Source organism: Populus nigra, chromosome 14 (genome assembly GCF_951802175.1).
Source record: "Populus nigra chromosome 14, ddPopNigr1.1, whole genome shotgun sequence".
NCBI lineage: Eukaryota > Viridiplantae > Streptophyta > Magnoliopsida > Malpighiales > Salicaceae > Populus > Populus nigra.
The window spans coordinates 11,809,642-11,881,439 of NC_084865.1; the positions used below are offsets into that span (position 1 = coordinate 11,809,642).

At 31.2% G+C, this 71,798-nt stretch overlaps 5 protein-coding genes and 1 long non-coding RNA gene across 15 annotated transcripts; 2 read left to right on the forward strand and 4 right to left on the reverse strand.

The window, feature by feature from the left end:
* Positions 1–5,939: 5,939 nt before the first annotated feature.
* LOC133672919 (uncharacterized) lies at positions 5,940–8,809 on the reverse strand. 2 transcript variants are annotated; one of them, XM_062093491.1, is made up of 5 exons: positions 8,289–8,809; positions 7,548–7,810; positions 7,323–7,416; positions 7,084–7,201; positions 5,940–6,564 (listed from the first exon to the last, which is right to left on the reverse strand). In XM_062093491.1, the coding sequence occupies exons 1-5, from the start codon at positions 8,422–8,424 to the stop codon at positions 6,351–6,353; spliced, it is 825 nt and encodes a 274-aa protein (XP_061949475.1). In that variant the 5' UTR covers positions 8,425–8,809; the 3' UTR covers positions 5,940–6,350. The 2 variants fall into 2 exon arrangements, with proteins under 2 accessions (XP_061949475.1, XP_061949476.1); XM_062093492.1 differs by having other exon boundaries at positions 5,940–6,546; positions 8,289–8,807.
* A 9,017-nt stretch (positions 8,810–17,826) lies between these two features.
* Positions 17,827–20,281, reverse strand: LOC133672893 (uncharacterized). Of its 7 annotated transcripts, none has more exons than XR_009834917.1 (6): positions 19,932–20,279; positions 19,461–19,788; positions 19,231–19,357; positions 18,886–18,983; positions 18,675–18,792; positions 17,827–18,542 (listed from the first exon to the last, which is right to left on the reverse strand). It is a non-coding gene; the product is annotated as an uncharacterized LOC133672893 (long non-coding RNA). The 7 variants fall into 7 exon arrangements; XR_009834916.1 differs by having other exon boundaries at positions 19,890–20,277; XR_009834915.1 differs by having other exon boundaries at positions 18,882–18,983; positions 19,461–20,281.
* Positions 20,282–21,158: 877 nt separating this feature from the next.
* On the reverse strand, positions 21,159–26,686 carry LOC133673154 (CDPK-related kinase 5-like). 2 transcript variants are annotated; one of them, XM_062093829.1, is made up of 11 exons: positions 25,857–26,686; positions 25,222–25,352; positions 25,025–25,066; positions 24,792–24,900; positions 23,747–23,825; positions 23,351–23,647; positions 23,158–23,270; positions 22,480–22,587; positions 22,332–22,394; positions 22,066–22,233; positions 21,159–21,753 (listed from the first exon to the last, which is right to left on the reverse strand). In XM_062093829.1, exons 1-11 carry the CDS (start codon positions 26,424–26,426, stop codon positions 21,613–21,615), a joined length of 1,821 nt encoding a protein of 606 aa, XP_061949813.1. In that variant the 5' UTR covers positions 26,427–26,686; the 3' UTR covers positions 21,159–21,612. The 2 variants fall into 2 exon arrangements, with proteins under 2 accessions (XP_061949813.1, XP_061949814.1); XM_062093830.1 differs by lacking the exon at positions 22,480–22,587.
* Positions 26,687–41,828: 15,142 nt separating this feature from the next.
* Positions 41,829–44,582, reverse strand: LOC133672534 (phosphoglycerate mutase-like protein 4). Its single transcript, XM_062092968.1, has 7 exons — positions 44,337–44,582; positions 44,147–44,231; positions 43,839–43,889; positions 43,636–43,746; positions 43,244–43,375; positions 42,454–42,529; positions 41,829–42,302 (listed from the first exon to the last, which is right to left on the reverse strand). Exons 1-7 carry the CDS (start codon positions 44,561–44,563, stop codon positions 42,079–42,081), a joined length of 906 nt encoding a protein of 301 aa, XP_061948952.1. The 5' UTR covers positions 44,564–44,582; the 3' UTR covers positions 41,829–42,078.
* A 6,409-nt stretch (positions 44,583–50,991) lies between these two features.
* Positions 50,992–52,995, forward strand: LOC133673531 (patatin-like protein 2). Its single transcript, XM_062094389.1, has 6 exons — positions 50,992–51,219; positions 51,295–51,476; positions 51,659–51,836; positions 51,934–52,098; positions 52,187–52,489; positions 52,634–52,995. The coding sequence occupies exons 1-6, from the start codon at positions 51,106–51,108 to the stop codon at positions 52,856–52,858; spliced, it is 1,167 nt and encodes a 388-aa protein (XP_061950373.1). The 5' UTR covers positions 50,992–51,105; the 3' UTR covers positions 52,859–52,995.
* A 14,095-nt stretch (positions 52,996–67,090) lies between these two features.
* Positions 67,091–69,196, forward strand: LOC133673532 (patatin-like protein 2). Of its 2 annotated transcripts, none has more exons than XM_062094391.1 (6): positions 67,091–67,267; positions 67,343–67,524; positions 67,702–67,879; positions 67,977–68,141; positions 68,230–68,529; positions 68,646–68,849. In XM_062094391.1, exons 1-6 carry the CDS (start codon positions 67,154–67,156, stop codon positions 68,661–68,663), a joined length of 957 nt encoding a protein of 318 aa, XP_061950375.1. In that variant the 5' UTR covers positions 67,091–67,153; the 3' UTR covers positions 68,664–68,849. The 2 variants fall into 2 exon arrangements, with proteins under 2 accessions (XP_061950375.1, XP_061950374.1); XM_062094390.1 differs by having other exon boundaries at positions 67,094–67,267; positions 68,711–69,196.
* The last annotated feature ends 2,602 nt before the right edge of the window (positions 69,197–71,798 follow it).

The window sequence follows — 71,798 nt, forward strand, 5'->3', positions numbered from 1 at the left end:
TAATTTTATAAATTAATAACCTTAATTAAATCATATTTAATTCCAATTTAAAGTTGAAGTTTAAATAATATCTCAATTAATTAATAAAATTTTATGATCCCAGAAATATTAATTGGTTCAGCTGTCAGTTCTTAAAATTTGAATCGAATAATTTCTGTCATCCTTAACAAAGACTCCCAACAATTTGGTCCCGACTCACCGACCCTCTAAAGCCTAAGGCCTAAATTAAGATATTGAAAATGAATTATTCTATGGGCTAGTTATGTGCCAATCATAGCCTTCACCGCCAGCCATTGTTTTTTTTTCTTAAGATTAATATGGGTATTTGGTCAGTTTGTGCATACTTTTATTAATTTTATAAATTTTAAAATTAATGATTATATAAATTTTTAATAACTAGATTTAAATTAATAATTAAAAAAAAAACAAAATTAAAAAGATTACCACCCGTCATCGATGCTGGTACGTATCCATGTGATTGATGAGAGGATTGTTGCCATTGCTCATTTAAGGCTATGTACAGTGACGTTCACTTGCCTCCAATCCAAATTCAGCCACTGAGTTAATTTACAGGGACCATGCCATTGCAGCTGGGATGACAGGATTTAAAGCCTTGTTTGTCTTCTAGCGTGTTTGGCAGTGCAATTACGGGTGCTTTTTAAATAATTTTTCATGCTAAAATGCATGCCAACGATGTTTTTTTATTTTTTTAAAAATTATTTTTGACATCAGCACATCAAAACGATCCAAAACGTACAAACCATATTAAATTTTAGCAAAACTAAAAAAATTTAAATTTTTTGGGAACGCAGCCGCAGCCGCGTTCCCAAACAAGCTCGAAGAAAAAATATTGGTTTAAATAAGGTAGAATGTAGTGACAATGACCGCATGCCACCATCCTTGTCCATCTGCAAACAAGAAATTACTATCATATGTATAAATGCTACTATATTTTGTAGCAATTACCCTAATTTTAGTTAATGCTTGATAACATTTTAGCAACATTTAACCTAGAAAGTTTTGCTAAAAACAATTGATATAGGGAAGTCTATTTGTTGCTCTTCTTCTTCTTCTTCTTCCAAACACAAATACATAGGTTTAATTATGGTAATTTTATCTCCTTGAAATTGGATTTATGACTCGTGATATACCTCTACTATCAATTTGATCAATTTTATTCTTGAATTATCATATTTGGATAAATAATCAGTTTTTTTTAATATTTTAAACTGCAGTTTTCCTTATATGCTAATTTAAATTCAATCTACTTAAAAAAAAATTAAGGTGAAGAAAGATTTCTTAATGTTTCTTAAATGTTAAAGATGATCAGAATTTTATAAAAATAAAAATAATTTGGAAGGTGCTAAATTTTGCTGGGGGCTAAAAAATCATTTAAGTTTATTTATTTAGTCTTAGTCTGACTTTCAAGTATTTTGGGAACCACATATGCAAAAATCTTGATAGCCACTCTAAATTTACTTATGTAAATTCATATACCTCTTGAGGTTTCCAAAAAAAAAAATTTAAGATAATTCTAGTTTCATTTTTTATTTTTCAAAAAATTTCAAATTTATATTATTCAGAAAATAGAACTACTTCTTAACTTTTAAAAAATTACAAATTCTATTGATAAAGTGAATTGAATTTTTATTGGCATATATAAAAAAAAATCAATTGAAAATACCTAAGTATCAATTTTTTTAAGGGGTTTATGGTCACTATCAATAGTCAAAATAGATGAAGGGACAATTATCATACATGATACGTGATACTAAAACATGTGATTTTTTTTTGTGGTTATTCATATAATAGTCACTGGAAGCTTATATGATTATTAATTTCAGGATTCGTGGGATTAGTCAAGGTGCACGCAAGCTGACCCGGACACCCTTGTTAATCTAAAAAAAAAACATGTGATGTTTTTTATTGTTCACAAAATACTATTTATTTTTTTATATATATTTTACTATGAATTATAATAGTGAAAATTTTAAAAATTTTCATTAGATTTTTGAATTTGTTTTTGAACATATTAAGCCACAATATCAAATTTTAAAACACAAAATCGATTATTATTTTTAATTATTATTACAATTAAAAAGCATAATATTTTATTAAATATTATATTTTTGTAACACAATATCAATTAAAAACATTTTTGGGTTCTCAACGCTATATTTGAACATCATTGCAAGACCTCTCTTTCTGTTTAGCGTCTTCCTTGAAAGCTCAGTAGTGCTATTTTGATTCTCCTGCAGAATCATGAACCATTTAGAAAATATGTTCCTTTTTTTTAATCCAGTTTATTTTGTATTTTAAAAATATTTTTCAAAAAATTAATATTTTTTATTTTTTTCTTTACTTCAAAGTAATATTTTTTATATTATTTGAATGTATTAATATCAAAAATAATTTTTTTAAAATAAAAAATATTATTTTAATATATTTTTAAATAAAAAACACGATCACAACCACACTTTTAAATTTACTACTCTTATTTTCTTCTTCATCATTATTAGTGATGTCTGATTGAGCTGGAAACGAACCAAAGCATCGAAAATCGAGTCTTATGTTTCTGAAACATGTCAAGAATGGATGTTAAACCCTGGCGAAATCCATGAGGAGGGAAGGACAAAAATATATAAAACTAGTAAAATAGAAAAAGAAACACCCAATCTTTTAAGCTTTGGAGACCGTTTAATATTTTATCGTACAGAGTTATTTTTAAAAAATATTTTTTATTTAAAAATATATTAAAATATTTTTTTAATATTAGCATAACAAAATAATATAAAAATACAAAACCATTTTAAAAAAATAAATATATTTGAAATTTTCCAAAAAAAACAAGCGACGCCTTGGAGATCGGGTCAAAATATTGTTGACAATGAGCTTTTTTTACTTTGAAACAAACTAGCCTGAATTCCGACAATCTATCACCAAAACCTAGGCAATGTAAACAACGCGTTGACTATTATTTTTTTAAAAGAATTAAGAGACAGACAATCTATCATTTGTCTCTTAAAAAAGTTAAATAAAAATAAGACCCAAATATGTGGATTGTTCCAAACCCGCGCACTGAGATCTTTTTTCTAGAGGCTTGGGAGCTTTAGGCCTCTAGCCCGAGAAATTGAGGTTTGTTTTTTTTTTTTATCTGTTACAATTATATTTTTTTTTTTAATTTTATTATTTAATATTTAGTTCTTATTAAAACAAATTCATTAAACTAAAATTATTATTTTTGTTACAAGAATGTAGCCAACCAAATATTTCTTTCATTTTTTTATGATTTTATCTCTCCTCCCTCAACACAATAAAAAAAAATTAGAATTTAAACATGAAATCCCCAAACAAACAATAAGGATCAAATATGTAAACATTTGGAAATTCAAGGATCAAGCTATGATTTTGAACATAAAAGTTGAAATTCTTTTATTATTATTATTTTTCTTGTTCTTTCAATTTATTTTCCATCAACAAATTAAAATATTTTTTCATAAAATTAATGATTAATTCAGAAACAAAACATTCCTAGAGATTTTGCACATGTAATAGAATGACAATAAAAATGAATTATAAGACATAGATGCAAACATCAAGTTTACTCAAATTTCAGCACTGCTGGTCGAATTTCAGCAGCTTTCAAAGACAACATTCGCTTTAAAATGGGAAATAGCTAGGAAGGCTATTTATTTTTTAACAGACTGGTGGTTCGAAATTGGCATTCTTAATTATCTTTCCCCCCATTTGAAATATATGCTCTGATCTCTACTAAGCCAGATTGTTGGTCTTAGAATCTATCTTGGAAAAGACCTCTAAGATCTTAGGAACTTGATCAACTTAATCTTCTTCTCACAAAGCTAAATGGAGCTAGTTTAAATCAATCTCATGAAGAGTCCAAATAACTAGAGTATTGAAAGAAATGGGAAATACATTGTCAAATCCCGTAGCATCTTCATTGACAGAATTGCTTATCCCGGTATGTCCTTTCCCCCCTCTTCCATGGAAAAATATGGCTCCCTAAAAATTGAAAATTGAAGTTTTCATATGGTTAGTACTTCATGACAGGATATGCACCAGGGACTTCCGTGATAAAAGAAATTTAATAGACAATGATCTTGTGGGTTGGTTTTTTTTTTTTTTTTTATAGAGAAACTATTGAGCATCTTTTCCTTCAGTGCTATATCAAACCAAGAAGATAAGGAGTTGCTTTATGAAAGGAGTAATTAAGTCTGCATCAAATGGTGAATGCCAAGTTCTTTAGAATCACTCATGATTCAAAGGAGTGTCCTAATTAGAGGGAAGTTTCAACGTGAAGCTATCTTCACTTTGGCCTTCGGAATATTGTGGGGATATTTAGTTGGCTAGAAATCTTTTGATATTTCAAGATGAAATACCGGATTAAAAATCGGTCTGTCTTTGAGTTAATACTTCATTGTCTAGCTTTATGGTTGAAAAGAGTTGATAGCTTCACTTACACATGCTTGGATTTGATTAGAGGTTCTCTCAAAGTTTGCTATATATGCTGGTCTAATATTTAGAGTAGCGAGGCTATGATGTTAACAATTTCATGAACTCATTGCTGACGCCGATGTTGTAAACTCTTTGAAGATTAATGATGCCCACATAGCCACCTTGCAAGTTGGAATTAGGCTCTTACAATCAAAATCTGTTAATGAGAAAAGATAGATTCCTGATCAACCATTATATATGAAAAAGGAGTGTATCGGAATCAAACCATGAAGGCGTCATGCAGCTGAGTCATAATTTAGATGCTGCACTATTGAAACTTCCAGTGACATCGAATGATCGGAGTGGGAGCCATGTCTGCGTAGTATTGTTGCCATGCATGGCACACCCAGAGACAATAAAAGGGCCCCAAACGACGGTTCTTCAAAGAAATATATCATAGCTGGGTACCCTATACATGCATGAACCTTTTGACTGAAAGCCCCACTGCCGCCCTCCACTTTTCGTTTTTTGTGAAATTCGTCAGTAATGACACCACAGCATTTTTTATGTGGTTCCTGACCCTTGTAGCCTATCTATAATGTTGTCAGTAAATGAGAATTAAACTCTATCAGTCGTTTTTTAACCAAATTGTTATATCAGTAATTGAAATTTGATTTGTATTCCATTCATAATTTTTTATAATTTTTATATTTAAAATAAAATATTATATTATTTAATTGAATTCAATTATACTATTTGAAATATCTATAAAATTGAATTAACAATCTTAATTACATTTTCTTAATGAATAGCTTGTTTATAAATAGAATATTATTACTTTGAGCTCTCTCATGCTGGCCTTCATTATGAAGCTTTTTCCAAACCATACCCTCAACTTATATTCAACAAGTATGAAACTATGAAATGTTATTTGTTTATATTTTATACTGCAAAGGATGTATTTAGTTGTTTACTCTCTCACTCTCTCTCAATGAAGTTTTCTTTCTTTAGCGAAGAAAAAGAGACATTATTGAATTTAATTCCAAGGGTTCTAAATAGTTTGTAAGAGGTTGATCTTGTGATAAATAAGATTTTTTAATTCAAATTTTAAAGATAATATTTTAAAATAATATTATAGTAAAAAAACCAGATGGGTATTGGAAGTTATATTTTTAGAATCGTTTTAAACAACAAACTTAGTCTCTTGATATACATTTTAAATTAATTAAAGATATCTTTATTTGAAAAAAAAATAAAAATGGATAAGGATAAATAAGAAAGAACTAAAAGGAAAAAGAAAAGAAGCTCGTAATCGAGTATATGAAGGTTTGTGTGTCCTAAATTAGAACACGAGGGCATTCAGGCATCCATGCAACCTTCGTACCCCTCCTGCTTCTCCCATGGCCAACTTGAGGTGGGGTCTTAAAACTAGTTGCCCGCTAAAAAACAAATTATTAGCACCAAATAAATAGATCAATATAGCTTAATAACCACCAAAACCAATCCTTTAATCACACTTGTAGAGAAAAATATGTAGATACAATTCAATTCCCAACGGTGCTAATTAATATGAAAGTTCTTGCAAACCCAAAAGAAAACGGAAACTTTGAAACTTAAGAACACGGTCCTTCCTTTTTTGACCACTTGGAGAGACTGTGGGGCTCTCAACGTGGATGCATCCTTCAAGTGGATTCAAAAGAGACCATGAGCCTTTCATATGGACAAGGAATAAAACAGTGTAGCCTCGGGTATAAGAGCTACAAGAACCGAAAATAACAATGATAATATATAATGAGAGAAATTAAGTGTTGCTTGTCATAGAAATAGATCATGATTGTGATAGTGATGATAAGGTGAGTGAATGATGGAAGGGAAAGACGAGTTCACGTAGCTTGGGACTAACAGGATCTGGGGTTGATGGAGTTAGAGGGACGGAGGTCGATCTCCTGGGTCCAAGCAGTCCGGCCTTGAACATGCAAATGCCAGTAGGTTTGAGCCAGCGAGTCTGGGTCCATCATCATCTCTCCACCTCCACCGGCCATACCATGTTGCTGTTGTTCCCCAGCTGACGTTCTCTGAGAGCTTGGTGGTCCCCTACGATTGCCAATTTTCCTTCTCTTTCATTAGTTGCTCATCATTATCCCTTTTCATTGACAGCTATTTATCACCCCTTTTCATAATTGAATAAAGTTTTTGATGAAAATCTCTTTGCTTTTGTTTGTTCATTTGGAGAATACCACTTTGAACTATCGCTCCCACATAGAATGGATATCCATCCATGTATAGTTTTGGTGGTTACTGTGTATAATGAACTAGTAATAGGACTGTCTCACACTTTGCATGGACAACCATCATGCTCATTTTTGTCATTGAGGTGTAATTCGACTGTGTAATGGTATTTTGCTTCGGTTAAAAAGTATCTAGTAGGAATTCAGATATCAAACTCATCTCTCTCTTTTTATGGCTGGTAATGAATCAATAATCGATGGAAGTAAAGTGTTTTGGAGACAAAAGTAGTAAGGAATTTAGAATCTTGCTGTCTTCTGTTATATTGTTGAGAATATGAAAAATAAAATAGATACTTATAATTAAAGGAAAAGGAAGGAAGGTATGGATGAAGATAAAACCTACCTAGGTGTAGGTGGGCCAATCACACCATCGATGATAACATGTGCAACGTGCACACCTTGAGACTGAAACTCCCTGGCTAAACATTGTGATAGAGCTCTCAAGGCAAACTTTCCACAACCTGTATTTTGGGGGCAAATAAATAAGTACTGCATGCTTAGCAGATAAAATGTATATATATGAGAATAAAGTGGAATCCTTTCCAGAATTGAATTCGGGATATCTTAAGAGAGAGTTCTTACACAGTTCAGATAAACAAGCAATGCCATTTAAAGAAGCTGAACAGCCGGTGAAAAGAATTGTCCCTCTCCGTCTTTCTACCATGCCTGGAAGAACCTGTGTATTTCCATTAACAGAAGCCACATAACATACTGAAAAAACAAGAAGCCTTAAGATTCTTGAAAATGGAACACGTTCATGGTAATAGGCTTTTGGTTTTGGCTAATTTGAGGGAATTAAAGGAATACCTGTTGGGCGCAAAGGAAGGCACCGACTGAGGAGATTGCGAGGGACTTCACGAAAGAGTCGATGCAAATATCGGTGAAGTTGGTGGGTTGTGGAGAGACTGCTGGTTGATAGGCATTGTAGACGAGTACTTCTACAAAGCCAAGTGAAAGAACACCCTCAAATGCCTCTCTCACACTTCTTGAATCCGAGCAGTCTATCCTGATGGCAAAGACTTGAGCTTTCTCCTCCCTTGCTATCTCATCTGCAAATCTTGATAACCTCCCTACAAAACCCATAACTCACTCTATTATCTAATTAGCTCAAGAATCTCTCTCAGTCCCCGACAAGTTTTAAATTACAACAACTTCAAGTTCGATTCTTCTTTTACATGTATATCAAATGTCAAACAATTTATTATATACGGCTAAAAGATATAAATTGATTGAGAGTAGAACGTATATGGTCTTCTTCATTTACTAATCTCTATACAAGTAAACTAATTGTTAGCAAAAGCAAAACATATTAGTTTTCGAAAAAATGTAAATTCTTTTCTTCTCGTCCAGGGAAGCTAATTAAACTGCAGGAATATGTAGTGTGAAATTCTGCTGCACTTTCTAAAGCATCCAGCAAAATCATTGATTACTGACAAAAGATGTAGAATTTTTTTCTATGAAATAGCGTTGATAATCCTGTTTCCTTTATCTCTTTCTTGGGAGCAAAAACAAGTGAAGGATAGAGAATTAGAGAGCTAGATAAAGTACCTAAGTCCCGGGCAAGGATGGCAACAGTGTAACCTTCATGGGCAAACTTGCGGGCAATGGATCGGCCGAGCTTCGGTCCAACGCCTACAATGGCTGCGATCCCTTTATTGGAGGTGGAGCTTGTCATGCTCCGCATCTTTGCCGAACTTCGAGGATTTTTCTTTTTGTTTTGGGAAGTGAGAATTTGAGCCCCCGGGCCGTTAATAAATTTCACCAAGAATTGAACAAGCAACTTGCTAGAGGTTTTAGAAGGAAGAATCCGATATATATATATATATGATAAGATGGGCGATACAATTTCCTTCGTCAGCTGTTTCTGTCTGTCTCCTCACTGAGAAGCACTTTCTTGCCTTGTGAAATATGAACTCTCAAACTTTGAGTGCTGCCTCTCTACCCTTTTATGTTGAAGATATAGCCCCTCTTTCACTGTTAATTGCCATCACAATATTCGCTTCCTAGGAAAGCTAGAATTTCTCAGGTGTAGGTTTTTTTTTTTTTTTTCCCGTCCCGTGTGAAACTTATTGTGTAAGGCATCTCAAGTTTGAATATATTTTTTATAATCAAAGGATGGAAAAATTAATAGGATGCAACTGGGGTGCTGATTAATTATCTGTCTTGATTCCTTGACTAAATTACTTGATCATCAAAAAAGAAAAAATAATGATAAAATTATATGTTAGTTAATGACTCAAGAAAAAAAAATGAAGTTGAAATTTCTCCTACACCAATGATTTGGGAAATTGATATATAGAAGTAGAGAGCCATGCATTAATTGAACTTAGAAGTAGGTTAGGGCCCTCATTTTCCCTTTTATTTTTCGAGAGAGGTAGAGGGGAAATTAAAAACATCGATGCCGACATAAGTTAAGTTGTTCTAATGCAAGGTCATATTATTATCTGATCTTGCCCTCTCTTTTTTCCCTCCCTTCTTTATTGAAGGTGAGAGTTGCAGAGAGGTCATATTACTATATACAAAAAGAATTACCAAGCTAGATAACATCAAGTAAATACACAATTATATTTCTTTTTTGTAATATTATTTTCTTAAAAAAAATGTTGTTTTGAAAGAATTCTTAGGTTTTTTTTTTATGTTTAGTATTGTTATAATAGTTATTTATTAAAGTGTTTTTCATTTAATAAAAATATATCAAAATAATATATTTTTTATTTTTCAAAATTTATTTTTGACATCAATATATTAAAATAATAAAAAAAATTAAAAAATTAAAAAATTAAAAAATAAATTCACACAGTATATAATATGTTATTGTATAAAAAGAAACATCAAATCAATGCTTTTGCTTCTCAAACTCACTTTCAAACCTAATATAAACACGTTACCAAACGGTTTTATCAATTAATATGCTTGACTTTTCTAGCAGGCAATTGTCGTACAATATTGTTGTCATGAATTCATGTTTAATTATATTTTTATGTTGTTTTGATGGTTGTAGTTTTTAAAAAATAAATTTTAAAAAATTATAGTTAGCAGAATGTTATTAGTAAAATTTATGATTGAAATTTATGTATAATAAAAAATATGTATAAAATATTTGGTGGAAGTGTGATTGCGGTTACTTTTTAAAGTGTTTTTTTACCTGGAAATATATCAAAATAATATTTTTTATTATTTTTTAAAAATTATTTTTGATATTAGCACATTAAAATGATCGAAAAATACAAAAAAATATATCAATTTGAAGCAAAGAAAAAATAAAAAAGAATTCAAATTTTTTCAAAAACATTTTTAAAACGCAAAACCAAATAAAATTTTATAAAACTTAATTAAAAAATATATAAAAACTGCTATATAAAAGCTACTTTTTAAATTTAATTTCTACAAAATATAATTTAATTTGTTATCAATTATTTCACTGCAAACATAAAAACAAATGAAAAACAAACGAAAAATCACGCAGTTTAATTCTTACTAGTTAAATGACCCGCGCGATGTTGCAGGTCAATTTTTTTGCATAAAAAATATTTAAAAAAACTAAGATCTAAAAGTGTTAGGTTTTCTTAGAAAGTTATACTCAAGAGTTTTGGGTTTGACTGCAATACCTGACCCAAGAGTAATATTTATAATAACATTAAACTTGAATGACTCAAGTTTAAGTGGGTCTGGCTGTAATACCAAACCCAATAGTTTTGGATGTGGGTCTGGCTGCAAGATTGTGTCATAAAAGTGTGATAATTAAATAAATTAATTAAAAAAAACAAAGAACAAAAAACCAACATGAAGAAAAAAACTAATGAAAAAAAAGAAAAAAAATCTGAATTAACTGGGTTAACCCATCAAATCTGAGATCTGTGTCATGAAAGTCTAATAACTAAATAAAAAATAAATTAATATCAATAAAATAAAAAAAAGTTAATTAAAAAGAAAAAAAGAAAGCATCAGCCTTTTCACCGTGGACTATACTGTGTAATCCATCGTGAAAGGCATAAAAAGAAAAAAAAAATAAAGGCATCAGCCTTTTCACCATGGACTGCATATAATATTAAAAAATGAAATTTGAAAAACAAAACTAATGAGGAAAAAGAAAAACAATCTGAATCAACTAGGTTAACCCGTCAAACTTGAGATCCATGTCATGAAAGTCTGATAATTAAACAAAAAAAAAATATTGAGAAACTAAATTAAAAGAACAATTACAAAAGAAAAAAATTAAAAAAAAACAAAAAAAAAACTAAATGCATCATTTTTTTTTACTGCGGACTGCACTGTGCAGTTCACAGTAAAAGGTTTAAAAAGAAAAAGAAAAAAAAATAAAACAAAGGCATATGCCACAGATTTTTTTTTCTTGCATAAAAAATATCAAAAAAAGCTAAAATCTAATAGTGTTATGTCTTTTTACAAAAATATACTCAAGAGCCTTTGGTCTAGCTGCAACGCTTGACCCAAGAGTAATATTTAAAATATTTATAATAATATTAAACTTACATGACTCAAGTTTAAGTGAGTCTGGTTGTAACACTAGACCCAAGAGCCTTGGATATGGATTTTGCTGCAATGTCGTGTTATAAAAGTATAATAATTAAATAGATTAATTAAAAAAAAACAAAGAAAAAAAAACAACAGGAAGAAAAAAACTAATGAAGAAAAGAAAAAAAAAACTGAATTAACTGGGTTAACCCTTCAAATCAGGTTAACCCGTCAAACCTTAAATTCGCGTCATGAAAGTTTGATAACTAAATAGAAAAAAAAATTGACGGGTTACCCATAATTAACTGAATTAACCTGTCAAACTTGGGATACGTGTAATGAAAGCCTGATAATTAAATAGACTAAAAATTTAACATTAACAAATTAAACTAAACGAAAAAAATTAATTAAAAAGAAAAAAAGCAAAAAAAATAAAATTTCGGGTTAACTCGTCAAAACAGGTTAATCCATCAAACTCATGATCGGTTTCATGAAAGTCTGATAACTAAATAATTTTTTTTTTATCATTAACAAACTAAATTAAACAAACAAAATTCATAAAAAGAAAAAAACACAAAGAAAAAAGCAAAAAAAAACCATAAAAGCATAAAATAAATAAATAAATCAAAACAAAAAAAACAAAAAAAAACGAATATATATATATATATATATATGTTATAATATGATTATAATATAATAATAATAATAATTATATTAATATTATATTAACAATGGGGAAATAATGGGGAAAGTAAAAGACGTGGGGAATGGAAAAATAATAGGGAAAGTAGAGAAAGTTAAAAGGCGTGGGAAAAACTACAGTGTTTTTCCCACACCTTTTAGAGTATTACTTAATTATATGGCCCATTATGACACTATCCGTATTTAGAAACTATTCTTCTCTAGTCTTCTATGCTCTTCCTTTGAGATGGAAACAAGTGATATTAGTTGCGTGCTATTCTAGGAAATTTTTAGAATTTATTTTTTTATTTAATTATCTAATTATAAAAATACAATTAATAAAATCATGGGGGATAATTTTTTTCTAATTCATTTATTTTCTTAAGAACCAAACAATTTTTTTTATTAGCAATAGAGTTCATTGAATAAAAAACTATTGTAATTAAAAAAGATATTCGCAAAAACTATAATAAAAATCTAATTTTTTATTCATCAATTTCTTTTTTATTTTGATTAAAAAATATATTTTTTTAATGAAAAGTATTGTTTTTTAAGTAAAAACTTATTATATAATAATAAAATTAAATTTCAATTAAAAAGATAAAAAAATCTTGAATTGATTATTTTTGCACACTTATATGAAAAATATTAAGAACAATAAGTTAGAGAAAATAATATAAAAAATATATATTTATTGCCATTAAATATTAATGAGCAAATTATTTTAAAAACTCTACATATTAGGCTAATATATAATTATTCATAAAGCAATCTATAATATCATTATAAAAAATTCATAATCTTTAAAAAATAACGGTGTAATTAGACAATCACTATAATATTATTTTTAGAAATCATTTAAGAGATTTTTTGTCAAAAACTTGAAAAAAATAATGAATATAAAAAAAAAGCCAACGAGCCAACCACATGATATTCGCTAAAGTTTTTTTAAAATAGTTGATGAAGTGTCATCTCCTAGTCAACTTTCTAACCACTTATGATGATTAAAAAGTTAGTGTTCAGTTTTTTACTCTAAAAACTCAATTTTTAACGTGTTTTCACTTAAAAAATACTTTTAAAATATCTTAGAAATTATTCATTTCTATCCTCCAAAAAAGCCTACAATCACGCATTGAAAACAAATTCTAACTTAATAAAAAAAACACTTTACGACCCCGATCTAATTTTTACAACATGTTCAAAGAAGAAACAACATTTTCATTTCATTAAACCCACTTTCCAAGTCGAACTCATGAGCACTAAGATACTTTTTTAATGGTTGAAATATAACCGACCAACCATTTTCTCTATCATCTTTCACTTTCTAGCGACTCTCTCTCCTTTTAAATTTTAAATATTGAAATATAAAACAAATAAAGTATGGAATTGAAATGTGAAACTCTTAAAACACCAGGATAAAAAATGAAAAAGTAGAAACTTCAGGAACCAAAATATAGTTCAATGTGCCTCATGAACAATAAAGAAGAAAAAAGGGTTGTTTTTATTTTCGTGTTAAATTTGATCCCTACTATTTTAAATTTTTTAAATTGATAAAATTAAATTTTATTTTGTAAAATTGAGCATCAATTAATGCCTAGACTTTTTTTATATCGTGAATATTATGTAACACACAAACAAAAACCAATTATTTGGCTTAACACAATGTGATCATAATGTGAATGATGAAATTGAAAGAAAAAAAATTAGTGATAGAAACCAAATAATTGTTTAAGGACAAAAAGAAAAAAGAGTTGAATTAAGCATGTTATAACAGTCCATGAGCCTGAATGTGGCGTCACAATGAATGGAATAGTAATTTACCTTCTTCATTTAGTTTATTTACTAGTTATGTGACCTGTGCCCTGTTGTAAGTTAGATATTTTTATTTCTTATAACAAATTGTATATGCAGGTGGTTTCAATACATTTCTGTAGTTAAAAAAATCTAAGTTCAAATCATACATTTCATGCATACATGTAATGAAATAAATCAAGAATTATTTGTGCGAATAAATAAATAAAAAATCATTAACGATACCTACAAATAAAACTTGAAAAATTTAGAGACATGTGTAGATTAAGATATTTAATCTCGAAAAATGAGATATTTACTTGGTTGTGTTTGCTAAATTTGTTTATTAAAATAAGTTTTTATTTAAGCAAAAAATAATAGAAATAGAGACACAAATTAAATTGATCGAATAAAATAAAAGGAGAAAAAAGCAACATGCAAGGCTTCACATATTAGAAATATCATCTGAAAATAATTTTTTTTATTTTAAAAAATAAAGTTCATTCATACAAAAAATAAAAAAATTATAGATGAATTAGAAAAACTCTTGAAATTTAAATACATAACTAAAAAAATAATCGTCATTTAAAATAAGCTCTCCAAACAAAAAAAAAAGACATAAGGGTTATTAATTTAAATATAAATTAAAAATATTTAGAGAGAAATCCATAAAAAATCATTAATTTAAAAAAAATAGAAAAAAAAAGAAGCAAAGGTTAGGGCACTGTTGAACCTGATAAGTTAAGCTCGGCCAATTCGTCTGTACCATTTTGTTAGGGCCTGCGTGATTGAACCCTAATTTTTTTTTTGTTTGCAATTGAGGTGGATGGCATGTCGTCCGCGTGATTGGGGTTGATATTTTGACCCAAAACACATATAAAATACCGTAGGAATCGTGATAAACCTATCTATGGCCTCAAAACCAAAATCTAAAAATCAACCTGAGCTCAGATCATTTTTTTATGAACTTTAAAGGTACAAAAACACCTAATATAAACTCCCCTTATCAAATAGAATTTTTTGACACAATTATAGTTTGTTTTGGTGGCCTAAATTGGTGTTTTTCTCTCTATCGCCAGAATGTAACGACCTATCTTTCTCCTCTCTCAACCAGGAACTAAAAAATAACAAAAATTAACTTTTATACCAAAATTGAATTGGAAAATATTGAGGTACTGGAACTTTGTTATACCAAAATTGAATCCGACGACCTTTCTTTCTCCTCTCTCAACCAAAACGAATTCTTGTTCTGCATACAAGATTGATGATGGCAGGAAAAAAGAAGAAGGAGGAGGACAAGGGGGAAGGGATACCTGGCGTGGGGAGTGTTGCTGATTGTCTGGCTAGGAGGTTGAGGTGAGGTTGGTGGCAGCATTAGTGGAGGTGGTGGCTGATGCAAAAAGGAAAAGAAGTTTATGGTGGAAAAGGAGAAGTTTATGGCAATTATCCTTGTTGCTGGTGAGAGTATGGATTGGTGGAAAAGGTTGGGCCACTTTTGGTCATGGTGTGGGTGAGGTTGGAATGGATGAGATCATGATGGAGAAAGAAAGAAGAGAGAGAACTGACGATAGAAAAGAAGAAAATTAGGGAGGAATGCTGGTTTTTTTATCAACTTTCCACCCGATTTTCTCCATGCCCAAGCCATGAAATCCACCTCTATTTATAGGGGGTGAAAGAGGGATATTTATCTTTAATGATGCAAAATCTTAGCCTTTGATTCAGCCTCGACGGATCCCAACTGTTGGCTTAAAGTATGTATCATGAACTGTTAATTTTAATAGTTAAAGGTTGCCTGAGTTGGCCTCTTTGGGCTGGTGCCACTTTCGATGTGGTGTCAATCGACCAGAACGAGCTATATAGAGGTGTAGTTAGATGTTAGGTGATCATTTTCGTACAAGTTTTTTCAAATTTGGTGAAGAGATGAAGCATAGAATGATAAGCTGTCAGACAAGGGCTAATTTGTCTTTTCACTCTGATTTTTTTTATATCTATGTTTGCTTAAGGTAAATTTTATCTTTTAATAAATATAAAATATATAAAAAAAACAAGAAAAAGGTTTTGATGTGTGGATAACACGTGTTAGCACATCACGGAGGATTCTGCTTTTGAGCGACGCATCCAACCATGTCCAATGATCACTAACAAGCTTCCTTAACATGGTTAGGTTTATCTTGGCGACCCCTTCCTTCCCACGTTGTGCATGTGGCGTTCTAAGTTCCAGTTTGGAACCGGTGCGCTTCTCTCTCTCTTTGTCTCTCTCCACCTTAATTTCTATGTGTGGCACTCTAAAATTTCAAATCATCATTTCAATTTGTTTTTCTTCATATTTGATCCATGTTCTATTAATTACAAGTTTTTTTTTTAAAATGGATTATATAATTATTATTTTTTACAGTTTCATCCTTTTTAATTTTTTATTTATCAAATTTGATCTTAATTTTTTTTTAAAATAATTTTTTGAATTGAAGGTTTTTTATCATTTCATCCTATTTCAAATCCTATTTCAATTTTCTTTTCTAAATGATTTAATCCTCATTCTTTTTTTTTCTTGCAATTTCTTTTTTCTTTGGAATTTTTTTAACTGGATCTTTTTTTTATGATTTCATCCTCCAAGGTTAAATTTGTTAAAAATTAAGCTTCATGATTGAATTAAGATCTAGGATTTTACAGGTTACGAGTTTGGGGGAGTAACCCAACTTTAGGATATTCATGCGGGTTTGCTTGGTTTTTTTAAGTTAAATTTTCTCATTTCATCCTTCAACATTTATTTATTTTTCAGTTTCATCCTTCAATTTTTTATTTGTCATATTTTATCATCATTCTTTTAATTGCTATTAGTTTTGTTTTAGATTATTTTGAGAATTAAAGTTTTTTGTACAATGTCATCCTTCTTTAATTTTTCTCCAATGTGCTTTGGTCCTTTCTTGTTGCAATTTTTTTGTTTTGGCAATTTTTGTAATTGAGATCTTTTTTATGATTTTATCCTCCAACATTAAATTGGTTAGGAATTTAGCTTTTATATTGAACTTGGATCTTGGAAGGGTTGCAAGTTTGGATGATTAATCTTGGTCTAGGTGATTCGCTCACGTTTTCTTTTATATTTTTTTAAACTATTTTTTTTATTTTATCCTTCAGCATTTAAGTTTTATTTTTCAACATTTATTTATTTCTTAAATTTCATCTTCATTCTTTAATCGAACACGAGGTCAGTTGAGACCCAGTCAAGACTTAACTGCGAGAAGAATTAAAGAAGGAAAAGGAAAGAGACAGATTTTCAAACTTGGTTAACTCATTGTGGTCATGTCTATTACCTGGGTCGTTGATTTTGCGAGTTAACATGAGTTAATACAATGTGTCACCATCTTTTTATTTTACTTCATAAATTATTTATTTTTATTTTTTTAACAATTTAATCCTTTAATAGTCTATTATTTTATATTTGAGCTAGGGTTAGGTAAAGATTAATTTTTATTTTTTTTAACTAGATCACAATTTAAATAGGATGACCAGTTTGCTTGTGGCCCATTACGTTGAACTTGTCACACCAACTTTTTTTTAACGCATATGATAGCCACTTAATTTTATTTAATATATTTATCAAGTTTTTAATCCTCATTTCAAATATTTTATCACATGCAAAAAAAAAAAAAAAAAAGAAGAAGAAGAAGAGAGTAATGCTCACGTTTTTTTTTATGCGGTAAATGGGTTTGGATCCTACCGGCAGCGTATCGCTACCCGGACCTAGTTTAATTCTTAAACGAGAGTCTTTTTCTTGTCCTGTATAAAACGTTCACAACCATAATGTCCGTCAACAGCAATTGCAAAACCAAGAATGAAGATCTAGATAAACTGGTTGAATTCTCTCAATAATCTCTATCAAGCACACTATAGTGCATCAATTCCAGCCAGCGAGGATAACCATGACTCTAGATGAATAAACATTCGATAAAGCTTAAAATGTAAGAATTTCCTTGGCGAATTCTTGGGCTAAACAGGTTGACCAAACATTTACTAGTCCACAACTTCCAAGACCAACCAAAAAGATTTGGAAGCTCTAGAATGCCCAGTCCCATTAAGATGAAATGGAATTTAGTATCTAGTAATTCTTGTAAATGCGGTTAATGTCTTCAATAATAAAGCATATAGAAAGGAAATGTGTTCATTTAACAAGATGATGTTACCAACATGAGAACAAAATGTTTATGCAGAAGGGTCATGGTTAACAAGCATTGCTGGCACCAATTTCCAGACTTGGAATTCAGAGAGAACATGAATGCAAGATGGAAGCAATCTTGTAGATAGGTCTTGCAATTTGCGGGAAAGGACTATGCTATTTGTTTTTGCATGAGAATTGGTCAAACTATCAATACAATTGTGGCTGTTTGCTACTCACCATATATGTCGCATCGCAATCATTGCATATATCATTGATACATGATCAATAAAATCCAATTTGAGAGGCTACTGCTATCATGTCCTTCTCCTAACCCGGTGAGCCTTTGACGTATGAATACGATTGAAGCATCTCATAAATGATTAAGGTGGATCAACCAAGAGAGAAAATCACCAACTGGGGTAATAACTGGATTACTTACAACCAAATTAGGGCATCAATTGATTGCAAGGCATCTTGCTACTCTTTATCAGCATCGTTTGGATGACAGGAAATAACCCATCTTTCATATCCCGGATATGACATCTCAACGATGATGGTCCCTATGTCTCCATTCTTTGAGGAATTCGGTGTAATGGTCTGTCAATGTTAATCATTTCTGGTATGTGGCTCGAATTACTCCCTTCGAAGTTGTAGCTAGGATTTGCATGGCCATAATTGGTTCCACTGTTTTGAATAAGCCCCTGATATTGCAGGCATCACAGTTGATGGGAAGGATTACGACACTATGCATATGTCAACATCGTGGATGAAATGTGACACGGTAGGTTAATGCTTTAGAAAAAGAAAACCCCAAACACAAACCCTACGCATACCTCCATTTTTAGACCATGTCATCTTAGATTTCTTCTTTGTTCTCGGACGTCTTGTTGCTGCACCTCGTTTGTGCTTTTCAGCAAGCACTTTATGTCTTTCTGCGACACCATTCCAACACTATACATGAAGTGGACAAGAAATAGATAAGAAAACAACATATTAGAAAGTCAATACTAGAGAAACTTCTTGTTTTATCATATGCCCACCGACTTGTCTGATAGTTCTCCTTTTGAGAGATTCCGGCCTTTCACAGGCAGAGGAGGAAGCGGAGGCAATTTCTTAACCCCCTTGCTCCACAGTACTTCAACCTAGTACACAATAACCAATCAAAAAAGGTAAATCACCATAAACTAAGCTAAACTTCAGAATGAAAACCAATAAATATAGCCAAGAAGGATACTATCATGTGCCCATAAAGGTAGACCGATATTTGATAATCTCTTCAGTTAAAAAATATTTGATTATTACTGGAGATATAGAACCCTAGGGCACCCAGATACAGGTCATTCAGAACCCAAATCAACTTAAGATTTTCACCTGAAAACAGAGTCTTACTACTATAAATGTATGTTGCTGTTTGGCAGAACCATAGCTTTCCTTAACTAGCCTTCCAGCTACAGCTCTCCTCCCGAGAATCTTCCAGTGCCTTGTCCCTTTCTTAAATCTAATTAATACCAGAACTCTGATCAACGAAGCAATAGAAAAATCACAATCCAAACTTAAAGATCATAAAGGAAGATAATATAGCACAACCAGAAATGAGACAAAAGGGTACTTGGAATAACCTTTCTGCATTAACATCACCTGATTCAATTATCAAGACTTCAAATTACCCTCCATGGCAGCTACAAGCACAAACACAATCGATCAATCAAAGAAACAATATATATGCCTCTACAATTTAAAATAAACGATGAACTTGGACAAACTTCTTCTCCATTTTCCATCCCTTAACCTGAAAATAATAAAATACACCAACATTTAGAATGAATTTCTATCCTCTTAAAATAGTAAGAACAAGAATACATGTCCCTGTGTTTTCACTATCTCCATGGCTGCCGCCATCCTCCTCTCCTCGGGTCTTCTTCATCGCTATGATTGCTTTCGTCTCCACTGTTGTTGATAAGAGACACAGAAAAACAAATAAATTAAAAATGAAGCTATATATTTATAGATGCTAATTTATTGTGAAAATAAGGCCTAGTTTCTTCAACTTCATTATCGTCGCTACTGTCTTCTGATGGAAAGGGGCAAACCACATGGCGTTTGCGCTTCCTGTCGCTTCCAGGCGCCATGTCTAAGAAAGATTCCTCGCTGCAATGACGTTTGAATTGTGGGAGTTATAAGCTTTTTTTTTTTTAAAGAATGACAGTTACATAATTAAACAACACGTTGCTCCAATGAACGGCCGGCCGAGCAGGCGAGCACGCCGATTTTGTTTTCTTCTCCTATAAGATATCATCTGTGATTTCTTTTTCTTGTTTTTATTTTCATTGTTTAAAGAACATAAATAAAAATTTACGACAGTACTGTGATATCATCGCTTATAGATTGATTCAAAGCCTTGTGTTTTACATCAGATTTTTCACTCTTTTTTTAAATATTTTTTATTAATTTCCTTTTCTTTTTGTTCATTTTTTCATTTAAACCATGGCCCTTGTAAAAGAAGATAAGAGGACGATCATCATGGATAACTGTACTTTGAATTATATATAAGAAATTTTATGTATAAGATAAAATTTTACGTACCGAAAATCATTATGTATAAGAAAGTTATAAACTTTCTTGAACAAGAAGGTTTATATATATATATATAAAGGAATGGGAGATAAGAAATTAATTATTCATACGAGTAATTAAATGGGGTCCCAATACAATGATTGAAAACGAAGAAAACATTTGTACAAGATAAATGGAAATATGCAGAAGAGTTATGAAACTCATAATATTTCTGGGGTTATGAAAAATTGATCCCAGATAATCCAAAATAACATCAATTTAAGATTTTTTTATTTAAAAAGTAAGTTAAAATGAAACCTTTTGAAGAAAAAAAAAAGAGTCAAATAATATGTTTCACAAATTTTAATTAAATCAATCAAGTTAAAAAAAAATAAACTTGTTAAATCAACCAGTCAACTTCTACCAAGTTTAACATGAAACTAGGCTCAAATGAGATCCCGAGTTAACAAACAAATCATCGGGTTAACCTGCTGGGCAGGTTTAATGATGCTGAATGTTACACCCATGACATGAATTAACAAATCTTACTAACAAAAAAACAAGAAGAAGAAGAAAGGAATGACATCTAGACATTTGAGAAGAATGAAGCAACATACATTTGACAAGAGAATGGATTCGCAATGGATTCTTAGTACAATTTTTATGGATTGGTGTTAGTTGAACTATAATGTGATTAGCAGATTCTTAACACATTTACCATTATATATCAGGAGAGACAAAAAAAAAAAAAAAACGAAAAAACAGAACAGAACAGAAACTTTCCATTAAACATTGATGTTGGCAAAGCAATGCTTTGCAGAATTAACTTTTGACTAGAAAGCATAAACGTAGAAATGATACATTTCAATCATGGACCCCAAGACCAGTCCAATATGTCAGAAAATCAATTTCTCCTAACCAGTTTAATAAATATTCTCACCTGCAACTAAACACTTACTTAACTACAGCTTTACAGTGGAAACTGTGAATGCCCATGCTACGTTTGCCTAAAGTATCACAAGCATCACAATTGTAAAAGTATTATACAAGGTTGCGCCACAAAAATTAAATTGGTCTAAACTTCTTTTCTTCTCCCATAAATTGGAGGCAAATATACCTGTGTATCAGACCTGGGGTTGGGATTTCGGTGCCTCTCACCCATTTTCTTTTATTGGCAGCAGCCACATCTTGGAGCGTCTATAATCAGCTTCAAAACTTCTATTGAGGTTTCGCAAGAGTCCTGCTAGATGCACCATGCAACAATTTGACAAATCCAAGGAAACTCAACTTTCCATCAGTGTGCCGAATCCAATCATGTAGAACAGCGTGAAGAGGAACAGAAGGGCCAAGGCCAAGTTCCTGAAAAATGAGATTGATTAGTCTCTGCCTTTTGACTTACCATATTCATCCTTTAATGCTTCAGCAATACAAGTTTAACACACACACAAACAGTGGCATGACATGCATTATGATTAGACCAAAAAGTCAACCACAATCAGTTTGCCAATAATTCATTTAAAGAACTGAAAAGTTGTTTCTAAGATGTATGGACCACTGGAACAGTTAAAACCACATCTACGATGCAGAATTTGTGCAGGTAAAGTAAATAACTGACAAGAAGCCTATGTGCAAAGAATTCTTTGTAGGGTCGGAGATAAGAGAGAAACATACTGATGCCAGCTCCTCAATGACAATGGCCCTGTTCCCATCCTTCTCAAACAGTTCATAGGCACAACGGGCATGTTGCTCCCATCTATCAAGGGCCTCTAGCTGATGGACACTTAATGCAGCTGCGGAAAATTCCTCAAAATCCATCCTTCTGTATTGAAGTGCATTAAGCTGTAACCAACAAAAACAAGCACCAGTTGGAATTGAAGATTAGAAACTGCAAAACCACAAATGACAATCTAAATAGCTACCACAATTGAAACACCTACAGATGCTAGAAAATCAGGAATCCGTGACTCCTTCATGGCGTCTGTAGAATTTTTCATCAAGGTCTGACCATTAAAAAAAGTATTAGCATAACTAACGACAAATGAGCTAACAAGTAATAAAAATTAAAGCACTCAAAAAGCAACCAACCGTTTTAATATTTTCTAAGCTTATAGTGCCATTTTTGTTTGGTTCTAAGAGCACAAACTGCTCCTTCAGATAAAATAGCTCATCCACAGTCAACGTTTTAGATAGAGCCTGCCAAAATGCCAACAAAAAGCTCAGTACAAAATCATAAGAGCGTAATCTGATGGTCGAGGCTACACAAAAAACTCCAAGTAATTTGCTTAACGATAGCCCCAAAATTGCTTGATAATAACCACTTGTAAGAATTATTACATGGCTGTTCAATGACAACCTTGTAATCCATAAACTGCATTTCTGGAGCCCGTTAGAATCATTAATCAGCCAGTGCTAAGCTGGGCATATCTTTAGAGTTACAGTTACTTGTAATCCATAAACTACAATCAACATTAAAAGCTAGAGAATAGCAAAATTGAGGTGTACCAAACAAGTTCTGGCTAGCATTTCTGGCTCTAGCCATGTATACACTTTCAAAATAAAATATGATCCAGTAAGGATGATATTGTCTGTATAAACCCATAGTGACACCTTCACAACCACTCAACATAAGCACATGGAAGCAACATAGGAAAAATAATGACACAAGTTTAAAGGAGCTTTAAATGAAAAGTTGCACTTCACACTCAAGTAGGCAGCAACAAAGCACATTAGAAAACAATCTCATTGGTAAATTGCATTACAAACCCTTAAAGCAGCCTTCCGAAGAGATGATGAGCGCATATAAGCCTTCATGAGTTTGAGTATGAGTATATCCAGAGGCACTTTAACCTCATTAGAACTTTTAATCCAAGGATGGCCTGCAACAAATAATAGCAAATATCAATTCATATTCAAGAAAGCCAGCAGGTAGCGTTTGAACAGTGGTCAAGGCATTTACTTAGTGCCTGGGCAGCAGTCAATCTTTTCCGTGGGTCTTTATTCAATAGGCGCTTGACAAAGTCTTTTGCCTCGGGAGAAAGTGAAGGCCAAGGGGTCTCATCAAAACTTGGATCGGCTTTTAGAACAGAACGAAAGATCCCAGATTCAGTTCTGGCCCAAAATGGACGGCTTCCACACAACAAAATATATGCAATCACACCAACACTCCAGACATCAGCCTCTGTACCATAAGATCTATGTAGAACTTCAGGTGCTACATAGTATGCACTACCAACAATGTCATTCAACCTTTCATCTGTAAAAAGAGATATATTTTAGAAACCACTAGTGAATTCATGGAGCTATTGAAAACAAAGCAGCCAACTACATCTCAGAATAAAGAGCAAGTGCAAACCTGGCTTTACAAAATCTGACAAACCAAAATCTATGGCCTTCAACTGGGAGTCCTCATCCTTTGATGTGAACAAGAAATTCTGATCCAGCAATCAGCTACACTTAGATAAGAATGCATGAATAACAAAATGCAACTATGCACGCAGTAAGCAAATAAGTAGTCAGTTTTCAACCATCAATTGATGACCAATAAATTGTTAGAGAATAATATAAATCATATCCTAGGACCTCACCTAACAGCTTAAGCTTTTAGATGAGATGGTTCTTTGACATGGTATCAGAGCCTTGATGACCAAGCGGTCACGAGTTCGAATCTCACCATCCTCATTTATTTGATAAAAATTAAGCACAAGGTAAAATAAGCATGTGCAAGTTTCAAGCCTAAAGGACTTTCACTTGAGGGGGTGTGTTAGAGAATAATATAAATCATATCCTAGAACCTCACCTAACAGCTTAAGCTTTTAGGTGAGATGGTTCTTTGACATAAATTAGCAAAAAAGACAGCTAAACTTAGGTCGTTGTTGTCTTCTTCTTCTTTTTGTCTCAGTTTTTTCACTTTTAATTCCAGTAAAATCTCTAAAATCGAAAATCCTAGTAAAAGAGAATGCAAGTTATCACATGTCTTCCCTCTTCCTGATCATTTTCATCAAGTTGCATTCAGGTCAAACTATAAAACCTTGATGCACGTGATACCAAACAGGAAGAACTTTTTGATGCCTATAAAATTACAAAAAGTATCTTGCAAGGGGAACACACTTATATTCCACTCATAGATCAGAAAGGGAAAACAACAAGGACTCCTTAGAAGTCGCACTGGTCTTTATTATGCAAGGATTTTCAGGTGCTCCAGTTTCATACTCTGCCTCAAATAGCACAACTGATCCTAACTAAAAGCTAATGAATGAACAATTTGAAGAATTGGAAAGGAATAATCTTTCAAAATGCCCAGGCATGAGACTCTGCCTAAGGTAACAGAATATGACTCTCAACAGAAGCTGCAGGACAGAATGCAACTGGCTATGCATGTTAGTAACACTGTATCTCACCTCAGGTTTAAGATCGCGGTGCACCACACCCTGAAGATGGCAAAATGCTACAACATTTAATATCTGTATCATGACAGCCTTTGCATCGTCTTCTGTATATTTTCCGCCTCTACAAGAAAAGAGCATCACTTGATTAGCTGTGAGCAGCTGACCAACTAACTCCATTAAATTCCAGTTTAGTCCATCAATTAGATCAAAATGAACTAAATACTGGTATGGCTACTATCTTATACCTTGCAAGAATTCTATCCAAGAGTTCTCCTCCTTCACATAACCTGAAAAATGCATGATAATCACAACAACCCATTAAAATAGATGCAGAATGCCATCAACAAAAATGAAACTCAAAAGATTACAATCTATTTCACAACATAACCATAATAAGGATCTAACATACGAAAAAAGAAAACACAGAACAATCAGCACTTACTCCATTACTATATAGACATTATCATGATCTTCATAGGCATCATAAAACTGTACTAAATTGTTATGCCCGTTCAATGCTCTCAGTATGTTAACCTCCCTTCTCACATCCTCAATGGCAATTGCTGTAGTCATCTAACAACAAAACAAAAACCAAAATAAGCAAATGAAACAAATTGGCGAAATGCAAGAGCCAAATATCTAACACCATCAAGCAGCAAATAAAATAAACCAACTAAGACCGATCCAGCTGGTCTAGAAATTAACACAGACACAGACTATTCTCCATGTAGTTGAAAATTAACAACAGGTTTATCTTGATCATAGTAATTTCTCCCCAACAATTTAGCTTCCCAAGACACTACATTTCATCATAATGCTAAATACAAAAACAGAAATCAGAAACCAACAATAAGATTACAGCACGCGCTAAAGATCTACCGCGAATGCACAATTCAAATATATCATTAACTTTTTTTAAAAAAAAAAACTAACACCACATGCATCAAAGAAACAAATTAAGAAAGTAACATCACATATATCCCCACAGATCTAACACACCAAAAACACTAAACTTGAACCCTAAAATCACTCAATTACATAAAATCACCGACAAATTAACTAAAATAATAAAAATACCTTCGCTTTAGGGATTACTTTAACAGCAACTTGTTGTCCTTTGAGTTCACCTTTTTTAAACTTGGCTTGACAAGTATACCCAAAATGTCCTCGCCCTACTTCATCTCCAAGCTCATACTTATTTCCAAAATGCTTAGAGAATCCAAAGCTCTTAACTAACCCTGCCGCCTCCGCCTCGCCTCCTTCCGGTATTGTCACCTCGTTCGGCTTCACCGATCCATGCCGCCTCGCAAGCACTGCCCGTATATGCTTCGCCGGAGACGGCGGCGGGAACGGCCTTTTAAAAAGCCTCTTCGGCGTCGAGTTCGCACTGGCCGCATTCCTCGCCGGAGATCTCGCTGGCGAAGACTTCTTAGAAAAGAAGTAGTGAGCCGGACTCGGGCTGTAAAAATTGAAGGGCGATTTTTTAACGGATTCTAAGCCGGTACTGTTGTTCTGATCGTTAACATTTGGGGTTCTGGGATCCGGTCGAGGTGTGTCCTTTGTAGGAATAGAGTTGTCCTTAGCTTGGATAGCGATGGGAGAAGAGAGAGTGGAGTTTGGGGAGGGTTTAGAGGTGCAGATACCCATTGTGTTAAGCCTCTCCCCAAACAGAGAGCTTGTTAGAAAAAAAACAGAATTGGAAATGAATTACTTAAAGCATTTGAATTGGAAGTGAGTTTTCTTGCAAAGGATTTTGGAATTTGAAAAAATAAAGAAACGTAAAGGAAACTGAAGTCTGCCTGTCTATGGTGATTACTGATTAGAGGGGGGGGGGGGAGAGAGAGAGAGAGAGAGAGAGAGAGAGAGGATAGGGAGGGGTCTGTAACTGTAACTGTAATGTAATATGGTTAGATAGAAAGGAAGCAAGGACGGTGTGTTTTGTCGTGCTTTTTGTTAAGCATGGTTTCGATTTTTATTAGTTTTGTGATGTTAACAGATAAATAGGACAAACCTCACTTTAGCCCTCCAACTTATATCAAGAGTGCGGTTCCACCACACTTCTCTAAATTAATTCTTGAATTTTGTTTTTTTTAAGTTTTAAATTAATATATTTTTAGTATTTTTTAATTTTTTTATGTTAAAAATAAAAATATATTATTTTAATATATTTTCAAAAAAAAAATACATCACACCACAATTCCAAAAACAATTGATGTGTTTAAATTTAGCTCATTTAAATCTTATTAAATTCATGCTTAATTTTTGCTTTGACTTATTTAGATTTAGTTGATTAATAAATGAGTAAATAAGTTTATTTGAGATTTTCATTTTCTTATCGCATTAAAAACAAATAAACAAAATAAAATATTTGAAAAAAAATAAGAAAACTGTAATTATGTCTGTTGCAATTAGCTCGAGTACTTTGTGAATATTGGAAGATCTAATTGAGAAAAGATAACTCTAAGAGCGAAACTGAGAATAACTTGATAGTTAGGGGATTAATTTGAGGTTTTCCCAACAATTTCTATCAGCTTTCTGCTTTAGAGGTGGTGGTGGTCCCAACGAGCAGAGTAAGTACACGTGTCACAATTTTGGAAGGGTTGTTTAGAGCTCGTTTATTGTTACAGTTAAGGTACAACCGTATTTTTGAAAAAATGTTAATTTAAAATTATTTTTATTATTATTAAATCTTTTTAATGTACTCATATAAAAATAAAATTAATATATATATATATATATATATATTATTTTAATAAATTTTTAAAATAAAAATATTTTAAAAAACAACATTTCTAAATATAACTGATTTGATTACCTGAATTTTGACTGGTGCTTGTTGCTGTTGTTGTGGGTTCTTTTTACCTGAATTAACGGGAAAGAGGGAAGGTTCCTAGATTATATCTTAATTTGGATAAATTGAATTATTTTATTGATAAATTAATTTCCTTTTGCCTTCAAAAAGGCCGAGAGGGCATAAAAAGTCAAAAGCATTGCCGTTTTAATTGCCCGCCCTTATTAGGTAGCCATCAACCTCCTTGATTAATCTTTCTGATTAGTTTAATTTGTGATTTAAAGTTTAAAACATGAAATTAAAGTTCCAAAAGGGGGAAATGAAAATTGGGAGAATGTTCTTCCGACAAAAAGAAAAGTAGGTCAAATGATTCATTCTCCTTTTTACCAGATGCTTCCTGATCCTTTCCTTGCGAAAAAATAATACATACATATATATATATATATATATATATGAGATTTCTACTAATTTTACGAATTTTTTCATAAAAATTATGTCTCGACAAAAAAAATGATTATATGTATTAATTTTATTTCACCAGAACAATCTTTCCCTTTTTATTATAAACAATTTGATAAATGAATATCATGGGAGATTTATAATCAACTTGTGATCAAATTTGTTTGATGAAAATAAATTGAAAAATCTCTTATTTATTTCAAAAATACTTTTATTTTGGATGTGTATGCTCTGGTATTAATTTAATTCAGATTATCAAATAAGTAAAGTTTGAGTTAAATTTAAATTTGTGGAATCTTCTTATAGTTATTTTTATTAAATTTAAATGGATAATCGCTCAAAATGTTTTATAAAATTTAAATCAATCAAAGAAATTTATAATTTTAGATTAAAATTCCCTCAAACTATTTTTCATTTAAAAGTAAGTTTTTTATTAATTTTTTCTTCATCTAACAATGCAAGTGCACTTTTTCAATAGCTAAAACGTAACAAAATCTATGGATGCTTTGCTCTTCCCTCCAAGACTTGTTACTTTCCTCCTAACATGTTATTTAAATTATTAGTTAATTTTACTATTCGTGAAATTAATCAAGATATATATTAATATATTAATAAAAAAATATTTTTTAAAAAAAAAACAAGTTTTGTCGAGAAAAGAAAAATACTCCCAAGTTTTAGGATATTTTTAGCCATTGAGAAAGTTGAAAAGTCAATAACATACAAGTCAACTGTATTTATAACTTTTAGAATTTATGAAAACCTAATAAAAAGGATCCAATTAAATAAAAAATAGTTGGAGGGAGGCCCAATTCGAAAATTAAGAGTTGAAGGACTTATTCTTAAATTGCTCGAGGTTCAATAGAGGTTTGGACTATTTTTAGCTAATCTAACTCATTAGATTTAAATTGTACCGTCATGATTTAGTATATAATAAAATAGAAACAACTTAGCTCTTTATTATAATATTCTATTTCTCTCGTTTAAAATAATTTTTTGAATTAATGTGGAGATTTGAAATATAAATGATTATATTACAAGGAGGATATAAATTATGTATTAAGCTGTGACGATGTACTTTGCTTGTGCAGTAACCAATCAAAAATGATTAGAAGGAGCTGCTTTATTCACATGAAATTGAGAGCAATTAATGAAGGAAAATTTCAGCATTGTCACGGGTGTTATTATTATTATTATTTGCTGATATATTTTCAAAATCGAGTGACAGTTAAATTGATGATTTTCACATGACACTAAGGTTGAGGTTGTGTTTATACTACAATTTTATTTTTATTTTAAATTAATATTTTTGATATCTTAATATTAAAAATAAATTTTAAAAAATAAAAAATATATTATTTTAATATACTTCAAAATAAAAAATATTTTAAAAAACAATATTTACTATAATTTTAAACATTAACTAAGTCATCATTGTAAATTAACTTAATGTGGAAGGGTTTGGTTATTTACAATAACAAGGTATTTGTATGCTATCTTTTTATATATACTAGCACATTGGATCGATCTTCGTAAAGGGTTAATAATAATTTTTTTAAAAAAATATAAAGAATATAAAAATTATATTAAATGTTTTGAGTCTGATGACAATACCAAACCCAATGCTATTGGATATGGCAACAAAGCCAAACCCAAAATTATCAAATCAGACTTAATAGGACGGTTAAGAAATCCAAAAGTTGTTGAGTCTAGCTGGACAATTGAACCCAACGTTATTGGGTCTTGGTGATAACAAGACTTAACGCTAAGAAAAAAACAATTCAATCCAGCAAAACCTCAAGTGAAAAAAATTTATCATCACCCAGCTCTTATACAATATAAAAAAATATTTCCATCAATTTATTTTCTCTTTATTGTATGAAAAAAGTAAATAAAAGAAAAGAAAAAAAACCTAGAAAGACAAAAAAATAAAATTAAAAATATTTGGGTGTGGCTGAAAACCAGACTCAATAACGTTAGATATAGCTACTAAACCAGACCTAGCACTTGTTGGAAGCAACTTGAATCTAGCTGCCAAGCTAAATTTGTGTTGGGATTCAACAACTTTTAACACAGAAAGAAAAGACGACACCACTAATAATAATTTTTTGACTAAAAAATAATATTTTTATAAAGCTATAATGTCGTTTATAAATTACAAACACTTTATATCTATACTGTATTGATTAGTATAATAAATCTATGTTCATGGTACAGGCCCCGTATTTTTCCTAGTTTTTTAAAATATAATATAATGTATATATAAAAGTACATGTATGTTACCTTTGAACGAAGACGCCCGGGCACTGGATTTGATGCCTTATTGTAGTCGTGGCCCAGCTTATGATTATAAAAGAAAGTCAACCAATTACAATGCATGTAGACTGTAGTGGTGGTACAGCAAATCTAAGGTGGCCATGTGACATAATCTGTCGTGTAAGTAAACAGATATGGTTGTGTGAAATGCAGAAACCGTATCAATATATCAATATAGTTTGGCGGAGACCCTTCAATTTCAATCCGATCATGATTTTGCCGATTCAGATGGTGTTTGTTACTATTATAAATATTTTTTAAAGGAATTTTTATTTAAAAATATATTAAAATATTATTTTATTTTTATTTTTTTTATTAACATATTAAAACGATTCAAAACACAAAAAAATAAATTAATTAAAAATAAAAAAATATACAAAACTCCAGTTGACTCTGCAAATTCTTTTTTTTACCAACTATATAATTGGGTAATGCCGTTGAAAATATTAATTTAATATTTTCTTAGAATTTTTTAGATAAAAAACAATTTAAAAATCTTTAAAATACAATGGTGCCTTAATCATTTAGCCAAGGAAACATCAGTATTTATTTTTTATTTTTTTTTGGTGAGGAACCAATGATCGGAATTTTAAATTTAAACTCCATATTATAGTGGGGGGCAAAAGAAATCATGAAATTAAATTCATCAAGTCTATAGTGGTTGGTTGTAATAATTTAGATTTCAATTCCAATAAAGTTCACACATTACTTTTTATCAAAATTCTTGTAATGAAACTTTAAAATTATCAAACAAATTTATTACTACCAGTTCCGTTCCACTGACATGCTATCATCATAAATTCATTATTCAGCTCCCCACTTACAACCTGCCATTGAACTCATCGCATTCTCCCTTCTCCTTCTTGCCCTACAAAACTTATCCATACATGTCGTCATTCTCAGAATTAGAAACATTAATTTATTTGAACCTTATCAATAAGAACATTGCAAGGCCAATAATAATAATAATAATAATCAGAGCGATGATGATGATAAGTTGCAAGAAAAAAATAAATCACGGAATAAATTAATTAGGAAATCCCACATAATAAGTTTAAATTAAAAGGATGAAAGATTCTTGGATTAATAAATTGAAGAAATGGTGGGATTCAAATCTCCCACCCCAAGTATTAAAAGAGATCAAATCTGAACGTGTAATTGAGGCGTGCCGGCAAAGGCAGCATGAATATCTTTCGAGTGATCATTGAGATTGACTACGATACGGAGCATTGCTGGATTGTAATGCAATATTTTCTTATTATGGATTCGATCCTTTCCTCCATTGTTAAATCAAAAGGCCTTAAATACTGAGGATGTTGGGGGTAGCTGAATTTAGAGCACGGAGTTGACTTGTAATAAAATTAGAAGGGAATGCTAGAGAAAATTAGAGAAACAAAATGAGAGAGAGAAGATAATTCATAAATTAAATATTATAAATGAATTTATTTTTAGATTTAATTAATGGATTTAAATTTGTTGGTATTTCTATTTGTAAAAGTAACATATCATCGTATTTTTTTTCATCGTAATTTATTGATAAAATATTTATATTGATGTGTTTAGATAGTTTTGATTGATCGGCATTTTTTATAAGATTATTATTATTATTATTATTATTATTATTATTATTATTATTATTTCAACTGTTAAAGTAAATACATATTGTTATTGTCGTTTTATTTTTTATTATGTGACACTCCAACTCTAAATATTGTAAAATATATTAAAAAAATAGCATATGTAACATTGATCAAAATAACATTAAGAAAAAAAATCAACTCGTCCTAATATTATGATTGAAACATTATATTGTATTACGATAAAAAAAAAAATACTATTTACAATATGATAAAATTTATCATTAAGATATAAACTCTCATCAACTTTGTTCTCAGTCATATCGAAGAACTTTTAGATAAATATATAATTTGTATATGATATTTAATAGTTAAATTATAACGAAAACTAGTAAAAACAGCTTAATTAGATATCGTGTCCAACCACTACGACGTCAATGGAAATATTTGATTATATACACAGCACTTTGTCTAGCATGTGGTGACTCCACTTTGCCAATCTTGTCGTCATGAGGTTCTGCCATACTGTTCATACTGTGGCTGAGCTGAGAAAGAAGAAGGAGAGAATCATATTCATTGCAGAAAAGCTGCCGAAGGTAGCAGTTGAATAAGGTTTTGACTGCTGTGGCTGCGCATGATGGCGACGATGATGATGATGCTCATCTCTTTTGGAGCCAAATCATAGTGGAAGTTGGTGCCGGATAACTCCAAGGAAAGAAAATCACTGTAAAGAACACAAGACCTCCCATGGTGGATTCAGGAAATGACACTTTATTTGAACTCAAGCCTCAATATGACAAAATGCATTTAATTTGACTTAACTGAATGACAGGATGGTACTATAGCTATAGATGATGCATGATTAGAGTGTTTTGTTTTTTTCGTTCGAAATTTATTTTTAAAAATCTTTATTTATTTTTAAAATTATGCAATATTTTGTTATATTGATTTTTAAAATGATTATTTTTAAAAATAATTTTTTAAATAATTTTTTTTAAAATAACTATAATAATAATAATTACAAACACTACGGCAAGCTTCTTGCCAAGAGCATTTGAAATTTTAATTATTTCACCAATAAATATATATACATTTTTTAGCTCAATAATTTATATAAACAAATACGTGTCTGGTCAACATGAAAGCAAGGAGAATTTTTTTTTTTAAATGACCCTTTGATGACAAAATATAGCAAACCTTTTTGCGAGTAATATTTTCTTTTCGTAGAGGATAAAAAAACTTATTAAATTTTAAAATATAATTTTTTCATTTAACCAAATACATAGGAAATTGCGTCTAGTTAAGAAGGTTGAGTTAATTATATCCCTAATTTCTTAATCACTAAAATTCAAATATTAACATCTAGATAGCTTAGTGGTAAGAGTTTGAGATTTGATTTCCCTGTAATCTCAGGTTCGAACTCTGTAGTTGCTAATATAATGGTCACTGAAGGCTTACATGGTCGTTAGCTTCAGGATCTGTAGAATTAGTTAAGACACGCGCAAACTAACCCGGACATCCACGTTAATAAAAAAAATTCATATATTAAAGGAGACTATGAGAATATCCCTTTTATGTAAAAATTGGAATGAAAATACCAAGCAGAAATTTAATTATTATTATTTTTTTAAAAAAAGGATCTGTTGGCTAGGAAAAGAATCTTTACAACCCGAGAACGAGTACAAATTAATCTGTTTCTTTCTTCCAATAAGTATAAATGTTTATTTGTTTTCAAAGCCACTACAAGGCATCAAATTTGACCACCTTACTATATAGTATGATCATAGCGGGCATAATAAAAAAAATAATTTTATTTTCTCAAGTCCAAATAAAGATAAAAACCAGGAGAAATAAGCTTAAAGAAAGAAGAGAGAAGAGAGAAGAGAGAAGGTGTCCCCTTCTTTGATAACTTGCACTGCATACAATAAAAGAGAGAGTCCCACCTATCATTGCACATGCCGTCTCACCTACTTGAACATGAATTTGAGTGTGGTCCTTTCTTTCAAATGAAATTGGTTTGGTGAAATTAACAGTTACTTAGAATTAACGAAGCATTTGATAATTGATATGCTGCATGCCCCTCAGCCCCACGACACTGCTCCACACCAAATTTAGCCCACACAACGTTTAAATCTGTATGATTTTGGGGACAAGCTCTATATGATCCTGGGGACAAGCTGAGGGCATGCAGATCATGCTGACTGAATGCGATTGGGAACGCGGTGCAAACCGCGTTTTCAAAAAATTTAAATTTTTTTTTGTTAAAATTTAATATGGTTTGTATGTTTTGGATCGTTTTGATGTGTTAATGTCAAAAATAATTTTTAAAAAATAAAAAAAATCATTGGCATGTATTTCGGCACAAAAAGTTATTTGAAAAACAACCGCTACCACACTGCCAAACACTCTCTTAAGACAATGTTTTGACATCATTAAGAGAACTATCTCAACTTAATAACTTAAATTGTTAGGTGAGATTTCAATATATAATTTATGTTATTATTTAACATACTTTTTCAAGTAAAAACTCTTTGGGCTTAAAACTTGCACGGACTCATACTACCTTGTACTTTATTTTTATCAAATAAATAGAGATGATGAGATTTGAAATTTTGAATATTGCTTGATTATTAAGGTTCTGATACCATATTAAAAAATCAATTCAATTCAATAATTTAAATTATTAAATAAAATCTCAAAATATAATTTATATTATTTCGTAACATATAAAACTAGTTAGAAGAACCAACCTAAATGTTAATTATTATTGTGAGCTGTGCTATCTTATTATTATTATTTTTTTGATTCGAGAAAACCCCACTCCTTGAAAAATATATTTTGTGAACCCAGATATGTGAATAAAACCCGACTATCTCATGCTCTTACAAGAAATGATATCTTATGGTTGCAATATTTTCCATCTTGTTAATTAAATGTCATGCGGTGCAGGTGAAATGTCGGGGTCATGCAACTTCACCTCCAATGTGTTTCGCAATAGGTAACATCGGTCCTTATCAGTCCATTGGGCTCCCATGTGATCACGAACAACAAATCATCATGATATGTTTTCAGTTTACAATTGTGTAATTTATTTGTAACTGCATGTTCATGCAGCTGAAAGCACATTATTTATTACCATACCATAAAATTAATTACTGTACTGAACTCTAAAAGATTTGCAATCCTGAGACCTCTCGAGGGAGGGCAGGCATGAGTGACGAGTTGAGCTACAAGCTCGTTGGCAATTTCCCCTTCTTTATTCAAATTATAAAACGGCACGAGGAATTTGTTTTTGTAAATTTTAGTATGCTCACAACAATATTTACTACAAAAAAAATTGGAGTATGCCGACGAGAAAAATTCTGTCGGTATTATAAATTATTTATAGAATATTTTTGATAATTTTATTTCATTGATGATTTCTGATACTTCAAATTAGCTTTTATCATCTATTGTTTGTTGGATAATCTATTGGCATTGAATAATGCTAAATGAATTCTCGACGAATAAATTTTGTTGGAATTTTCAATTTATATTTTTTAGTATCTCACAATTAGCACAAAAGAAAATTCTTCATTTTTTTTTCATTGATTAACATCTCACAATTAGCATAAAATAAAATCAGAATAAGAAAATAATATCTAAACAAATAAACTTGCAATAAAGCTAATGGTTGGGTAGATTCCATATTCTGTACAGAATTTTAAATTGTTTGATGGTAAACAGTCTCCTTTCTCTCCAAATCCCACATATTAGTAAGTTACAACCAATCTTGTAAACTGTATATAAACAAAAGCACAGAGATTTTACACTTAAAGAATCTCTTTCTGTTCAATATTTGGTACAGAAGAATGATAAACAAAAGCTGGAAACTCAGTCTAGATCAACAATAATGTTTCTGTTCATCTGTCCCTATCGACTTGCTTGTAAGAAAACAACAAAGCGAAAGAAGCAAGATAAATCCTGCCACAGTATCAAAATTTCAAGAAGATGATCATCTGCGTGCCTGCTGCTTGAAAGAAAATTAGTTCCAGGAATCAAAACAATCACAGCTTTAATAATTAGTCATCGATGAACAAAATTACAGAACAGTAAGTGGAACACGAAGCATGTTTGCTGCTTGAAAAGGCTAAGCTTATTGCTTGCATAACACAAAAACTGATACAATTCACCAAAGAATACATGAAAAACTTTGGAGTCTGTTCATCTTGAGTCTGCATCACTCCATTCTACAAGCAAACACCCTTTCAGCATTATATTAACAAAAGGCTAGTTAGATGCTTTTCATAAATGTTGTTCTCCCTGCATTAAGCAAACACCCAGAAGCCAAAAATCAAAAACCCTATCATAAAATAAAATAAAAAAATATCTAACACCCTAAATCCAAAAACCCACCAGAAAAAAAAAAAAACCCTAAATACATTCCCATAAAATAAACATTGTTTTTCTTTTTTAAATGCCCATATTCTTTAATAAAAAATATAAAAAATCAAAATCCTCTTTAAATAGAAGGAAACCTAGAAGCTGAAAAACCAAACCCAAATCCAAAAAATACCAAAAATAAACCCAAATCAAGAAACTTCAAATTACAAGTTATGCCACCATCACCAACAATCACAAGCTTGAAGTTTGTATATAATCAGCAATTTGTTGATTCGACATAGCCTACACAAATTACTAAAAAACAGAAATCATAAAAAAGAAAACAAAAATGAAAATGAATCAAGAAAGGAACGTTGCATATGTTGATGGAGGGTTGGGTGGTTGTTAGAAATCTAAAGTGGGTGGGAGAGAGATCAGAATAAGGGTTTGAATTGAAATCAAATAAAAACAAGAAATGGAAAGAAGATAGAATTACTGAGTTTTAATTTCTTTTAAAATCATCAACAAAAACGAAATCTCCTTCGGTAATTTAACATGTCAGGAATACCAACATAATTTTTCTTATTTCCTCGCCATTTTCATCAAAAACTACTAACAGAGTATGTTCATTGAGTTTTTTCTTTGTAAACCCCGACAATTTTTATTTTTTTTGTAAGCGTTGCCGTTGTTGTTTTTTCTAATTTTCGAGTATTGATTGATTTGTGACAGAAAGCCCATTAGACACCAAATTGGATGAAAGATGATGAGAAAAGTGTCTTCCTTCCACAATGTGAAATTATTTCCTACGCCATCTAAAAGAGACCCCAAAAAGAGAAAAAAAACAGATCTCACTCGTATATCATCAGATACGAGAAAGATGTTGATAGATCAGATATGTGTTCAGTGTTGTTCTCCAAGACCTTTCAACCAAAACACACAGCACTTTGGTCAGAAATGTTTTCTTATCACTATTAGAACTTAGACAGGCCTCGCCTATACCCTCAAAGGATATGATATCAAGCATAATTCATGTCAGAAAGAATCACCCTTGAGAATTGTAGAAAAAATAAATGAATTTAAGATATTTTCAACCAAGCTCCATTTGTTTCCTTAGAAGGAAAAAACGTAGGAAAAAAATCATGATATAACTCATTTACCATGTAACTATGATCTAACTCATTTGAAAAAAATGTCTTGAGCACAGCAAGATGAACTACAGGTAAAAAAAAGTTTTTTTAAAAAAATCTTTACCTGATAACTAGAAAATCATAACTTATCTTCAAAGACCAATATTTTATAATTACAAATCTAATAACAAAGAGCTTAGTAATGGACAATAAAGACATTTGAGGAAAAAAAAATCACCTGGAAGAAGAGCTGATAGAGATGCTTCAATTGTTCTGTAAGAGATTTGAGAGAGAGAGAGAGTTGGGGATTTGTATTCTGAACATAGTCGTTATGTTTTTTTTGTCAACAAAGAAAAGTGTTTTTCTTAGAATAAGAAAAAGAAAACACCTTCCTGCCATAAAACATTACTTTTTTCTTTGACCGGAATTCAGTTTTCTTGACCAACTTTCTTTATGTTTACTAAACATAGAAAAGTGAGGAAAATGATTTATAGGAAAATGAATTCCTGAAAACAAACAAGACATAGGTTTTATATTTGCAGAATTTTGTGCTGATTTTAAATTATGACAATAAAAGAAACAACGGATTTGGTGAGACATAGAACTAGGTTGCAATTTGATGGTGTCCTTGCTAAGTATAAAGCCACTTTCATACTTAAATAGGCAGGAAAAAAAGTTTTCAAAGGGCTAAAAACATTAAAGTTTGTAAATGATCATGCTTCAAACATCATTCTGTCAATTTGGAGGAAAGTGGACTTTATGGTATGAAGAACCATAATTATCATGTATTTATGTAGATGTTTATTCTGATGTAGGTGTTACAAATATCAACTCTAAATTTATAATTTTATTTTTGAAAATTTAAGTATATGGTAGTTTTCTTATCAAGAAGTTTATAATACTTTTAAATAGGTCAGGAAAACCTAATTCTACTAGGAAACAACCTGAAGTAAAAAAAATAATTTAAAACATAGTCCAAATAAAAATAATAAATTGAAAGAATCTTAGGAAAATAATATAATTAACTCAAACAATAACTTTTAGGCCTAATTATAGAAGATTGAATGGTCCGATAAGAAACAAAGTAGCTTTTTATAGAAAAACTACCACCTCAAAAAATTAAACTTGATTCAAGAGTTGAATCTCTCGTTATCTTAATTTTAAAATACTAATTTAGTTTAGTGAGATTAGAAAAAAAAATGTAATACATGTATAGAGATAAAATGTTTTTTTTTAATAATCTTTGTTTGCATATTTTGAGCATCGAAGAGATTGACTTTTGAAGGTTAAAAGAAAAAAAAATTCATTTTGGTTCTTAAAGAAATGATTTTTTTTGGAAAAAACGGCCAAGGAAAATCAGGGGTTAACATGGTGGTGTTCCTTTTTAGACGGCTATAAGCTTGTAATAGTGGTAATAAATATTAGAGGTGATCATTTTCGATTTGATTCGGTTTTATATGAAAAAATTACCCAAACCAAAATTATTATTTTTTAAAATTCAAAACCAAAATCGGTTCAAACTAACTGGTTTTGGTTCGGTTTATACTGTTAAAAAATAATGAAACCGAGAAGAAACTTGTAAGCCCAGGAGAAGTTCATCAGTTAAACCGAAGTTCATAGATTGAATCATTAGTTTCAAGACGTGTAAAACAATACTTTATCCAATTTTTTCAAGAAATGTGATCGAGATAAATAACGTAAACTTACAATTATTCAATCCTTTTTGGAACCTCATGATTTTTACAATCTATGTGAACAAAAGATATACATACAACCATGAAGAGAAGAAAAATGACATGAAAAACAAAATTCAAGAATTTGTTTTAGTTTACATGGTCAAGACGTGATTGAATTTTATTTAACATACAAGCAAAACTAGAGTTGCAAATTAAAACAAGATGAAAAAAATAAAAAACCCCATAAAATATCAAGAAAAATAAAAGCTTGAAATCGATGAAGATAAGAAGGAAAACAAATCTACTCAACCAGCTACTCTAGAAGCAAGTCTTTTGGGTTAAGAGAGAGAAGATAGTGTGATGGAGAGGAGAAGATAAGATTGGGGACGACGGCTAGGTTAGTATTAGATTATTTATATTTTATACTCTCTTTTATTTTTTCAAAATGCTAGTTGAATCAGTTTAATCCAGTTCAATTGGTTTCAAACATTTGAAACTAAAACAAATCTATCTCTAGTAAATATTGACAACTAACTATTAGCATTCACACCACATGTTTGGCGAGTCATATAAAAATATAAATAAATAAACCCTCTAGTTGTGATGGTTTTTCCTTGTTTGCTTCTACTTTTGGGGGAGGAATGGATGAAAATAATAGTAAAGGGCAAATTTATCCAATATATTGAAATTATTATGCCAATTACAACATTAGTATATCATTTACCTAAGTTTCACAAGACGTCAGATTAATTTTGAAAAAAATTAAAAAATATATATTTAAGTATTGTAACATGTTTTCAAAAAGAAAAAAAATTAAAACTATATAGGGATCGACTCATATGATCCGATCGATTTAGCAAGTCCAAAGGTAATCTAGACAACCGAAAACAAAAAACATAGTTTAACTAAAAAATCTCAAAACAAGATCTTATTTTTTTAAATACTGAGATTACAATATAGTGGATCGACTCGAGTCAACCCAAGTTCATATGAACAATCTACAACTCGAGTCAACTTAGGTAACATATCAAATCTATGATACATGTCATAAGACCGTAATAACCTCATTGAAAGAAAATAAAAAAAATATTAAAGCTCAATTCTTGATTAACCCAATATTGAAAAATAAAATTAAAAAAATCAATTAATAAAAAAAATAAAATTCGAGTGAACCCAGGCTAACCTGTCAGACCTGAATCATGAAATTATCCAATAGAAAGCAAATCAAAACAAATTATAAATCTCAATTAACAATCAATTTATTATTGGAAGATAAAATTAAAAATAAATAAATAAACTCAAGTCAACCCAAGCTAACCCTACAAACCTTTAACTTGAGTCATGAGATTAGAATAACCTCATAGAAAAAAAAAAACAAATTATAAAATTTAATTCTTTATCAACTCAAATGTTGAAAGATAAAATAAAATAAAAATTCAACTCAATCGAGTTAACTTGCAAAACAAGTGATCTGGGTTATGAAATTTAGATAGCCTAAAAAAAATCAAAATAAATTATAAACCTTAATCCCAAATAAATTCAATGTTAAAAAACAAAAACAAAAAAATATAAATATTTTTAAATAATGCTAGGAAACAATAATTTCCCCTCCTTAATTATAATAATAAAAATAATAGTAGTAGGAGGAGGAGGTTGTGCAATATCCCACATAAACAAAATTCAATTTAAATTTATTTGCTAGAAAATGATTTTCTTTTGAAAAATAGTTTCTCATAAAAAATAGATTTTTAAAAAATAGATTATTTTTTAATATTTGGTAATTTTATAAAAAATAAATTAAAAAAATACTTTTTAATATTTAACTATGCCATAAAAAATAAGTTGAAAAATAACTTCTTAATACTTTTTTTGAATTTATTAAAAAATAAGAACCACAGAAAAATTAAAAAGTTGAAGGATGATAAATTTTTTAAAAATATTAATTTTATAAATTATTTCAAATAAAATAAAAAACAATCAAAAAATTAAAGTTCAAATCTAACAAGAAAAAAAAGAGTTGAAATATGATGAAATTAAAAAAAATTTAATTTTACAAATTATTTTAAATAAAATAGATAACAATAAAAATAATAGAAACTTATAATAATAAAGACTATATATATATATATATATATATATATATTAAAAAATAATAAGAGAAAACAAATAGCAATTATAAAAATAGAGAATAAAATTAATATAAAATTAAATTAAATTAAATTATAAGAAATGAAATTGAAAAATAAAACATTTAAAAATTCAAAACAAAATATATAGTAATAAAAAATTTAAAAGTCAAATTTGATATATTCAACAAATTAGAAGATATTTTTAATTTTTTTTATAACTTTAAGAAAGTATATTAAAATAAAAAAATATTTTTCTAAAAACCAAGTTAAATAATTTTTTGGCTGAAAAAAGTTTTTAATTAACTATCTTTTTTTTAATTATAAACAAACATGAAAAAATTTCACTTTCCAGGATATAACTTTAGTTAAACTAAATTTTAGCAGTGATGATTATACACTGTAACAAGGTTACTGTACACCATTATTCCCACTCCTTGCCCCAAACACATCTTTCCATATCAAGGAATGAAAAACCTGTATGATTAGAAACGCATGCAATCCGATGAGCTGTTTTCCCCTTGTAATTTTTTCATCCATGGGTGCCATGCGGTTCAGGTAAACAGTCGGTTTCAAGCAACCTCTACCAACGTGTTTCACAAAGCACAACGCAGATCCTTGTCGCAACTATTGGAAAATGCCATGTTATAAAAGAACTAGAAATCAAAAGATGGCCTGCCAGGTGCGATTCCCCCTTTTATGCTTCAGATAAAGAATTATCATAGCATGAAGAATTGATTTGTGCACGTTTTGACATGGTCATAAAAATACCTAGGGCCCTAGATTGTATGAAAGATCATGAGAACAGTGTCTTCCATAATGGTGTTATTTCTTTCTCATCCTAGAACTCCAGCACGCCATGAAGAAACTAACCAGATGTTTTGTCCCCACCAAAACCAGAATTCAGGTATCCTGTTTCATTGAGATGGCTAACATCACCCCATGTTTTAATGGTCCAACGATCCCCATCAGATATGTGGAAGATGTTGATAGACGTGTTCAATACCCTCCCTCCGGACTTTCCATTTGGGCAAGCTCGTTGGTACAGTTCTCTGATGACACCCCCATGAGTGACCACAACAACTCGCTCTCCTGCAATTCAAAACAGGAAACATTATATATTTAACTTGCACCTAAAATGCAAAGTTTTCCAAACACTTGTACTAGAAAATAAGGTCATACTATCAAATGATTTCCACCAAAACTAAAGACGAGATGTTGTTACTCTTTACTAATACTATACCTGTATGCTTCGCAGCAATTCTCTCCAATGAAGATGTACAGCGATCGTAAAGTTTATCAAGACTTTCTCCACCACCCTGACATGTAGTAAATCAGAGTAACTACTAGTTCTGAATCAAATTCAAGAAATTTAAAGAATCAACCTACATAAAAGCAACTGCTTTGGGATAAACTAGCTTTGGGGCTTCTTTTAGTATACTTTCCAGGGCTTTTAGAGGAGTTTCATCATAAAGACCCGAAGAGATTCAAAAGAGCTCAAATTTCTTCAATGCATTTTGTTTCTGTATTTGCTCATTTTCCTAATGTTAATTTATAAACTTCTTTGCTTTTTGGCTGGTCGCTTTCCTCAAGCATGACACATGCCTTGCATAGATTTTTTGAGAAAGTATGCACGGCGAGGTAATAGAGCATGAAGAGGTAGTGTTATGAACAAGTAATGTCTGAGTAGAGTGTCGTGTGAGTTAAGAAGAGATTTGATGAGAGGAGACGATCTTGCTAGGATGAAAAATACGCATGATAGGTAAGAAAGACGAGAAGATCGCACATATGACATAATATTCATAACAGCTGTGCCGAGAGAATTGACAAGATAGACTGACAATTAGTACAAACAATTAAGGGAACTCATTGAACTAATAAGTTTCACAAAATTTAGGGTTTTAAACATAGCAATGTGATGCCTACAAAGAGTCAAGGTTGAAATGTGGTAATGGACCCATTAGGACTTTCCAATAAAGAGATACTGCACCAAATAATCAGGATGTTTGAAAGAAGAGATCAGTCTGACATACTGGGATATCTTGATTGGTTCTGTGGGATTTAAAGGCCCGGTAAGCCACAGCACTAACTTTGGCAGCTTCTTGAAGGACAAGGCCTTGAAGATCCCCTAAATGTCTTTCCCGTAGGTCAGGATCCTTAATAACCTGTGATTGAATTTCAATTGAATATGTAGAAAAAAATAAAATTAAAAATTAGAATGCATTCCACAAAGTTTAATACTTTCCAAATCATGGCTCAAGATTGCCAGGGCAGAACTACCATAAACAACATCATTGAACCTGGCCATGTAGGTAAAGACCCGGCCGGTAAACAAGTTATATTAATGAATACATAACTAACCAAAAATTATATATAAATCAAACCCAAAACTCAAAACCATAGTCTAATCACGTCAGTAATATACCTCAGCAATACCACAAGTAGCAGCGATTTTCTCTGCTGTCTCAAAAGCTCTCTTCAAATCAGAAGAATATACAGCAGAGACTTTAAACTCCCTGGATAGTCTATCAGCCACCTGCAAGAAGTTAAAAAAGAAAATTTTCCAACATGAGAACAAGAAACGCTAATGCTAATAAACCCCACATGAAATACAAATTGGTATCGTACCACAGCTGCCTGTTCTCTCCCAACTTCATTCAATTCCACATCAATATGTCCCTGCCAAAACATAGCAACCAACATGCAATCTCATAACACTGAATTCTAATGCAATCATATCATATCATAAAAAAATGATTTAATAACAGATTAAAGTTATTGTTATTTTTGTTTAAACTATAATTGCTGGATTCCACACAATCCAGTCTCACTGGAATTAATCAACCACAACTTGATTGCTACAACAGAATCATTAACCAAAAAAACCTAATTAAGCTGGTTTAAGCAAAGAAATTCAAAACTTGAGGAATAAAAACCTGAAGTCTTCCGTCAACATTCCACACCGTCTCGCCGTGACGCACTACAATAATCTCAGCACAAGTAGGATCCACAGTATCAGAACTGTACCATAAGAGAAATCTTAATTTTTAATATTTACAAATTAAGAATCAATTCAAATTAAAAAAGCAAAGAGGGGGAGGGGGGAGGATGGGTGAATGCGCCTGCCTGGGATTATTAGAGTGGGCCATGGAGGGGAATGGGTTGGGTGTTTTGAGTAGGGGAGGTGAGATTAAGCTATGCCTATGCCTATGCCTACACCTATGATTGATATGGAATTTGAAGCTGCAGAGAGGAACGGTGTTAGTTAAATTTGAAGGTAAAGGTGAAGTAGGGAGGCGGTGGAGGAGGCTGAGGCAGGCGGTGGTATCACTTGCCCTGGACAATGCACTCATAAAAATACCTAGTTTTGAGGCTTCGATTTAAATCAGCCTTTTTATTCCTGTGCTGTGGACAATTCGTCTCTAGGCTTGGGCCCATTTTACGAGTAGCCTATATGGCTCACGGTGACTCCAACCTTCATAAATTGAAAGTCCCAAAGAAAATTGGCTGTTTAATTTTATTTTATTTTTAATTTAGGAAAGAATGACTGTCTAAATTTTAAAAAACCCAAGACAATAGATATGTGCCGGCGCTGCTCCACGGGCACGGATCCATATTTTTCTTGGCATAAAAAACAATGTCTAGACATTAAAAAAAAAGATATATATTTTTCTATAATATACACACACACACACACATATACAAGAACAAATACACGAAATCCAAGAAGAGTCAACAAAGTCTCTCAAGTTCAGAAGAATCGGAAGAAGAAAATGATATTCAAGTTTGTGGAAGCATTTGTACCAAAGACAAAGAATTTTTAATAGAATTAAAAGAAAAAAATAGAGGAACCAGAATTAAAGAAATATTTATACCAAAAACTCAAAAATATAGTTTTAGAAGAAGAAAAAACCATTAACCAATAATATTAGGACAAAAGGTAATATTTGAATTTGTTTATTTTCTATTAGAAAAGAAAATTAATTATATTAAAGAAAACATCATAAGCAAAATCAATATAATCAATAACGCAAGAAATCATATCAAATACCTTAAAAAAAAATATTAATTATAAGAGGATAAAAAAGCAATTAGAAACAAAAAAAGTCAAAGAGAAATTTAAACAACAAGAAGAATTAATTGAAAAGGAAATCTTTTCAAATTTACGTATTGTTTTTTGGGAAAGGAAGAAGCATACAATGACATTAACTTGTTAAACAATTTCGATGAAACACAAGAGCTATTCAAATAAATAATGAATTCCATGAAAATAGAAGAATTACTAAAAATTTTTATGTCAATAAACAAGTAGAAATATAACTAGGAATACCAATATTAGTAATTAATTACGAACCATTACATAAAATTTTAAAATGAATTAGATATCTAATACCCAATAAAAAGACCTTTTAAACATATTATATAATGCAAAAATATTGTTACGGACCATTAAACATATTAAGGACAAGAATCAATTACAAAGATTGTTTTTTTATATCTAAATTATATAGCAGATTTCTTCAAAAACCTTAGAAAAATCTATGCATCCTTGTACCAAAGATTAGAAAAGAATCCTCCAATGTGGTCTCAACACACCTTAATAGTCCAACAAGTTAAAATACATATTGAAACTCTTTCATATTTAGGAATATTAAACCCTAAAACATTTCACATAGTCGAGACAAATGTCTCTATACAAGATATTAAGTAATATTAAAACAAAAGACAAAAGAAAAAGAACAAGATATAAAATAATATTAAAATAAAAGATAAAAGACAAAGAACAATCGAGCAGATATCATTAAGGTATTTGACTTGGATCTCAAAAGAATTATTCTACTATTAAAAAAAACTATCTATTATTTTATGTGTTCTAAAATTCCAAAATAATCTTGTCAACATTTTAATACAAGTTGATTGTAAATCTTTAAAAACAATTCTTCAAAAAGATGTCAAAAATATTGTCTTAAAATAATTTTTTTCTAGATGGCAAGCAATACTTTCTTGTTATGATTTTCAAATAGAACATATCAAAGGAGAATTAAATTATCTTCCTAATTTTTTTGACAAGAGAATTCTTACATGGAAAAAAAATTGATCAAGACTACTATCAACAATAAAAGCTAATAATGGGCACTCTTATAAGGCCACCAACACCTTCTCCAAAGAAACAAAATCTTCCTATGCAATGAACTTTCATCAAGGAAGTTTAAGAAATCTTTTAGCACCATCAAGACAAACTAGATCATATAGCAATCTCTTGGCCAAATACCAAAGCCATATGTCCTTTCATCACCAAGACTTTATTTATTTTCTCTGGTTGTCAATACTTCACTAGTCCCTACTAATTCAACCTTACCACCCAACCTAAGACCATATCATATACAATCTTCTTGATATTAATAATAGGAAATACAAATACCAGACCAAAGACCAAACTCTTTCTATTACAATACTAGAACTTGAATCCTTAAAACAAACTTCTAAAGAAACATACAAAACAATATTCCTAGTAAACTTTCATTACTTACCAAAACACTTGATAAAACCAGATAGTTTTATGAGTTTATTACAAGAGACATTGATTTTATTGAAGTAACTCATACCCCAAACCGTAATGATCCAAACATAATTGCCTATTCAAAATGCAGGATTTTAGAAGTTCCCACTCCTTGTGAGTCAAATAAAAAAAAATTACACAAAAACATTTTTCTCAAAACATTTTTCTCAAACATTTTCATATCAAGATTACAAAAATGCATGGTATAATATTCTTTGTCATAACCCAATTTTTGACAACATAAATTCACCAAAAAAATGAAGAAAATTGAAATTTGAGTTAAGACAACACAAATTGGAAGTTTTGAGGGTTTAATCATGTTGGATTTATTATTTTGAGAGTTAATTTTGAAAGAATTAACAAGTCTAGGGTTTCAATTAAGCTTTAATTCGGTTTAATTAATGATATTGGAAGTTTAATTGAAGAATGGATTAGTTTAGGGGCTTAATTAAGCTTAAAATTAGTTTAATTAATGAAATTATGAGCTTAATTAAAAGAATTTGCAAGTCTAGGGACTCAATTAATTCACTCTTCACTATTTACTTTGCAGAACATTGGAGATGGCGAGGCAGCAAAAGTAGAGAGAGGAGAAGGGCCGGTGAGAGCAGACCTGACGATGACTCACGATGCTGCTAGTGGTAGCGAAGAGGAAGAATGGCAGTGGTTCGCGGTGGTGAGAAGAAAAACGATGGCCACTATAGTTTTTTCTTTTTTGTGTAGAGGCACAAATTTGTTCTTTTCCTTTCTTTCCTTTGGTTTTTTGCTTATGTTCCTCCTTTTCTGTATTTTTCATGCCCTCCTCCTCTTTATTTCTGTTTTGTTCTCTCCCATTTGTTTTCTTCTTCTATTTTCTGTTTTCCTTTCTTTTTTCCAGTATTTCTCCTTTCCCTCTCTTTCTTTCCATATCTGTTTGTCTCTGTTTTTCACCTCATCTTTCTCTTCCTGTTTCAGTCTCGTCCCCTCCTATTTTTCAACTCTCAGAATTCCCCTTCTCTGTTTTTGTTTTTTCCCTAAAAATCCTCATTGTCTTCTCCTTTCTTCCCCCCTCTTTATTTTCTGGTTCTCCCCCTATATTTATAGGAGGTTAGGGGAAATGGCCACCTTACCCTGTCTAAGCACAGGGTAAGGTGGTCGGGGCATGGCTCGCCTTTTTTTTTCATGATGGTGGCAGGGTAAGGGGGTATGAGTTATGCCAGGGGAGAGAGAGAGAACGAGAGAGTGGTGTTGCAAGGGAGAAAAACTTCCCCTGCCTATGAGTTGATGTTGTCATGACCCGAATCTCAGGTCTATGACCGGTAATGCAAGATCGGTGTCATAAGGACATCTTACTTATGCTAAGCCTCAGAAAGGACATATCAAAAGAACAAGTTATTTAAAAATATGTAGCATTTTATAATCTTTCAAAATATTATATTATTCAAAACTAATGAAAACAAATAATAGTTCAAAACTTCTCATCAGTAATTAAAATAAAAACAATAATCCATAATACTCATTATATTGTCAAAATTCAAACTTAATTAAAACAGAGTAATAGTGGAGCATCTAAGAGATCAAATCAAAACTAAAAGAAAAGCCTTGCAAAACAAGCAAAACATACCGATCAAAACTAAAGAAGTAGGAACACTCAGCAAAGTCCACCTGCTAGAAACTAAGAATCTGAAATAATATTAAAAATAAGGGGTGACTTCAACCAACTCAGAGAGAAAATAACATTTAATATACATTTTAGATATTAATAGTTTGCAAGTCGTCCCCAAGGGGTGTAGCGTGGTGGCAAAGGGTTTGAGATCTGCACAGCAGGTCTTGAGTTCGAGTCAGGGCGTGCACCTCTTGTAAGAGCCTGGGATAACTGGGGTTTTACTCACTCACCTGGGCCCACAAAGTGCGCTTTCCGGGGGGTGGGGTTTCCTCGAATAAAAAAAAAAGTTTGCAAGTCGATTTATCTTGATATACATATACATACTAAGCATATTATCATAAAGTAGTGTAATACATGTCAGAGATCAGATGACACATGAAAGTGACCATGTAACACCCGAAGGTGACTAGATGACACTCAAAGGTGACCAGATGATACTCGAAAGTAACCATTATAGGAGGATTAGTTGCCACATACTAGTGTCTCTCTCACCAGCTATATATACAAAACATTATGTGCACATATCAAGGTATAATAGATATTCACATAATTATCAAAGCAATGTATATCATATTGAATAGAATTTAGTTCAACAAAATACGAGTGCAAATTCAAGAATAGATGAGTACTTAGAAAATAAAGCAACATATATAAAATTTAAGAAATTAACTAGTTATACTCATCATATAATCAACATATATATATATATATATATATATATATATATACACTCACTCACTCACTCGAAAAATATAGAAGTAAAAAGAATATCAGATGAAAGACCTGGAAATCCTATTAAGGATCATTAAAAGTACTTACAATGAAAAATATACTAAAAAACAACTTAAAATAGCATAAATAAAAGACTCCAATGCATAAAAGAAAACAAGGTTTAGTCTTCTAAGTTTAGGGACTGAAACGATAATTTTTTAAAATTAGGGACCAAAACATGATTTTACTAAAATTGGATGACCAAATTGTAAATGTTAGAAATACATAACCATACTAAAATTTCACCCATAACCCATCATCATTTCTATCCAGAATCTCAATTTACTTTTTAGGGATCAAATTGTAATTTTTCCAAAATTCAGGGACTAAATTGTAAATCTTCAAAATGAAGGGACTAAAATGAAAATTACACAAATCAATTATCAAAATAAGATTTATCATTCTCAACCTCATAACCTCATAAGAATACTAATACTGTCCAAAATTCCAAAATACATTTTAGGAACCATACTTCCTAATTTAGTTCAACCATGGAGATAGAGTGATCCATTTTCAGTGCGTGACAGGGGAACCATACTTTTAATTTAGTTCAAAGACTCTAGATAACTAGAAAGCTAACGATTAATAATAACTGGGTAAATTAGTATGAGTATCGTATAATTTGGTTTTATATATATATAATCAAATTTTTTAATATCTCACGAGTTGGTGCAAAAAGATTCAAAAAAATAAATATTTTTTTATAAGATTGTTATCATATTTAAAATGATAACTAGAAAACACCTAAATCATAAAAATAATAAAAATATCAGTGAGATTTTTTCCCTGCATAACAAGTTAAATCCTAGCAATCTCATCTTCCTCAACAACAACAAGAACAACAGGGACACCATATCTATAAGAAATGGTATTTTATAAACGCGCCTGCCACGCTAGCACACATCCATACAGAAATTAATTATCAAGAGTTAAGAAAGCCGCCATGGATTACTTTATCTCATATACTTCCAAGAAAAATTAATTCAAAAGTAGTCCCTTTTATATATATATATATATATATATATTTGATTAATCTGTATATTATAGAGAGAGAGAGAGAGAACTGTGCATCTGTTAAAATTTCTTTTAAGAACTTGATTATATAAGATGATTTGTTCATTGCTTTAATTTATTCTAATAATAATCATAACAACATGAATTTGCATGCTGAGAGTTAGCCTAGTTAATTATCTGCATTAAACAGCATCGACCAATGGCAGTGTCCAATCAAGGAAGGAAGGATACATAGCTAGAAAGTTTGGCAATTCAACAAAGGTGTCTGTACTACAGCCATGAAAATTGTGTGTGTTTGTATTTGAGGTGGAGGTTGATGGTGGATGTGGAACCCATTAAAAAGACCATAAAAACAAGAAAAATTAGCTTTTATGGTTGAGTTTTATGCATAAATAGGTTGTACCCTACCACAACCTCAACCATAAAAATTAAACCAAACACACAATAATTACCAAAGACAGGTCAGCACATACATGGTCCCAGGCCTCCGTTTACGAAATTTAAAGTAATTTAGAGTTTGTTTATTTTTTATTTTAAAAGTAGTCACCAGTAATAACAGTGTTTCTGATGTCAGAATAATTGTTTTTTAAAATATATTTTACTTAAAAATATATTAAAATAATATTTTTTATTTTTAAAAAATTATTTTTGATATTAAAATCTTAAAATGATTTTAAAATATATAAAAAATATTATTTAAAGTAAAATAAAATTTAATTTTAATTTTTTTTAAATATAAAAATAAAGATGGCCGTGGACTCTTTATGGCGAGGTCGTTGGTGTCTTTCCCTTATAAAGACTAATTGATCGCTTAGATGCATATTCATACCCAGCAACCAGTAGTGGAACATAACTAGTACTGTTTCTTTTTAATTGAGCGCCCATCTCTCTTGAAAGTTGAAACCGATATGGCTACTGGTTTTGATAAGAGAAGGGTGGCAACAGTGCTAAGCATTGATGGAGGTGGCATCAGAGGCATAATTCCGGGTTCCCTTCTTGCCTTTCTTGAATCCAAACTTCAGGTAGTTAATTTACTAACCAAACCATGTCCTTCCCTTTCATCTTTTCGTTTATGCTTATGCTTTGTTATTTGTTAGGAGCTGGACGGGTCACAGGTAAGGATTGCAGATTATTTTGACATCATTGCTGGGACGAGCACTGGTGGACTGGTAGCCACCATGCTTGCAGCTCCTAATAAGGAAAACAGACCCATGTATGCAGCAAAGGACATCAATGGCTTCTATTTAGAGCACACCCCCAAGATTTTCCCTCAGAAAAGGTGAATTCCAGTACTGGATCGATTCTTTTCTCCACATGCTTTAGCTGCCAGTACAGGCTGTAAGAGAAAAGTTCCATATTAGCATGATGAAGCATTGTTTCGAAGAATTCTGATTGTTAATAATTTGGTTTTTTTTTTTTTTTTTTTTGTGTGGTGGATGTTCACTTCGATCCGTTGAATAGTAACCTGTTAGGTCCGCTGTCAGTTTTCTTTGGTGGGCCAAAGTATGATGGGAAGTATCTGAGGTCATTGACGAACAACTTGCTAGGAGACATGACTATCGCACAGACCCTCACAAATGTTATTTTGCCTACTTTTGACATGAAGCTCCTTCAACCAGTGATCTTCTCCACCACTGAAGTATGATGCCAGTAACTATTAAGCCAGTTAGAAAAAATCTTTCTGTACTTCGAAAGTCACAAGTTAAGTGATCTTTAATTTTTCTTTTGTTTTACAGGGAAAGACTAATGCTTTGAAAAATGCTAGGCTAGCAGACATTTGTGTGGCCACCTCTGCAGCTCCAACGTACTTGCCAGCACACTTCTTCACGACCAAGGATCCCAATGGAACGTCCACTCGCAATTTCGACCTGGTTGATGGTGCGATTGCCGCAAATAATCCTGTAAGTATCTAGCTAGGTTACATGAAAAAGTACTTACAGTTTACAATAGCATGGCTAAGAGTAACCAATTCAATCCAATCATCCACAGGCATTATTGGCCATATCTGAGATCCGCAACCAGATCAGGATGCATACCGGTGAATTTCCTGGCGTGGAACCCACAGAGAAAAAGGGTATGCTAGTCTTATCGCTAGGAACTGGAGAAGCCAAGTATGAAGAGAAATATAATGCATCCACAGCCGCTAATTGGAGCATGATCAATTGGGTTTATAACGGTGGCAAAACACCAATTATAGACATGTTTAGTAGTGCAAGCTCTGATATGGTTGACTATCATATCTCCACCCTCTTCCAGTCTCTGGACTCAAAGGAATGTTACCTACGTATTCAGGTATATATAAAAGGGATTATTTTTTTGCGACCATAATATTTTTTTGAATTAATTAGTCCAAAACAATTCCAACAACACAGGGTGACATGATTATATGAAAAGCAATCGTAACTAAAATGGAGTTTGCTGGTGTGGGATTAACAGGATGACAAATTGAGCGGGGATGCAGCATCTGTTGACATTGCAACTACCCAGAACTTGCAAAGGCTTAAGGAGATTGGAGCTGAACTCCTAAAGAAGACAGAGTCAAGAGTGAATATGGATACTGGCAAGTATGAAGAAATTGAAGGAGGACGCACGAACGAAGCAGCTCTTGCCAAGTTTGCTCAGCTTCTCTCAGATGAAAAAAAGCACCGGCTAACCAATTAATGGTGTTCACTTCCTACATAGTTGGAATACAGGATTTGTGTATTTGGAATAATAAAAACCACAGGGTTTTTTTTTTCTTTTTTTATGGCAATGTACAAGAAGCATTATCTATAAGTAATAAGAGAAGGGAGTTTTAATTTGCTTTCATATATATATATATATATATATATATATATATATATATATAAAATTTAATCATAGAATAATTCATAAAAACAAAAATAAATTAATAAAAAAATCATTTTTCATGGGGCCAACGACCATGAAAGATGGGCATGCCATTAGCTCATTATTGTCATATCGTATGTATTATTGATAGCAGCCACCACAGTTAACTTCAAGAAATTTACCTAATGATTAATTTTTTTTCTTGTTTAAATTTTAAAGTCGTTTAAGATAATATTTATTAAATTTATTTAAAAGTGTTAGATAGATGTCAGAAAGGTGTGTTTTTAAAATTATTAAAAAAAATTAATTTTAGTTAATGTAAAGACTATTCCAAGAATAAGTTTATCATAAGAAAAAAAAAAATTACCAACCACGTCGAAAGGAATACATGAATCATGTAGTATACAACCGACACGGTAGATATTGACTTTTGTAGTCAATCTCAAAAAACCATTGACTATTGGACCACAGCTGTTGAGGCCACGTTAAACACGAAAAAGAAGCTATTTATTTAATGCGTTAGCTACCGCCGTGAAACTCATTTTTAATAGTGTTTTTAATTTAAAAATATATTAAAATATTTTTTTTATTTTAGCACATTAAAATCAATATAAAAAACTGAAAAAATATTTTTTTTATCTTTTAAAATTTAATTTTAATATTAGTACCGATCCAAAAACACCATAAAAAATTAATTTTAAATAAAAAATTTAAATTTTAACAAAAACACAACCCAGCTACATTGCCTAATATAATACTTTTTTAAATAAAATTCAGATAAAAATATAATTATTAAACTTCTAAACACTTAAAAAATTAAGCATGTTCACTCATTAAAGTTATTGAGAAAATCTTATTAAATGGTCATTAAATTTATTAATAATGTTAAATAATAATTATTTTTTTTAATAAAACCCTAAAATCTTGAAGATTCTTAAAGAGTAAAAAAAGTAAATTCAAATTTCCCATACAAAACATTAAAAACATGTGCATCCATTTTAAAGAAAGAATTTGCAAAAACTATAATGATTTGAACTTTATTTTCGTAAAATATTCATAACCATAAACAGTATCTAATAAAATAATATCTCAAATATACTTTTAATTATTTTATTATAAAGAGTTTTAATTGTATCATTTGATTGCAAACAAAGTAATATGATCGTTTAATTCTTTCTTTTCTTATTAATTGTTTTTCTTCTACAAAAAAATATAGTTTTTTCTGTATTATGTGCTTTATTTGATAAAAAGAAAAATAAATTAGAATAAATATATATAAAAATTGAACGATCATAAATAAGGATAAAAAGGTATTTTATTAGTTAAAATCTCTTTATCTTATTAATATGTTTCTCTTTTTTCTTGGAATTGTTTTCACTAGATTATTTATATTTTTATAAAGAAAAGCTTATCAAAATCATAAAAACAAGTTTTATTAAAAAGATGTTTTTGATGGTTTTAATGTAGATGTATTAAAAAAATATAAAAATAATAAATTTTTTATGCGTTGTCATGGAAAAATTTTTAGAATCTATTTTTTATTTAATTATATAATAAAAAAAATACATACTAAAATAAACCAACAAATAAAATTTAATGAAACGGTTGTACAATAATAACAATAAATAATATATAAAAAGAATTTTATAATTTTATTTGAAAACTAAATAAAAATAGAATGATATTTAATAAAATAATATCTTTATTATAATTTTAATTAATTAATTATAATAAAATTAATTCAAATTAAAGAAAAATAACCTTAAAGGTTTCAACAAAAAGAAGTGGACTGGTGCATAACAAAAAATAATAATTGGATTGTATAGTGCGAATCCACATTGTAATGATAATAATCGAAGAACGAGCGACGACAGGGCCACCTCCAGATCCAGTAGCTGTCTTGGACTCTTTAGAGGCCATCGCGCCTCTGTTATGGACGCTTCTGTCCATCCTCTTAATTTTTTAGCCTTTACTTTTCACCGTGTAACTACCATTTTCACTGATTTTTTCTTAAAATAAACTTAATATTTATTTAAGATTTTGCAGTTAAGAATTTGGATACTGTACAACATTGAACAGTGTCATCTGGTTGGTATTCGTTTAATAATTATTAAATTAAATTCATTTTGTTTCTTGTAATTGATTTTCTAGTTTGTATTGGATGAGAGGCTGCATGGTGCTGCTCTTGGGAATTTCTCTGGCTGCTAGTCCTATGATTGGTGAAATCAAAGTTATCAGGTGCTTTTTCTCTCTCTCTCTCTCTTTTTTTTACTTTAATTATATTGTTTTCGTGATAATTTATTTTCTTCTTAGACTTCAGTAATATTTTATGAGTTTTTTTATTCACATGCAAGATACAAGATAGGTTAAAATTAGATTTAAATACCTTACAACTTGATTCACCAAGAACTTGCCATAAATAACCAAAATTATAGGTAATGATTACCTTTATTTTATGCCTATAACAAAACATGAATGAGTAAATATAAAATTATAATAAAGTTGATTAATCATTCAAAGAGTTTTATAAATTCAATCAAGAACTTAGTAGGAGAATCAATCAACTATAAAAGATAGCAAGAATACCAAATTTTTTTTAAAAATAGTCTAACCTAAAAAAATCTTCATAAAAAATATTTATACTAGAAAGAATCTTAAGTCTAATAAGATATTTTTAATGGATATATATAAACCTAATAAATAATAATAATCCAATAAACTTAAATTTAAATAAAGGCTATGATATCTCTAAAATTTACTTAGATTGAGTTAGTAAAAAAAATAATCAATCCATAGAATGCTCAAAGTAATTTACCATTAATAATTACTCCACACTTACAAATTACAAGCATTCATAAACTCACAGAACTAGAAGCTACAAGGTACATGGTATCAACATTATTTCCACTCCATTTCAAAGAAGACTAGCATATTGGTCTGCGCTCTGCAGCGGGTCAATAACTAATAGTATAGAATCTTTTAAGGGTATTGAATTTGGTGTAAGCCAGACCTAATAGCTTTGGGTCTGATAGAAGGGTCAAAAGCGGCCCTGCTGATTAGCAGGACCCAATTTCCATTCTTGTAAAGATGTTAGGCTGCATAGTCAAGCCATGGACAAAGATGTGCTATTCTCATAAAGAGACGGGAGTTCACTTGATTGTAGTTTAGGAGAGCGATCAATATTTAGACGCAACAAAGAAGTTGAGTGGCACAGCTCATGAGGAATGGATTTGAGCCAAAGCTATTACCTCTAGAGCCTATCATGTGCAAGACCCACAATTACTTTAGGTTCGTTGGTGTAGGACCTATGTGGGTGTTAGGTCCAGCCAGTGCAGGACCCAATTAGGTGTTGAGAATACTCTGTTGTGTCTGGCTGGTAGGCAGTGCCCAACGCTATTGATACCTTTTGAAAGTGTTCTGGGTCTTGAAATGTCAACCAGATCTAACAATATTGGATTCAAACCCAGGGGCATTGGGTCTTGCATCCGGCAGGACCCAAAGCTATTTTGGTACAGCACACGTCAAGATCCAAAGTAATTTTACCTAATATTGTATGTATTTAATAATATATATAATTTAAAACCATTGCATTAAAAATATAAAGACAATAAAACATTGATAAAACTTTGAATCTCAATATACTAATGTTATAAAATTAACATATCTTCTATTACCAAAAATAAAATTATATTATAATATTTATAAATTATTTTTTAATGGATTGTAGTGTTCAAAAATTCTCTTATATAATACCAAAAATTTATAAAGTATATGATGCGAATCAAAAAGTTTTTGAGAGCTCCATCAACTTTAATATGACAATATTAGAGAATGAAATTAAAAATAATAAAAATCTTAATTTGAAGTGTAGGAATTTTTTATTTATTTTTAAAAGTATTTTTGAAAGGCAAAAAAAACATGGTTAAATAAGGAAATCCAACTAAATCTCAAATGGAAAAAAATTCTTTTATTAATGATAATAATAAAATAATTTTTAAGTTTAGCCTTTAAATTAAATCTATAGTTGTTTATCAAATTTGTTAATTACTATATTAATAATATTAATTATAATAACAATAAGAATATTTATAGTACAAATAATAATACTTTTAATATTAATTATAATAAAAATAAAAATATTTATAATAGAAATAATAATATTTTTCATATTCATAACAATTTTAAACTTACTAAATAGTAGGGATGCCAAACCCAAGTTAATAATAATAATAATAATAATAATAATAATAATAATAATAATAATAATAATTGATTTTATCCTTCAAATCAAATCTATGTTTTTTTCAATAGTAATAAAATATATTTAAAATTGAATATATTAATGAATTTAATAATATTTATAATATTAATAATAATATTAATTTTTTTTGATCCAAGTGTTTAATCCCTTCAAATAAAATTTATTATTTTTCTTTGATAATAATAATATTATTTTTCAAATTTATTAATGGTGATAATTTTAATAATAATAATAATAATAATAATAATAATAATAATAATTTTTAATTTCTATTCAATCAAATGATATTGAGCATGTTTCCCACCTCTTCTTGAGAAAGAAATGGGCTATTTCTTTGCAAAATTGTTGCTCAATTTCATACGTGGCAAATTCCACCAAGACCTTTTCGTTAGTTGGGGGAATAATCCACATGAATCAGATTTTTTGAGGAATAGATCAAGAAAGAATTGGATTTGGTTAGACAATGTATGGTTGTCAGATAATTAAAATTTTTTTAAAAAGCTCCTAAAAAAAAGGAGGATGTTTTGTCTATTTTTTTAGTTTTTGGTTTTTTAACCTGTCATGTCAATTTATTTTGTATTTAAACCATCTAGAAAATATAAAAGAATAAGGGTCTAGGGTAGGAGAAAAAATATATTTGAAAAAAATAAGGATCCCTTCCAGGTTTTTGCCAGATCACCTAAGTTTTAGGTTGACCCGACAGGTCGACTGGTTTACTCCGGGTCAATTGCAGGCTCAAATTTTGAATAAAAGAAACCCACCCAACGCTGTTAGACCTGACCTTTAAGCAGGACCCAAAGCATTGGGTTTTGCTTTGGGCATGGCTCAAGCTGTTGGGTCTTGGTTAACAAAGGGTCTAAAGATGTTGCATGTTAGGTCCCAGTGGTAGAAGAGCCTAATTAGGTGTTGGGTCACGATGGTAGACAGGGCCCAAAGCTGTTGGGTTCAGTGGCAACAGGGCCCAATTGGGCGTTGGGTCATGGTGAGGTGGGAGGCAAGGCCCATAGCTGTTGGGTCCTAATTCTGGCTGCCTAGCAGGACCCAATGCTATTGGGTCCTGTTGGGGGCAGGACCCAATGCTGATGGGTCCTGCCATCGCTGATGGTGCTGCCCCAAGTAGATCCAATGCTTATAGATCCTGTTATGGGCAAGACCTAACGCTGAAGGGTCCTTGTTGCAGCAGGACCCAAAATGGATGGGTCCACTTCCAACAGCACGCAACTCAAATAGGTCTTGCTTTCAGCCGGACCCAAAGGTATTTTGGGTTATGCTGACCAAGACTCGACAATGATGGGTCTAGATGCAGCTGGACCCAAAGGTATTTTAGGTCTTGTTGGGGGCAGCTCTACTTCCACTAGGACCCAATGGCGTTAAGTCTTGTTGGACTCATTAGAGTTGGGTCATGTGCCTAATAGGACCCAAGCAAGCTGCTCTAATGAATGTTTGGTGGAAGAAAATGAAAAGGAAAAGTTGCTCGACGAGCGGTTATTACACAAAACACCAGCTTGGTATCGAATCCCAAGCTGATAAAATTAAAATGCGTTTAAAAAATGCTTAAATACATGTCAAAGGCATATAACCTTCCTTCTTTATGTGTGGAAATCGAATCTTGTTTTGTCTTTTTTTGCATAAAAATAGTAGATGAGAATTTTTCCCATTTGAGATTCGGTTGGATTTTCTTATTTAAATATGTTTGTTTTTACCTTTAAAAATGCTTTTAAAAATAATTTTTTTTCCTTTACTTAAAATTAAGATATTTATTATTTTTAATTTCATTTTCTAATATTGTCATATTAAAGTTGATGAAACTCTCCAAATATTTTTGATTTATGTCATATACTTTATAAATTTTTGGTATTATATAAGAGAATTTTTGAACACTACAATCAATTAAAAAATAATTTATAATTAAATAATAATAATAATATTTCCTCTTTACCTGTAAACAAATTAGAAAAAAAATCATACATTACAGTATTGGGTCTTGCTGAGATAGGACCAATGCTTTTTGATGGATCTTGCTTGCCATAGGACTTAAAGCTGATAGGTCTCATAAAACTTACACTGGCTAAATCCTCATTGTGTTAAACTCATGCAGAATATCTTCAGCATTGCTTTCATTGCCATTCAACCTTACTGCATTTTCGACAATAGCTTGAAAAACATCTTCAGGTGCATCAAACTGTTCAATCCTCTGAGCCACTTTATGAAGGTTGATCTATAATGCACAGAAGATAAAATCAATCACAACAGGTACAATTTTCCCATTCTTTGAAAGAAATTCCTTGATTAAATTAAATTAGAGAAAGAGGAGAGAGAACATAGCATTCTCTTGTTCCTGTTATAGGATTTCATGCTAATTCACATTTCCTTTATTTCATGTCTGTCCTGTTATCTTTAAATGGCTTTACTGCTGTGTAGCTTAATTTCTTACAATGAATTTTTGTATACCAACCTGGTGCAGTGTTTCCTAATCCTAAATTTTTTGCAACCCTTTCCTCTTCAAGCAAATTCCCTTTTTGGTGGTTCCCTTTTTTTCTTTGAATTTATTAATGATAACGATAACGATAACGATAACAATAACAATAAAAATAAAAATTATATAATAATATTTCCTCTTCACTATGTGAAAAAAAATAAAAGGAAAGGAAAACACATTACAATATTGGGTCCTTCTTAGGGCAGGACCCAATGCTTTTTGATGGGTCTTACTTGTCGCAGGAGTCAACACTGATGGGTCCTGAAGGATGGCTCATTGCTGCTTTAAAAGCATTGGGTTTTGCTATGGACATGACCCACACTGACCTGAAGGACAACCCACCATTGTTGTAATATCCCACATCGACGGGTGAGGACTTGAGGGAAGGTCTTATATAAGCATACTCACCTTGACTAATAAGACACATTTTGGGGCCCATGCGTGATTGCCAAGAACAAATCTGTGAGGTCCATGGGTCAAAGCGGACAATATCTTGCTATTGGGGCGGGCTGTGATATTTGGTATCAGAGCCGACCTTACTAGCTGTCCAATGGTGCCGACGGGGTCATCGGGCTTCTTAAGGGAAGTGGATTGTAATATCCCACATCGGTAGGTGAGGAGTTGGTTGCTGCCCTTATTAGTAGTGTTGATTGCTAACTTGTCAGACGCGTTTTGGGGCCATGCATGATTGCCAACAACAAATCTGTGAGGATAGTAAGGCCCAAAACGGACAATATCTGGCAGGTTGGGCCGGACTATGATATTTGGTATCAGAGCCTGACTTACTGGTTGTTCTATGATGCCAACGGGGTCATCGGGCTCCTTAAGGGGGTGGATTGTAATATCCCACATCGGCGGGTGAGGACTTGAGGGAAAGCCTTATATGAGAATGCTCACCTTAACTAGTAAGATATATTTTGGGGCTATGCGTGGCTGCCAAGAACAAATCCGTGAGGTCCGTGGGCAAAAGCGGACAATATCTTACTAGTGGGGTGGGGTGTTACAACTGCTTTGAAAGCATTGGGTCCTGCTACGGACATGACCCACACAGATGGGTCATGCTCATACTAAGAGCCAAGGCTGATGGGTCCAGCTGCAGGAGCACCCAAAGCGATTTTGGGTCTTTCTGGGGCAGGACCCAGCTCGACATGGCTCTACTTAGCAGGACCCAACTGAATATGTTCTCCTTAGGTCTGACAGCCTAGCCACACCCAATCTCAATATTAAAAAAAAAATACAAAAACATCAAAAAAATTAATTTGAAGTAAAGAAAACAATAAAAAGAATTCAAAATTTTTTCAAAGTATTTTTGAAATGCAAAAACAAACATACTTTAATAAGAAAATGTAACCCAACCTAAAATGAAAAAAAAAATCATCAATAAAAGAAAAAAACATATCAAAAGGAAAAAAATATGGAAATATCTTTAAATAATTTTTTAAAAATATATTAAAATATCTATTTTTTATATAATCACATCAAAATAATACAAAAACATTTTAATATGAACTAAGGAAGAAATAATAATTTGAAGTAAAGAAAGAAATAAAAAATTATCAAATTTTTTTCAAAGCATTGTTGAAAAACAAAAAAAAACCATTATCATCAACTCATTTTTTTAGAATATAAAAATAGAATATTGGTTCCAGCTGCCCTGGCAAACCCAAGCCAGACCCAACAAATATGCACAGAGAAGGAGTAAAGCGATCCCAATGCCCACAGATCTGCTATTGGGTTGTGATAGTGAATCAAATGAATAGATTGTATCTCTTTTATTAATCAGAATTGATAGATATTAAAAAAAAACTATTTTGAAGTAAAGAAAAAAATTAAAATTTGAAACTTTTGTGGGTTTGGCTTCACGGTTGGACACAATCTCAACATCTTTTTTTAAAAAAATAATATAAAAAAATTAAAAAATATCATGATTTAATTAGAAAATTCAACCCAACTTGAAACGAAAAAAAATATTTATCACCACCCAACTTTTATACAATATAAAAAAAAATCTCATCAATTTATTTTAAAAAATAAATTTAAATCAGGTGTAAGAATTCAAATATATTTATTTTCTATTTACCATATGAAAAATAAAAATTAAAGTCTTAGGTCCTGCTGGGGGCAGAACCCAACTTTAATATGTGTAGCAGGACCCAAAGCCATTTGGTCTTGGTGGCAATAGGATCCAAAAAACAATTATGGTTTTTCTTCCATGGTAATAATATTTGTTTTCAAATATAATAATAATAATAATAATAATAATAATAATAATAATTTTTCACATTTACCCTTCAAATATATTAATGATGCCCGCGCGATGCAACAGGTGTTTTAATTGAAATTTAATTCTAATTATTATAATGGACAGTTATAAATTGGTGTGCAGGACCCAATTTGGTGTTGGGTCCTGCAGGATGCAAATTCATTTGGGTGTTGGTTCCAACGGGTGTAAAACTTAAAATTACCCCGCAGGACCCAAAGCTATTTGGGTCTTGAATCCACCAGGACCCAAAGCTGTTTGGCGTCCTGTACACGCTGGACCTAACACTCAATTGGATCCTGCACATGTAAGGACCGAAAGTAATTTTACCCAATATTACATGTATTTAATAATATATATATAATTTAAAACCACTACATAAAAAATCTAAAGACAATAATACATTAATAAAACTTTGAATTTCATACACTAATGTTATAAAATTAACATATCTTCTATTACCCAAAATAAAATTATATTGTAATATTTATTTTTTAATGGATTGTAGTGTTCAAGAATTCTCTTATACAATACCAAAATTTTATTAAGTATATGATGCGAATCAAAAAAAATTTGAGAGCTACATCAACTTTAATATTACAATATTAGAGAACAAAATTAAAAGTAACAAAAATCTTAATTTGAAGTAAAGGAAAAAAATTTTATTTGACTAAAAACACAGGAAAGGAATGCCCCTCTAGGGTGTTCCAATGTCGTCCACAGTGAATTATATCTTGATCCACAGTGCATGTAGAGTAAAAAATCCCCATACGTTTTAATACATAGCAAAGCAATTGTGTAAGTCCACAGTTAATTGTCTCTTGGTCCACGGTGCATATATTTACAGTATATCCACAGTGAATTGTCTTAAAATCTAAATTATGTTGTAAAAATATTGTTCATTAAGACTTAAGGCTATTGCAGACTTTAGCTGAGTTTGTTCAAGATTTGTTTGGTTCTTTGTTGTTTTAATTAACATGCGTAAGGTTTGGCTTGGCTAGTCTTTGTTCAGCTGTTTTCTTAGGTTAGCTACAATATGGAGAGAACTGTTTGCTGTCAATTTGTACATTAATTAAGCGGGGTTGTAGCATCAATAATGACACCTATTTGCTCTCATATTGGGTCTCTCTATAACATTGAAAGAGCTGTTATGGTTTGCTTGAGAAATAGTATCACGTTTATTAAATACATGCAATTTGTTTTGGGTCCTCACATATGCAAGATCCAATTGGGTGTTGGGTCCTAACGTGTGCAAGACCCATTTGATACCTTTAACAGGGTTGTATTTTTGGTTGAAATGAGATGATGTTCAAACTCCTAAATGCAATCAGCAGGCCTCCCCCTTTACTAACTGGACTGGCTCGAGGAAGGGGTGATCTCCTTCGAAGCATGCTGCATGCGAAAAAGAAATGAGATTCCCTTACCTAGTTGTGCGTTAACCAATTGCAATCCCCCCCTCTCACAAGTGCTATAGTGTCTGTGTAGTGTTTCGGGTCTGACTTATCAACTAGACCCAACAAATTTTGGCAAAGATGCCCCATCCGCAATTCTTGACTAATGTTATTATCCATTTTTGGGTTCCTATAAAAAAAAGAAAATACAATATATATATATATTCGGAAGAAATCTAAAAGAAAACAGGAACGAGAAAAGGATGCTAAAATGCCAAAAAAGACCAAAATTGATTTAGGAGGTTCAAAAATCCAAAAGTGTGAGATTTGACCATATATTTTTTACTGATGAGAGCCCTGTTGACAAGAACAATTCAATTTGAGGAAAAAAAAGTTTAAAATCAGATGTTTATGGACTCAAGTAAATTTTATCTAAGGTTTAATTGAATTTATGAAGGGTTTGATTGCAAGAAAATTAATTTTTTTAAGTCGATTTCAGTTTTTTTTTGAAGAAATTAAAATTTTAGGGTCCAATTATAATTTTGAAGAGTTGATTTGGTTAAAGTAGGGACTTAATTGCATAATTATTAAAGTTTGATGGCCAATTAGGGACTTAATTGAAACAATCTGAAACCAAGGATTAAACTGGAAAAAGCGCTAAAATCAAGGGACCCAATTACAATTGATCCGGGGGCTTGATTACAAAATTGCAAAAACATCCAAGGACCAAACTGGAAATATTCTTTGAATTTGAAAACGGCGCCGTTTCCCATCATCTTCATCCGCTACGGCTTTGACAGTAAATGAACGGCATCAATGGAGCCGTTTCAGTCTGGGGAGGGGCATGTTTAACGCCACCGTGATGCACGCCGGCCGTTACCAAGAAATGCCTGCATCCTCTGGCTATATAAGCCAGAGGAGAAACCGAACCAAGGGGAAGGGGGAAGAACGAAAGAGACAGGAAACAGAGGGGGAGAAGGAAAGAAAAAAAGAAAAAGAACGAGACAGTGAGGAGATCAAGAGAGGAGAAAGAAGAAGAGTAAGGGACAGCAGGGGCAGAAAGAACACGGGGAGAACAGAGGAGGAGAGAACGTGAAAAAAAAAGAGAGAAAAAACAGAGAGTAGCCGGGAGAAAGAAGGAAAAAGAACAGTGGGGGAGGGAGAAGACAGAGGCGAAAGGGAAGGGACCGCAAGAAGAACTGCAAACAGAAACAGAAAAAGGAAGAACCAGACGAACCAGAAGAAAAACAAACGAAAGGAGAGGCGAGAGGTCCAAAGCATGTTGTTGCTTCCGTCTTGCTTCCAGGTAAACGTCCCCAACTTTGCAGATAATGCACACACACTGTGCACTTGAAGATTAATTACATCGTCACTGTAGCAGGCGTGCGTGAATTGTTCACGCACGCTTGCGGGTCTAAACCAGCTGGGCCCAGCCCAGCCACATGGACCGGGTTGGGCCCAGCCCGAAAATAAGACAATTTCAAAAAAATTCTTTTTAAAAATCTGTGTTTTTCCGCAAATATTTTACTACATTTCGATCAATATTGGTTTGTATTTTTATATTGTAAAAATACAAATCCGATATTAAATACCTGGTTTTCATAAAAAAAAATTGAATAAAATAAAATAAAATGTTTTGTTTTCATGCATACGTCTAAATCTCTCTAAAAAATATTACAAAAAATAAAATCATATTGTATTTTCATACAACAAAGAAAATTTCAAAAATATGTATTAGAATGTATTTTGGCTTTAATAACCAGTTTATTAAAATCGTGAGAACTAGGCCAATATCTCAAAAATTCCAAAAAAATATTTTGTTTTCTTTTAATATCTGAGGTTGCGACTTTATACATAAGGCATATTTCGGATATTATATTCTTTTGTTGACTTTAGAACGGTTAGGTTTTACCCAATAAGATAAGGATCTCCTTACCGAGAAGAACTTTTCTTAAACAATAGACAGACCAATAACAATAAAACACGACAAGAGTTTAGATTTTATCAGACAATAAAACAATGCAGCTTACCTTAAGTAGAACGTATTTGGGTGTTAGTACCTTCCCTTTACACAACTAGTCCCCGTATCCGCTCTCTGAGACCAGTTAAGGTTCCTAGTGACCAGAATACTAGGTGACGACTCCCATTCTATTTTTTCACTAATAAAAGACAAGAATTCCTTGTCTCCTTACATTTGTCGTATTAGATAAGATTTTGAGGGTGAATGTTTTCGCTGCGACGCCGCTTACGTGCGACAACTAAAATCACAGGAAAGAAACGCCCTTTAGGGTGCTACAATGTCTTCCACAGTGAATTGTATCTTGATCCATAGTGCATGTACAGTAAAAAAATCCCTACACATTTTAATACATAGCAAAGCAATTGTGTAAGTCCATAGTTAATTGTCTCTTGGTCCACAGTTCATATATGTACAGTAAGTCTACAGTGAATTGTCTCTCTGTCCACAGTGTATTAATGTATAGTCGAAAATCCTTATGCGTTAATCGATTGTCATTCCGCCCCTATAGGCGCTATAGTGTATGGAAAGTGTTTTGGGTCTGACTTGTCAACCAGACTCAACAACGTGGGGTCCGACTACCACAACCAGACCCAACAACTTTTGACAGAGATACCACGCTCTCAGCTGAAATTCTTGACTAAAATCACAGGAAAGAAACGTCTCCGGGTGCTACAATGTCGTCTATAGTAAATTATATTTTGATCTATAATGCATGTATAATAAAAAAATCCTCATATGTTTTAATACATAGCAAAACAATTGTACAAGTCCACAATTAATTGTTTCTTAGTCCACGATACATTCACGTATAATAAGTCCACAATAAATTATCTGATTGAGTGACAACTGTCAATATTAAAAAAATATTTACTTTTATAAAAGCGCATGACACACTAGCACACACGTACATAGATTACTTTATCTCATATGCATCCAAGAAAAATTAATTCATGAATCAGTCTATGATAGAGAACTGTGCATCTATTAAAATTTCTTTTAAGAACTTGATTATGTAAGATGATTTGTTCATTGATTTCATTCATTCTAATAAGATGACAATATGTTTTGCATAGTGGCATGATTCGTAGCTTTGTCCAATCAAGGAAGGTACTGATCCAGCCATGAAAATAAAGAAGAAGTTCAATAATTACCATAGGTGGGTCAGCACATACATTGTCCAAGGCCGCCGTTTATCGAAATTTAAAGTAATTTGGAGTGTTTTTTTTAAAAAATTAAAATTAAAATTTTTTATGTTTTAAATTAATTATTTTTAAAATTTTCAATTATTTTAATATACTTATACTAATACTAAAACTAAATTTAAAAAATATTATATTAATATAATTTAAATAATTTATTTTTAAAAAGTAATTAGTGTACTGTAGTTTTTAAAATATTTTGTATCAGGAAATATATTAAAATAATAATTTTTTTAAAATAACAGTTTTTAACCTTATTACGTGACTTAAAATAATAAAAAATTACTTTAAAGTAAAAAAAAAGAAAATTAATTTGATTTTAAATAATTTTAAAATATAAAAATAAACATGCCCGTAGACTTTTATGGCGAGGTCGTTGGTCTCTTTCCTTAATAAAGACTAATCGATCGCTTAGATGCATATTCATACCCAGCAACCAGTACTGGAACATAACTAGTACTGTTTTTTTGTTAAATTGAGCACCCATCTCTCTTGAAAGTTGAAAGTTGAAACCGACATGGCTACTGGTTTTGTTAAGAGAAGGGTGGCAACAGTGCTAAGCATTGATGGAGGTGGCGTTAGAGGCATAATTCCGGGTTCCCTTCTTGCCTTTCTTGAATCCAAACTTCAGGTAGTTAATTTACTAACCAAACCATGTCCTTCCATTTCATCTTTTCGTTTATGCTTATGCTTGGCTATTTGTTAGGAGCTGGACGGGTCACAGGCAAGGATTGCAGATTATTTTGACATCATTGCTGGGACGAGCACTGGTGGACTCGTAGCCACCATGCTTGCAGCTCCTAATAAGGAAAACAGACCCATGTATGCAGCAAAGGACATCAATGACTTCTATTTAGAGCACAGCCCCAAGATTTTCCCTCAGAAAAGGTGAATTCCAGCACTGGATCGATTCTTTTCTCCACATGCTTTAGATGCCAGTACAGGACTTGTAAGAGAAAAGTTCCATATTAGCATGATGCAGCATTGTTTCGAAGTATTTTGACTGTTACTAATTTGCTTCTATTTTTGTTTTTTGGTGGATGTTCACTTCGATCCGTTGAATAGTAACCTGTTAGGTCCGTTGTCAGTTTTCTTTGGTGGGCCAAAGTATAATGGGAAGTATCTGAGGTCATTGACGAACAACTTGCTAGGAGACTTGACTATCACACAGACCCTCACAAATGTTATTTTGCCTACTTTCGACATGAAGCTCCTTCAACCAGTGATCTTCTCCACCACTGAAGTATGATGCCAGTAACTATTAAGCCAGTTAGAAAAAATCTTTCTGTACTTCGAAAGTCACAAGTTAAGTGATCTTTAGTTTTTCTTTTGTTTTACAGGGAAAGACTAATGCTTTGAAAAATGCTAGGCTAGCAGACATTTGTGTGGCCACCTCTGCAGCTCCAACGTACTTGCCAGCACACTTCTTCACGACCAAGGATCCCAACGGAACGTCCACTCGCAATTTCGACTTGGTTGATGGTGCCATTGCCGCAAATAATCCTGTAAGTATCTAGCTAGGTTACATGAAAAAGTACTTATAGTTTACAATAGCATGGCTAAGAGTAACCAATTCAATCCAATTATCCACAGGCATTACTGGCCGTATCTGAGATCCGCAACCAGATCAGGATGCATACCGGTGAATTTGCTGGCGTGAAACCCACAGAGAGAAAGGGTCTAGTCTTATCGCTAGGAACTGGAGAAGCCAAGTCTGAAGAGAAATATAATGCATCCACAGCCGCTAATTGGTGCAAAATCAATTGGGTTTATAACAGTGGCAAAACACCAATTATAGACATGTTTAGTAGTGCAAGCTCTGATATGGTTGACTATCATATCTCCACCTTCTTCCAGTCTCTGAACTCAAAGGAATGTTACCTACGTATTCAGGTACATATATATATATATATATATATATATATATATATATATATAAGGGATTATTTTTTTGCCACCATAATATTTTTTTTTTAATTAATTTGTCCAAAAAAATTCCAACAAGACAGGGTGACATGATTATATGACAAGTCAATCGTACCTAAAATGGAGTTTGCTGGTGTGGGATTAACAGGATGACAAATTGAGCGGAGATGCAGCATCTGTTGACATTGCAACTCCCCAGAACTTGCAAAGGCTTAAAGAGATTGGAGCTGCACTCCTAAAGAAGACAGAGTCTAGAGTGAATTTGGATACTGGCAAGTATGAAGAAATTGAAGGAGGACGTACGAATGAAGCGGCTCTTGCCAAGTTTGCTCAGTTTCTCTCAGATGAAAAAAAGCACCGGCAAACCAATTAATGGCTTTTTTTTCTATGGCAATGTACAAGATGCATTATCTATAAGTGATTAGAGAAGGGAGTTTTAATTTGCTTTCATATATATATATATATATATATATATATATATAAAAAGAAACAAAATATCTCTTGCTTTATGGCAAGAGAAACCTATGGACGTGTAAAATATGTGTAATGCAAAGGTTTGATCCCTTGTATAAGCTAATTAAACTGCCAAAATTTCTGCATGTAGATCAATTGATCCCATCCCCATGGCGAATTGCTCCTCTTCTTTTTTCTGTGCTGTTATGATTCCATGATCTTCTCTGAGGTAGACCTGCTTATCTACTCTAACATGACCGGCTTATCTGAGGTATAAACTAGAATGGACACACACTTTAATAAAAATATTTTTATCTAAAGATTAATTTTTTTTCTTGTTTACATTTTAAAGTTATTTAGGAGAATATTTATTAAATTTATTTAAAAGTGTTAGATAGATGTGAGAAAGGTGTGTTTTTTAAATTATTCAAAAAAAATAATTTTAGTTAATGTTAAATAAAAAAAAATTATTTATTTAAAAGACACGGTAGATATTGACTTTTGTAGTCAATCTCAAAAAACCATCGACTTTGAGATCACAGCTGTTGAGGCCACGTCAAACGTCTAAAGGAAGCTATTTACATGTGTTTAATGTGTTCGATACCGCCGGGCATCTCATTTTTAAAAGTTATTTATTTATTTATTTAAGAATATATTAAAATAATTTATTATTTTTTATTTTAGCACATTAAAATCAATATAAAAAACTGAAAAAATTATATTTTTTTTATATCATTTAAAATTTATTTTTATAATTAGTACATTAAAACGATTCAAAAATACTAGAAAAAATTAATTTAAAATTAAAAAAATCAAATTTTTATAAAAACACAACTCAGCCATGTTGCAAAGCATTTCAAATAAAACTTGCCTAAAAAACATAAATTACTAAACTCCTAAACACATAAAAAATTAAGTATGTTCACCCCATTAAAGTTATTGAGAAAATCCCATCAATACTTGATCATCAAAATTATTAACAATGTTAAATAATAATTATTTAAAAAACCCTAAAATGTTGAAGATTCTTAAAAGTAAAAAGAATAAATTCAAATTGCCCATATAAAACATTAAAAACATGTGCATCAATTTGAAAGAAAGAATTTGCAAAAACTATAATGTTTTGAACTTTATTTTCATAAAATATTCATAACCATAAACTTTAAAAAAAACATCTTAGTAGGTTCACATATAATAATAATAATAATAATAATAATTGACAAAACAATTACTAATATTTTTTTATGATTAATATAGGTGTTTGGATCAGTTTGCACGTATCTCGATTAATTTTATAAATTTTAAAATTAATAATTATGTAAGTTTTTAGTGATGACATTTTAGTAAGTGATTACAATATTTTATCACTAAACTACCTTCACTAATATTATAAAATTAGAAAGTGGCATTCGTTCATGTGGGGCGTGCGTTATATAAAGCTAAAAAGCACATGGTGTCAAGGACATTCAAACAATACCCATCACAGCAAATCAGCTCCCTGCGTTGAGGGAAGTCACATCCCGTGTTTCTAGGGTCAAAAGGGTTAGGACCGCATCACGTGAAGAGTAACATGGTAAGGACATATGTCTGACCAATCTGCTGTTTCACTATTATTTTTTATAGATTTTTCAAGGTTATTTATAAATAAAATAAATTTTAAAATTCATTAAATAAACATGTTTATTTATCAAATAGTTTTATATAAATTTCAATAACTAAATTAGTTTGTTTAACTTTTTAACCATATCAAACAATTTTTTTAGTGGACTTTATATTTTTTATAGACTTGTTATTGAAACCTTAGAGTTTTTATACATAGAATAAGACACTACTATAGTACTATATACTATATAGCTTTTAGAGGCGATTTAAGAAAACAAGAAAATAACGACAAAAACAAGGTTAAGTTATATATTAGGACATTATAAAAGAAAACCCTTTTATTTTATGTTATTTATAGTCCTAAGTGGTGTATAAATAAGGAAATACTCAAAAAAATAACAACTTGTATTTTAGATTCTTTCTACCTTTTGTGGGAATTAATTTTTTTTTAAATAAAACTACGGTTGAATTAACTTGTTGTATCTGTAGTACATATATTATAATATTACCTTTTGTATAATTAATTTTTTTTTTAGTTTAAAGTGGGTGTCTGAGCTAACTTGTATGCACCTCGACTAATCCCACGAGCCCTGAAATTAACGACCATGTAAGCCTCCAGTGATCATTATATGAGCAACTATAGGGATCAAACCCGAGACTACAGATGGAGCAGACCTCTTAGTCCCGAGTTTTTAACATTATTGCTACTTGATTTCACGACAACCAAGAAAAAAAACATTTTTTGGTGTTTTTTTTTTGAGAAAATATCTATAATCATGAAAGAAAGTTATCACTTGAAAATTAGAAAAAATTAGGTAAGGAAAATTACACCCGGAGGGATGCAATTCAAGAAACATCAAGAAATCTATTAGAGGTTTCATTGGTTAATGAACAAGATTTAGTCCTTAATTACAACAAATAAATAAAATGATACTATATAACATTGAACAGTGTCATCTGGTTGGTATTCGTTTTATTAATTATTAAATTAAATTTATTTTGTTTCTTGTAATTGATTGTCTTGTTTGTATTAGTTGAAAGTCTGCTTGGTGCTGCTCTTGAGAATTTATATGGCTGCTAGTCCTCTGATTGGTGACATCAAAGTTATCAGGTACCTTTTTTTTTTAACTTTAATTATATTGTTTTCGTGATAATTTATTTTCTTCTTAGGCTTGAGTTCT

What these genes read in the sequence shown, in the direction of transcription:
- LOC133672919 (XM_062093491.1), bottom strand. Translation starts at nt 8,424, where the DNA reads ATGCGGAGCATGACAAGCTCCACCTCCAATAAAGGGATCGCAGCCATT. An exon ending in CCTTCCTTTGCGCCCAACAG is followed by an intron (nt 7,417 to 7,547) that starts GTATTCCTTTAA and finishes GGAAATACACAG; the next exon opens with GTTCTTCCAGGCATGGTAGA. An exon ending in ATTGGCCCACCTACACCTAG is followed by an intron (nt 6,565 to 7,083) that starts GTAGGTTTTATC and finishes ATGAAAGAGAAG; the next exon opens with GAAAATTGGCAATCGTAGGG.
- LOC133673154 (XM_062093829.1), bottom strand. Translation starts at nt 26,426, where the DNA reads ATGGGTATCTGCACCTCTAAACCCTCCCCAAACTCCACTCTCTCTTCT. An exon ending in ACCGCGATCTTAAACCTGAG is followed by an intron (nt 23,826 to 24,791) that starts GTGAGATACAGT and finishes TTGCTGGATCAG; the next exon opens with AATTTCTTGTTCACATCAAA. An exon ending in GACTGCTGCCCAGGCACTAA is followed by an intron (nt 23,271 to 23,350) that starts GTAAATGCCTTG and finishes TATTTGTTGCAG; the next exon opens with GCCATCCTTGGATTAAAAGT.
- LOC133672534 (XM_062092968.1), bottom strand. Translation starts at nt 44,563, where the DNA reads ATGAGTGCATTGTCCAGGGCAAGTGATACCACCGCCTGCCTCAGCCTC. An exon ending in GGAGAGAACAGGCAGCTGTG is followed by an intron (nt 43,747 to 43,838) that starts GTACGATACCAA and finishes AACTTCTTGCAG; the next exon opens with GTGGCTGATAGACTATCCAG. An exon ending in CTACTTGTGGTATTGCTGAG is followed by an intron (nt 43,376 to 43,635) that starts GTATATTACTGA and finishes ATTCAATCACAG; the next exon opens with GTTATTAAGGATCCTGACCT.
- LOC133673531 (XM_062094389.1), top strand. Translation starts at nt 51,106, where the DNA reads ATGGCTACTGGTTTTGATAAGAGAAGGGTGGCAACAGTGCTAAGCATT. An exon ending in CGATTGCCGCAAATAATCCT is followed by an intron (nt 52,099 to 52,186) that starts GTAAGTATCTAG and finishes AATCATCCACAG; the next exon opens with GCATTATTGGCCATATCTGA. An exon ending in AATGTTACCTACGTATTCAG is followed by an intron (nt 52,490 to 52,633) that starts GTATATATAAAA and finishes TGGGATTAACAG; the next exon opens with GATGACAAATTGAGCGGGGA.
- LOC133673532 (XM_062094390.1), top strand. Translation starts at nt 67,154, where the DNA reads ATGGCTACTGGTTTTGTTAAGAGAAGGGTGGCAACAGTGCTAAGCATT. An exon ending in AAGATTTTCCCTCAGAAAAG is followed by an intron (nt 67,525 to 67,701) that starts GTGAATTCCAGC and finishes TCCGTTGAATAG; the next exon opens with TAACCTGTTAGGTCCGTTGT. An exon ending in CCATTGCCGCAAATAATCCT is followed by an intron (nt 68,142 to 68,229) that starts GTAAGTATCTAG and finishes AATTATCCACAG; the next exon opens with GCATTACTGGCCGTATCTGA.